Consider the following 72,089-nt stretch of genomic DNA (forward strand, 5'->3'; position numbering starts at 1 on the left):
GATTTGGTGCCATATAAATAAATTGAATTGAATTTAAAGCTGCACTAATAACTCTTATTATTATAACAATGAGACAATTCAATATGTGCTCATTTTATGAACCTTCAGAGAATTATCACCCAAATTTTCAGTCCTCCTTGGATCTATGGAGTTTTTAAGCATCTTTCATATCATCATTTTATCCCTCAACTTTACTGTTTTGATTCAATATCAGTGTTTCCTGTCACTTCCCACAATGTTTTTAAAGCAGATTTTTCCAGCAAAAAATGCATTAAAAATCAATTGTACACTACCTGCACAGCACCAGATGGAAGAGGGAACATTTAGCAGCTAAAGATCCCTCAAGAGTTGGTGGAGACCAAAACAGAGGTAATAATAAAATATGAATATTGGACATACATTCATAAGATGGTCAAACAAAAAGTGGTGTGTTTAGCTTTTCCACTGCCAAAAAAAGTAGTCAACAAAAGTGGATTGATGCTGCTTTATCATAATCCTAATAATATGGTGTATTTATATAATCCTAATCACTACAGATCTTACCTGCTTCTTTCTGCATTGGGATATGGTCTGGATTCTGAGGCAAAAACCCCCCCAAAAACTTTAAAGTCTGTGAAGTAATAAATGTCTTCTACTAATGGCTATTAGAGAGGCTGGAAATAAAGTGTTCAATTATTTCAAGGGACACAGGAGATGGGGTCTTTAGATTTATTAAAAACCTATGTACTCCATTTTTAATTTCAGCCCTTTAAACTTGAGACACTGACCTTTATTCACCTCTATCAGACACCAATATTGCAAACGCATCCATACAAAAAAATCCCTTCCGCCATAAACGTGTAGGGTAGCCCTATTCTCTCTTTTAGTCATGGAGACCTTTGATTGACACAAGTACTAAAGTCCAAATTTCACAACAGGGATAAATAAGATGACAATAGAGAAAAGATTATGTAGATAGAAGTAAATGATGCAAACGAGAAAGAAAGGACTCATTTGTCAATGAGGTTGATGGATGATTGATGCGTCCTGAAATGTATGCTGAAACTTATTTTTTCCAATACAGGCTACTAACTTAAAAGTGACTTCTAACAATTTAAAATCTCAGTATGAGTCAAAGTAATTGCTAAGTCATTTAGATTGATTACAGCCTGATCAGACCTTATAGATGTACAGTATTATTGGCATTTCTATCTATGAAGCAATGACACTTGCCCGTTCGAGTGTTAAGCAAAGCAGTGTTGCAAATGTTCCTGCTGCTCAGTGCTCAGTTAGGACAGGACTACAGAATGACATCTCCTCCTTTGAATAACTGCCAAATTTTATTCATTGTCTAACAAAGCAAATGCGGAACACTTGAACAGCACAGTGTAAAACCTGAAGCGAGTTCAAGAGTGTTTTAACATCACTGATGGGATCCAACCGCAACAGCACTGTCCAGTTGACCACACAAATATTTGGAGTACGCAGTGATACTTGGCAGTTTCCTTCTCCTTGAAACTGTATGCAAGCCACAGGTTGTGAAAGACTGGTAGGAAAAAATTCACTTTCCCATGGAAAGACAAGTGTTGAAATGCATCTGAATGTTGCACTGTGGTGTACAAATGATTTATTATCAATCTCTCCTCCTCTTGGTTTTTAAATCTCTATTGAGATTATTATTTGAGCGCTGGTTTATCTCACTAGCATTGTCTAGTTTGGTCAACTCTCCCCTGGATATCAGAATTCACTGAGCTCTTCTGGTGGGCCGAATATACCACAAGAACATAAAGGTTCAGTTCATTTAGCATCTTAATAAAAAACATGCCATATGGCTTCTATGTCTTGGCCTGTAAAATCATAACAACCTTACTAATCAAAGACATTGTGTCAAAGGAATACTGATTCCAGTTGCGGCCTAGTGTTGGCAAACCACCCCATTTCCTTCTTTATATTCCTCTGCCAAAGGCTGAATAAAACCTCAGCATTTTACAATGTATTACCAGACTGTACATCTATGAGCATCAACGTCAAACACCTGCTCATACAGGCCACTATTCAGCTAACAACCTTGCTGTTCGCAATTATGTCAGCATTTGTACTAAAAACAGGCCCCTATATGAAAGGGTAGGTTTACCCATATTACAAAAAACATATTTTCTTCTTTACCACTAGTGGTATCAAGCCTTGCAGATAGTTTTGGTTCTATTTGTCGAGGTTTTGAGATATAATTAGCTGAGATTTTTACATCCACCCCAGTTCAGTGAAGGTGAATGGAATTTTGTCCGTGATGCTCATGAATGTTTTTATTTTAAAAAATTAAATATTTGCAGAAAGCAATCTATCACATTCAGTCTGGTTCTGTCACACACTGGCAGGATACTGGTGGGACATTTTTGCCTGGTACACCAATAAGACTTATGGGAAAGACATTAAGCCTAAACCTCCTACATTGCATCTGCCTGCAGCCATACAAGAATCTCTGATGCTCCAATTGATCACAGCCAAGAGACTCATTTTAATGGACTGGAAAATGCTCCACACACCCATGTTTTCGAAGGTGGATGCCTGAAATAGTTTTGATCATACAAAAGTTTATGAATACTAAATCTACCCAATTATTTGCCCATCTGGTCACAGGGAGTATAAACTGAAAGTTTGACACAGTATACATGTTGTTTGCCATTTTGTCGTGTGTGAATGTGTGTTTATACATGTTGCGAATATTAATTTTATCACGCTTTTTTCAAAATAGAATATATATAAAACATTCAACAGTAGTGTATCTTTCCAGAAATTCATTGCAGCTACTTTCTACTGAAGAAATCCCTATAAAACTACTAACTACTAGCAGTGTGCTCTGTGGATTATTCAGAGTAACAGGGACACTCATACATTAAGTTTTGTTTTTGTTTTTTGTTTTTAATTTTGGTTATAGTCTTTAGTCTTTCAGGCCAGGGACACGCACAGAATCTAAACTTCTGCTTATAGACTTGCTAAATAAAAGACGCCACTTTGCAGACAAAACAGTGCTTCTCTGACATGGAGAGGATGGATACGCAGCAGAGGGAAACATTTTATCAGAGCCTTTGTACATCTCAAGTCATGTAAGTATACTTAAAGTCCTTGGTGGTCCAATACTGCTATCAGCATCTGGAATGTAGCACAGTGGGGATTGCACCCAAAAAAGTTCTGTTCTGTGTCTTTGCAATTAGGCGAAGATAAACTTGGGTTTTGCGCTGTTCTGATTTATCCTTTGTTTCTTAAATTATTTACAAAATGATCTTTCCCACAAGAAAGTACAAACATGTAGCCTGTGTTTATGGTCACTGACTCTCCTTAAGTTGTTGTCTGCTTTAAATGGCTGCGAGGGGAGTATGAAGATAATGAAGCAGTGTTTATGTTCTCGAGTGTGTAGTGGTAATAGGCCTGCAACTGTTTGCATGTTGTGTGTTATTGTGCGAATGGGTCTACGAACATGTATGGAGGACATCTGCAGGTTTATGTGATGTAGCCTGTCCGTCCAAGTGTCAATATGACGGAGTGTTTGAGGAATGGGAGGGGGACATACAGTGGCAGACAGGGCAGTGACCCCATCGTCTGAGATGAACCCTGCTGAGAGAGGTCTGAGGCCTGGGACGCAACTGCTCAATCACACTCAGTGCATTTACATGCACTTTGGCAACTGGATTATGGTGACATATCTGCATTAACTTGATTTTTTTAAGTTATTAAGATTTTTTTATTACTTATTATTACTTTATTAGGTTTAGAGAAAACTTAGAGAAACAAAAGAGAAAAAATTAAGAGAAAAAAATACCTAGATTTCACTTGAGAAACCAGACTTTTTTTTTTTTTTTTTTTTTGGTCACTTAATTGGGTTTCTAATATGTATTTTATGTGAGTGCATGTGTATGATGAAGATTTCAAGGATAATATTGCTGTGGCAGCAATGTGGCCGTCGTTATTTGTTGTGGTGCATCCTTGCATCCAAAATAATTAAATCCAAAATCCAACTAAAACTAAAATGGATATTTAATTAGTCTGAACAAGTCTGTTTCCACTGCTGACCTGTAAACTATTTTTAAAACTTAGACACACTTGCACAAAAAAGCAGAGCTATAGATCAGGTGTAGATTGATCACTGAACCCCAATTGGCTCCCAATGTGTGCACTTAAGAAAAGAAAAAAAGTTGTCAAACTGATACAATAGCTGATGAATGTATGCCACGTTTGGGTACAGAATGGTAAGGAAGGTACTTAGGAGAGAAATCGGATTACTGATTAGTTGCATATAAACACAGACTATATGTTATTTCAGTGTATTGAAACTCATTCTCTGACTTCTTTCTTCACCCTTAATTCTCTCAGTAACCTGTTTGCATGTAAATTTTGTGACTGACTCAAACCTGCAGTCAGTGGAGCCAACATGGAGACCACCTTCTGACACAACACTCACTCCGCTGCTAATGAGAACCTTAAGGCTGCGAGGAGCCAAAACACATCTGACTAACACCCAGTTGTGCATGACCAATTCTGAGACTTTGTAGCTATTAAAATGTTAGGTGATACATAAAGAATAATAATAGAGGCAAGGTGGAAATGCACCTGGACATAAATAATGAAACATGTTGATGTCACACTGAGTTTAGAGCAAGTGAGACTAACCAAAGCAGTAGCAAATCTGGTTTATTATAATTTTTAGGCTGTTGCATCAAAGCTACCACCAAATACCTTCCATGGCTAGTATGAACCAAAAGCACAAAGGGAACCACAGTTTGAATTACATTTAGGGAGGCAATATGAAAATGTATACTGTAATAACTGGGCAGTGTTTTCTAGCAGACGTACCTTGGACTAACTGAAAGGGATTAGAACAAAAACATCCTGACAGGAGAGGCTGGCACATTATAAAAATGACTCATGGTTGGTAATCAGATCCCAGACAAAGGGGAAGTTTTCACTTCGGCTTTTTGATATAAAAGAACAAGGGCCAGACGGGGAAATATTACTCTGAAATGAGACCTCAAAACAATTCCTTGGGACAATAAAACACAGTGGGTTCCCAAAAAGTGACCTTTGTACAGGAGGATGAAAGGGAAAAATCTCAAACTGATTCCACACCACACCTAAGTACCTTCACGGGAGCATCTGTTCCATTCGCCTCTTTCCTTTTCTGTTGTAAAACGATCTCAACGCAAAGAGACTGTGTAAACTGGGATTGCACAATTGACCACAAGCCCTGGGAAAACCATATAATGTCCATTTTTGAGAGAAGTTGTACAGCGCTGCACTATCACCCCTACATACTCATGCTGAGGACCACCAGCACTACTTTTCCAAATAATGGAAGTAAAATACTTTCCATTTGCTTAATATAAATAAGGGTGGAATTGACTAATCTGTCCGGCGTGTGTGCTAGCCTTTTTGTTTGAATGATAAAAGTTCAATATACAGTATTTGGCAGTAAAGCAACACTGCAGGCAAGTCTCCTCAAATGGTATGTTCAAATTAAGAGTGAGAATTGATGCCTTCCATATTCACCAAGCCGACAAGAATTTGGAGCATAAACTTGCTGGTGTGGCCCTTAATAAAGGCACAAATTGTTTAGAAAGGGAGTGACACTGCTTAGATTATAAACATTTACAAAATAATGTTGTAACAAGCAAATCTAAAAACGGGAAAACTGCATTAAAATGGCATGTTTTTGAAATCACATGATCTTCTTACCTTTCTGTATTTGAAAGAATAACATGGGTACAGCACACACTTTTAACGCTAAATATTTTTCAACTTGACTTCATCTGATCTGCCCAAAGGCAAGTGGATCAAGACAATGTAAACACAAAAAAGTAAAACTGATACCCAGCTAATGACACTGTGTGGCCCTCATTTATCATACGTTTTAGACAGTGCATTTAAAAAAAACAACATAGTCTTGCAGGTGCACATGTGCGTGCGCGCACACACACACACACACACACACTCCTCTGCCTGGCTTATTCAGATGCCATGAGACGCGAGGAGCACTCAATAGCTCGGGCCTACCTGATGGAGAGCCTGAGAGGCCAAGCAGGAACAGATGGGATGAGGACGGCGGGGTACTGGGAATGAGGGAGTAAAGGGAGGGAAAGAAGGGAGAGCATCGAGAGTCAGGGACCACCATCATTGCTGCCCACACCAGACTACACTTACCACCACCCGCCCGCTGCCCCCATCCCATCCCACCAAATTCATTTGCAGCTCAGTGATTCTCGACTGTAATGAATCTGCAATTTGCACACATATGTACGGTGCCTAACATGGTACTACTTTGGGATCTGTTTAACCCTGATGGAAACATTTACAAACAACTGACCACAAAGAGTCATCAATCTGCACATTAACCTCTTACTTGCCTTTGGGGGATTGTGCTATTCTCTATTATAGGGTTCAGAGAGGACCAAAGAAACTGAAACAGGGAGGACATGGAAATAGTCCCTTTCAAAGCAGACTACAGATGCAATTAGCCAAGTACTAACAGGACCTAACTATGGTCACTTCAATCCTTGTCGTCTCTCTGCTTCAAGATTAGAAAAAAAAAGCATGATCAAAGTGAAGTGAGAGATTTGAGACCCCTTGAAAGGTAGAATGACCACCTCTATGCTCGCTGAGTCCGAAACATCTGGGCAGGCATCTCTGTGAAGCAAATGACTGATCAGTTTCCTACATTTCCTGTAAGGAGCAGTGCAAGTCTGTGCTGCTGTATTTATCTCCCTGGAGCTATGTAATTGTAGTGGTGTGTATTTGTATGCATCAGGCATTGAGTATCATGTAAACAGTTACAGAAAACTTCGTCTTCTCAACTTGTGCAACCCGGTATGTGTCTCGTGCCACCACGCCAGGGAGCCCTGGGTGGCTTCGGTTACTCATGCCATGTGTATCCAAACAAGGCCTAAGGACACTCCAGGGTGGTACAGAGGAAGGAGGGGCGAGGAAGCTAAAGGTGAGGTAGTGTGGTCCGATGGTTGAAGCCAGTGATTTAGAGGCTGTTGATACCGGGCAGACAGCCCAGGCTCTGTCACTGACTCACTGTAGATGACGCTGCGTAAGTCACTACACTTAAAATGTCCTCATGTGTTTAGATCTGTTCAAGTGGAAATCAGGCGCGCTCACACAGCTGGAAATCGCTACTGGATCTGATTTTCTTGTTTCTCTCTTGCTTTTCCCTGCAGATTTCATAAACAGATGGCAGAGGCTCATTAAGCTGTTGTCAGGACTATTAATGACATTGTGAACACTTTCCGAGCTCTGTATGCCTTGGGGCGTATGATTGCCAAAGCTGAGCCATTAAAGAAGGTGTGAGAGTAACACAATGCTGCTGTGTGCTTCAAGGTGAGGGATGGATGCCATGAAAGAAAAGTACACTCATGGTTGAATGGCTGTTAGCAGTGGGCTGACGTTAATGATTTCATGTTAGTGGTGGAGTTGAGAAAAATGGTATAATGTAATGTGAGTTTAGCACTGCAGAAGTGGAGTGTTAGAAGAATTTGGACTTGATCTGGCTTTGATCCAGCAATGCTACATTGCATGCATACATAGTGTATGCATTGTATCTGTTACAATTGTATAGTAGAGTGGAATATACTGCAGTCATACTGTAGTACTATCAGATAACACCTTTTTGATCCTTTCCTATGCAGGTTTACAAAATGTTAGTGTCAAACTCTTAACAAGACTAAGAGTCTACAGCCACGCTAACGGGTCTGGGAGGCTATATGAGGCAGCATGCTAACAGTGTGCACAATGACAATGCTAACATGCTGCTATTAAGCAGGTATAATATTTACCATATTCAACATATTTGTTTAGAGGGATATCATGCTAACACTTGCTAATTAGCACAAATCCCTTAGTACACCTGAGTCTGATAGAAATGTAATTAGTTTTCAGGTATTTGCTCCAGACGCGCCAGATGTTTTGTTACACAGAGCCATCTAAGAAGTTGTCCTTGGAAACTGAAAAGGGCAGGCAACTTCAAAAGATACTTGGCAGGTGATTGGTTGAACCATCTGTCTACCACCGTCTTACCTTGCAAGGCAGCTGGATTCGCGGGATAACGAGATCACACGAGAATCCTCATAGGACACTGATTGGTCCGAACCAACGGTGCTTTGGACAAAAACGCATAAACTGAAGCCTGACAAGATGGATTGTCACATGATCTCATAATGTTTTGATCTCATGAATCCAGCTGCCTCCCAAGGTAACCAAAGTATTGGACATATTGAAATTCTGACCTAATGATAGAGCAAGATGAAAAGTCAGGGGACCACCAAAGTGATTACAGTTAACTCTGAGGGAGGCATGAATGTATGTACGAAGTTTCATTGCAATCCATCCAATAGTTGTTGAGGAATTTCACTCAATGCTACAAATGTGAACCTCATGGTGGCGCTAGTAGAAAAGTCAGGGAAGTCATTAGTACTAAATTTCTTTGCAATCCATCCAGTAATTGTTGAGATATTTCAATCTGGACCAAAGTGGTTCAACAGACCAACATTGCGATGCATAGAGTCATGCCGCTAGCATGGCTGAACAGCCCTTCACTTGAACAAAATCAAAGATCGAATTTCTAATTCAAACATATTTAATAATCACAGCAAAATCACAATAGTAGAAAACAGACTGATTCTAATGTTTACAGCTATTTGGAAAAAGACATTCTGTTCTTTTCATTGATTATTACTGAGTTATATAAAAGTTATACTTTTCTTGCAGCTCTACAGATGAACCCTGCTGGACCCACAGCTAAGTGTTGGCCACCTCTAACAACAGTCGGAGACAACTTTAGGTGGACTTATGAACTGTGAGGTGTGAGGTAGTGGTTTCGCCTGCTTGGAATGGAAAAACTGAAAAGCACAAATGGAGTTCTGTCATCAGTCCTGTTGTGTATGCTCATGATTACGATACTGAGTTATGAGGCAAACAATGCAAAAAAACAGAATGGACAGAAAGAACAGAGTAAACTTTCAACATCTCCTCAGTCTGGGAAACAGCGGAGGCGGCAATGAGAGCTCGCAGAGCTCCAGACTCATGTTGTTGATCCTTATGTGGTCACACGCAAACCTAACCATCATCCTCTGGGATATCCTCTCAGAGGGTCAGACACAGAGTGCATGAGAATTTCCCCACTGACCCTGCAGAAATAAAAGGGCAAAGCAGGTGATATCTATGCAGGGAATTATTATGCCTGTTATTACGTCTTAATATTTCATTTATATCAGCATTAGTTGCAAGCAGGATCCTTACAAGCCAAATTAAAGGAAAGGAAGCTTCAGCATTCACTTCTACACATAAAATATAATTCAGTAATAGTAATAAAACTATGAAATCAAGAGACTAAATTTGTTTTTAATAATGTAGAGAGCAAGTTTTGCAAGAGAAGACACTTTAAATGGCTGTTCACTTATTTCTTCATGTGTATGTATGTGTGTGTGTGTGTGTGTCTGCTCTGAGCCTGTGCCTCAGTAGGACTGTGTCAGCTTAGAACTGCGGTCTGTCGAACTGTGATTCTCTCTAATGGTCTATCTCTCTCAGCAGATGTACTCTTCTCTGCTCCACAGCTGCATCCCACATGTTTTCACGCTGTTCGACAATGCAGTTATATTCCTTCTCTCTGCTTGCAGCTCTTGTGTTGGTGGTGGCAGATTCCTTCTCTGCATATGGTCCTGTTCCTACCCTCCTTTACATCCAGAATACTGCAGTAGCACTTTGGCTATACTTGGTCCTGAAATGTCTCCAGTTGGGTAACGTAAAGAATGTAGAGGGTGGGGGGTCAGATCTGGCAGGGTCTGCCACGGCTTCATAGCACACACAGTCATTTCCATAATTGCCCACAATCAAACCAACCCCTCCTGGATTCCACCCGCTCCAGATTCCTGTAGATAAGCTGAGCTGGGGCTCTGGTGAGTGCTGGAGACCCCCAAGTAAGAACAGGTGCCGCTAATGTGACTGATTTCAGATTCTCTGAGTATCTAAAAAGGTGGTGGTGGTGGTGGGGGGGGGGGGTGGTGTTTGTCCAGTAATTACCATGGATGGACATTCCCTTTCGGATCGCTATCGAGTGATTTTTCTGAAGAAGGGAATGAAAGGAGGATTTGTCCCACATTTGGTTCGGTATTATCAGGAGACTTTAGCCAAATTAAGATGCCTTACAGTGTGTACTGTAGGGCAACAAGCTGCCGGGCATCGGGTAATTGTGATTGATTCACGTTGTAGCAGATTTTCCACATCTAATTCTTCATTCTGCGGCTACCAGAATAAACCTTTTAGACAATATTTAGAAACAAAGTCAAACAGCCATGACAAAGTTTTGTGATGTAACATAATATTACCCATTTTCATAATTTTGGTGTCTCGAGGAAATCTCTGTTGCCTCTCTTAAAAGCTCAGCTATTTAAGAATAGAGAAAAACATATAGGAATGTAAATGTAGTGAGTAGGAAATATTTAGATTCCTTACTTATATTACCTGTAATAGCCTTACATTTAAATATTACCTAAAAGTACAGAAGTATTATCAAAAAAATGTACTTAAAACATACTCAATATGCAACACAATACCTTTATTACATAATGGTATTATTGTTATTAATGCATGGTTGCGTAAGAAGCATTTTGATTTTGTGTATAGTTATTCTAACTATTTTATATACTGTAAATCTATAAAAGGCATCATATCGTATAAGATTAGCCTACAACATGATTTGTATGTGAAATGTTAATCTGCATTGTAACTATAGTTGTCAAAATATGTAGGGGAGTAAAAAGTGATGTAATGGAAGTGGAATAGATATGGAAGACAACCACAACTAAATCTTATATTTATTGAATTCAGGTGAAGGTTACTGTATCATGTTTCCCTTATCCATTGTCAGCTCCCATTAAAAAAATATGTTATATTTTGTTTACATCATAAATTTAAGAATGAAGTAGACTTGAGTAATAACTTTCTCAACTTTTTTTCAGTCGTTTGAGCCCCACAAGGAGACTCCCACTTGTCTGCGCTCTCGGGTGCTGCGCTCTTCCAGGTAAACGTCTACCTCGACGTGGACGCGACTGCTGGCCACATGCGCGCACCCGCGAAGTCATACGTCACCGTGCTCGCTCCTCTTCTCGCGCGCTGGTTAAAAAGAAGGAGGAAAGAGCACGAGAAAACATGTGAGCGCTCTGAGGACTTTAGTGAGAGAGAACTTTTATTTCTTATAGGCCTGTGTGTGAGTGTGTGTGTGCGTCTGTGTGTGTGTGTGTGTGAGTGTGTGTGTGTGTATTTTTTTTTTTTTTTTTTTTTTTTTTTTTTTTTTTTTTTTTGACTCCGTGCATGCACAAACCGCCTTGCTGCGCTCAAAAGGAATTACATCTGAAAGGAACGTCACGGCTCTTTTGCAGTTCATGGTGTTTTGGGGGTTTGACTTTTGGTGTTCATCAGGATAAATTGTGTTATTATTTTTGCTTTTATTTTATTTTTTTTCTATTTCCGAGTTTTATTGTATGATCAGAAGCAACAATAATTTATTTTTAAAACATATTTCTCAACAAAAGTGAATCAAATTTAAGACACCTGCTTTTGCAAACAGCATATTTGTAATTTTCTTGAAGTAATTGGCTTCTGGGTGGAAAAATATAGCCCCCAAATCAAAAATAGATATATTACATTGGAGATTTACCCCACTTTTTTGAAATAGAGGGAGCAAATCCTGTGTCTTTTTTTTTTTTTTTTTTTTAGATTGTATTTTCATATATTTTGGTTAATTTTTTTAAGATTTTTTTTTTTTTTTAACAATGAAGCATTTGCAATTTGTGCTCGTCCTGGCCATCGCGGTCAACGTGTGGGAATGTGGAGACGCAAAATTCGGCGAGAGGGGAGAAATTAGCCCCAGGAGGAGAAGATGTTACGACGGAAGCTTGCCCAAGCGGCTGAAGAAAAGGGAGAGAAAAGTGTTGCTTGACGGCAGCAGCAGCGGAGAAGTTTGCCACAGGTTGTATCCTCGTGTGTCCTGCTGTCCCACCAGGAGAGCCGCCTATCAGATCCTGCACCGCAGGGACGCCAGGGTAGGTTAATGTCCATCCACCACGTTGCCTTTTCTTTTTTTTATACTTTAAATTAAAGGACTGGGTTTTTTACTGCCAAAACGCCTCGGGGGACGCATTTACAACCCGCGTGTATTGTCATTCTGCCTCTTAATGCCGACAGCTGAATTTGGGGATGGTCAGGAGAAATTGCCCTGGGCTACATTTAATTCTGCTTCCGAGAAAATGTGCTATTTTAACACTTCTAGAGGGTTCTCGTAACGTGTCCATGTAGTGGTATGAGATTTACCATAGCCTAGCCTATATGTTTTTTTTAATTATCACCTATATCCCCCCTTTGTAAAAGAAACTGTCTGTTTATGTCTTTAATCTGTTAAAATGCCGCTAATCTTCTAATTACAGTTTATTTTGCCGGTAGCTATAAGGTCTGTCTTTCTTTTCCGTCAGGATCTACCTGTTTCTTTTCTTTTTTGTGCTTACCTGGTCTGAAATGAATTAAATTTTCAGTTTTCTCAGTTAAATTATGATTTTTCTTGGTGTCTTGCTTCACACAATCGGGTGCAACTGTAAATTCAGCGTGTCCAATGCGCTCCGGCGTTACCATGGTAATCACTCGCCGATTTACGTTACTTCTCGCAACAGCCAGCTACGCTGTCAGCGAAGAGGGTACTAGCTAAACCGTTGTACCGTTTTACCCGAAAAGGTAGGAGCTCGGTTGCACCTTATTTTGTTTTATCAACCATCGACCTTTTAACCACAGCTGGGAGCTGATAGTGAACTGTTTACACTCTTCTGTTTAACAGCCATTCACTCTCCGCAGTTTTGGGGAGTTAACGTACAGCAATTTGTCTGCCGAACGTATTTTAACGTTGAGGGGAAGAGTTCCACGAAATCGCGCTTTTACGTAACTTACCGTTAAGTGTTAAAATGTCAGTGTAGTTAGGGTTTTAAACCGCTATTGAGTTTCTGTGGGGAAGGGGGGCAAATAAAGGCAAAGAAGAAAGAAGGCAAAGAAAAAAGCGACTGTATGCACCAAACTTGTAGCGGATTCCGTTGGATCCTCACCGGGCCATTCTCATGTAAACCACTCCTCGAATCATTCAGTGGCTGGGTGGTATCTCACTTTGTGTTGCGACAAAAAAGCCATATTGCATCATTTAATTTGCTCAAGTCATGCAAATAAGAGGGGGGAAACTGAATAGGACGAACTCGACTTCTCCTCCTCCCCACTACACTGCCCACACACGGAGCCCTTTCTGATTATGGCAAAAGAATAACAACAACACCATTGTGTTTGTTGGTTTCACTAATGGGAGAAGCTGGAGAACATCACTCTCCCCCAGTCATCAGCCCTGTCCAAGTGTTAATGCCTTTGAGAGGGTGTGTGTCCTTCACTATATCCCCCTGCCAACCAACTTACACCTATTCCCTGAGGACAAGTGTTTTGTTAAAGCTTAGTGCTCTCCCCCTCTCTCTCTATCTCTGACCATATGAGGTTTGCAGATAGTCACAGATTTCTTGCAATTGAATGACAAGTATTCTTTTCAAAGTGTAGGCATTGTGTATTAATATGTTTGTTCCGGCAATTTCGCTGGCAAAAGCCATTATGCAGATGCTATCATAGAAAGAAGTAATCCTGTAACAGCTGTTCTCCCCCACATGAAGTTATACATTGAATTGACAGGCTTGGTGTGAAGCCAGCTTTGGAAAATGCAATGTAAACATCCGAAATAGCCTGGGAATACGTTTAATGACAATTTTATTTTCTTACGCTTTTATAGCTCCATGTTTCTGATTATGACTCAGTTCTTGACCTGCTTTAAGCGTCTCCTCAGCAAGAGTGCCACAGCTGAGCCTCATTGCCGTTTTCTCCCTGCTTTTGAGGAACGTACTCACTGAGATTCAGCAAAAGACAACAAACAAAGGTCCACTTGTTCTGGTTTGGATGATGGCAACATTGGAGCCCATCCCAGCAACATATGGACACAGGGCATGGCTGAGAGCACACAAATGCTACTCTCTGTGGACCTTGTGCCAGCCCATGGCACACAGAATCAATGGGCAATTTAGAGCAGGAGGGCAGGCATGCCCACAACACTACATGGCATGAGTGTAGAGGGCACAGGGACAGAGGAACACACCATACATGCAGGGTCATAGCCAGCCTGGAGCTCCCTTTTTGAGGAAAACGTCAACAATTAGATAAAATATAGAACATGAATGTGATTCAGATCAGAGTTTAATTATAGAATCTCCAATGGGCTGGATTTTGTTTTCCCTTTTCATTTCACCTTTTATAATGCCCTTTGTGATGAGAGATTTATTATATATGTTAGTATACTTTTCAGGTCGACCCTCAAGGTTTTGCCAGAGGTTCTGCCACCTGTTGGGTAAATAAAACTCTGTATAACTTTTAAACAGAAAATCTTTTCCTCAGTTGCAGTTTGTTCTGCAGTCAGGGGGAAGTGTAAGGCATCCTTATGTTGGCCTTGGGTCCTCTGGTCTAATTGACTTCGACAGACTGCTAATTTGTTGATACCAGAGTGGGAATGATGTGCCTGTCTATCTCTAAATTGGTGTTTACACATGGACCTCACACAGAGCAAAGCACTACCAGCCTGCCTGCCTGCCTGGCTGCCCAAGCAGCACCACTCTTGACCTAAAACAGATTACATTGTGTTTTATTACAGCTAATTTGTTATGTAAATAATCCTGCTAATTTCTTTTGGATTAACTCTTTGTGTACTTTTGTGTAATGACCCCAAGTCAGGCTTTGAGGCTCTTATTTGGGTTCATTCATTTCATGCCCTGAGATCTGTCAGACATTGGGATTGTAATTTGACTTTAACAGTTTGTGAACTTGGGTAAGCAGACAGTGACTGACAGGATTTCGTTGTTTATTTCTCCGAACACACACGGTGATCCGATTGTAATGTTAAATGAGTGCTTTAAAGGATATAGAATTAAATGTGATTGAAACTGTATTTAGAGTAGGATAGAAAATGTTGTAGGAGCTGTGTTTTTTTTTCTCCGATTGTGTACACAAGATTGTAAAAACTCTAAAGAAATATTTTAGTGAGGAAATGAGTAAATAGTGAGAATTTGGAGTGCCTTTGCAGTGTGAATGGTGGCGCGCTCATGCAGATTGTGGCAGAGATGCTGTAGAATTTCACACTGTGCAAGTGACTGTTTGGCTCCCTCCTCTTCTTCAGACGCAATGAAAAAAACAAAATCACTTTGTGAACTATTCAGAAGGAGACCAAATTCTAACATTAACATTACAAAACTTTAACACATATCAACTCTTCAAATTCTGACTTCATGATAATGTTGACGTTTAACACAAGATGTGGCATGTAAGGTAATGTCCTGGGCAGTCAGAACTAGGTTTATGACATCCAGTCCTGCTTCACACCCTGTTGCCAAAAGAGTATCTTTATCTGCATGTGTCATATGGGAGAAAGGTGTTGTTAACATACAGTTGTTATCTGAATGTGTTGCCGTATCTAGATCACTGACTTTCTGTGTGATACCTGGGGTGGGATTGGCTAATTTAAGGCTGTTAAATGGGAGAGTCTGGTGAGAGTTGGAAAGTGCAATCTGGCAAATGTGTTTTTTATTATAGGAACAATCCAAACATTTAATTAAAACCACCCTTTTTACAAATCACACATGCATATCTAACATTTAAAAAGTTAGGTAAAAACCTTTAAGAGCTTTTATTTGTCTTAAAACGTAATTTGGACTCATTTGGAAAACATCTACTCATTTTGTATAGTTCTAGCTGTTGAAAATCTCAAACATGGACCCTAGAATCTAAACTCTCCCTACTCTACAGTGTAATGTTTATGATGTTGATATCACCAAATGTCCAGCTAATCCTAAACTACATGTTGGCTTGCCTGTGCAATGTGAAGTAAAGGGCAAAAGTTAACAGCCCACCATTTTAATCAGGCATTGGCCCTTTTTGCGTGTGGTCTCCAGATTTTCTCCACCAATAACACCGAATGTGGACGTCTCCTGGAGGAGATCAAGTGTGCTCGCTGCTCCCCCAATGCCCAGGTGTTGTTCCACTCCTTGGACATGGATAAGATGCCACACAGGGAGCCAGACCTGCCACGGCTCTGCCAGGACTTCTGCCGCGAGTTCTACTACACCTGCAGGGGGCACATACCAGGTAATTACACAGATAATAATGAACATGAAGGTGATGTGAATTATAGCCCCTGTGTGGTTACTTGGTGATACGCAAGCAAACACACACGCACTAGACTAGAGGAAGTGAAAGTAAGCATATATTACACTTGCTCATTTCAGCCTCTCCTGCATTTGAAATGAATCTGACACGTCTGATTGTGATGAATTAAAATTCACCGCAGGCCTCATTTCTCATTGAGACACACGTAGAAGCTTTTTTTTCTGGCAGATTTTTGGACTTATGCAAGAACTGGTGCGTCAGTAGTCTGGTCTGAGAATATTTATTTATCCAACTCTTACCTCATCTGACCTCACCTCCATTTGTTGCTGAGCATGTCTTACCCGTTCGCTCGCTTGCTGCCTCACTCCTTGCTTTACTGTTGCACTTTAATGCATCAGTAAAATTCCTCACCACACACCGCCTATATAGACACAACACCATTTTGCTGATTAGACTCCATACTGGGTCTAACACACTGGTTCTAGCGATATTTGTGCTTTTTTGCGACGCAGTCTTCAAGTCTAGCTGTGTTTATGGCACCAGGTGCGGAAAGTTTTGTTCTCCTGTCTTTGTTTTGTTTGTTCGGATCATGTAAGTTTATTTTAATCAGCACAAATTTGCAAAACAACGGACTTTGTTGGAGGCCTTGAATGTAGTAACAATACACAGATTTGAGGCATACTGTATCCTGACATGTGAATGGAAAATATTAGATTTGCAATGGTGGGTAAGAAAACAAATTTCTCACAAGTATTAACAAAAGCAGGCCCAGTCTGACCAGTGTACCAAAGAACTGGAGCAAAATGAACTATTTTATGACCTGTTCCTGGATACTGCTCACCAGACTCAACTCCTGGGGTTGATTCTGTATTCGAGATGCATATGCACTCTAGCTGTGGTCTAGACATGACTACTCGGCACCTTGCCTTCCTCAGACATAAACTGTCACTCAAAAACCTGCCTCTAATTCTCTGCCACCAGTATGTTTTCATTGGGGTAGTAAGTTCACATGAATCTAAACATAGTTGAAGTGTTGCTTTACTGGACCCTGTCATCTATGAGTTCTAGTATGAGATGGCAGAATCGACTCTACAAGGGGGAAAAAAACTAATTGATGCAACAGTTTTCCTTGTGGATACGGTACTGTTAAATGATAGGAACCCTTCTGCCCCCTGAAAGCATTTGGTCCTCAGAAGAATTTCCTTTGAAGGGATGCAAGATCACAGGTACCTGTGCCTTCAGAGTGCATACCAAACATGATCAAACACTTTTTTGACTGTCTTTTCTCCTCCAGCCAAGTCTTCTTCCAATCTCTGTCGCCACAAACTGATTAGATCTGCTGAGATTCGCAAACAGAGAACAGTTTCAAACACACTTGTCTGCAACCCACCCACATGGTATGCTGCAGCTCAAGTCAAATATCAAACACATACATTCCATCTGAGTCCATCCTCGTCTGCATCTAATGGCCTGCTGGCATATCGTGTACAACACTTGAACTACAGTTGAAGTTGGCGAGAGCACAGACCACAGAGCATAGTAACAGGGAAGAAGAAGACTTGTCTGGAGTTACATTACTTGCTCATGAGCAGACACACATATGGGCTTAGGGAGTCAAACCAAAAAAGCTCAAGAGAGGAATCCAGAGAAGAATCCCCCCCCCCCCCTCCCGTTCGCTGTCGTGCTCCCTCTCTTCACCCCCCCCCCTTCACCCCCCCCCACCACCCTCAGCCCTCCACAGATCAGCATATGTGGTGACGAATGACACATTTATTTTTCTACAAAGGTTGTGTGTATGTAAAACTGCTGAAGTGCATCAAGATGTCAAGTACTTTGGGTGGGCCACCCAGGTTGCCTTGGAAGATAACCAGATGGAAGTATAACTTTAGCGCTGGGGAGCCGGGAATATGGACAGAGTTCTGTCTCTCGCTCTCTCTCTCTCTCTCTCTCTCTCTCTCTCTATCTCTCTCTCTTCCCCTCCCTCTCCCTTTATCCCCCTCTCCTCCCTCTCTCTTTCTCTCTCGTCTTTTGTACGATTCTCTCTTCTCTTTTACTTTGTTCATGCTCTTTTAAAATTTCTTTTAGTGGGCGCAGTACAATAAAGACGGAACATATTTTCAATACCTCGCAAAACACATCTCTTATTAAATACAAACAGGTTAATTCAATTGAATTTTGTCGCATGGAGAACTTCTTCCGTAAGAGTTGTATGCATTTTTTGTATGAACAGTAGCAATCGTGTCTGCAGGTTAATCTTATGATGCGATGCAGTAACAGCAAACATTTCTAAAAAGTCCTAATTCTAAAGGACTGACCACAGGTATTAAAATGAAACAGTAGCCTTTACGGTATCCATAAATTTCGTCCTGCTCCCGTGAAACTTCCCACCAGCCCTTGATTAGGCCGTGTACTTAGCCCCCATTTCTCCATAAAGACATTTACTGGCTGGACTCTCACTTCTGCCTCCAGGCCTCCCACCTTCCCTGTACTCCTCTTCTTTCATATCTTCTTCCCCTGTTCACTCATCCCCCCACCCTGCACCCGAGGTCCCCAACCAGCATGGTTAAGATAACTGCAGACACAAGTGGGTGGGTGGTATAGCCAGAGCTGTGTGTGTGTGTGTGTGTGTGTATGTGTGTGTTTCTATGTGTGTTTGATCTTCATGTTGTGTTTAGATGTTTGAGGGGATATCCTATCACCTCCAGTATTTGGTGCGGTCAGGTCTTGTGGTCGGTGTGTGGCAGGAGAGGGAGATGAAAGGAGGGACAGGGAGAGTCCTGTTTGTGTTTTTATCACTGGTGTATTTGCTATCCTCTGTCCTCTGAGGGTTTTACTAAAGGAAACAATATTGGCAAGATTGTTTTTAGGTCACAAAGGGCCCCTGAGATCCACTGCACACTTTGCTTTTTGCTGGGAATAATGTTGTGACTGTGCTGGCAGGAGGGCTGGCTGTGTGTGACTGCCGTGTTTATCCAGATCACTTTTTACTCTGGCATTGAAACACTTTAGGTAAAACCAGCAGGTCAAAAGGAAACAAGGAATGATGCGACGGCATTTTTAACTTGAGTTCACATGCTAAATCAGTCAGCATTTGGGAACATCATGTCTTCGCTTGGCAATGCAAGCAAATAATATCTCCCACCCTGAAAACATTTTGTTTATTTGTAATTACATGCCATATTTAACAGGTTGATTATTTCATTTCACATGCTGTGCCCATGTGCTGCTCAGTAATACAAAACAGTCCGACCTGTTTGAAGGATAGAACAAGTGCTTGGGTCTTATTTATTACAGATCAGTTAGAGCTCCTTATGAGCAAAGAATAATGAAATGTTTTAGCTACAGTGAGTTAAAACAGGGACAAATGGTGTATCTCTCATTTTGTGTGCACATGGAGAATAAAATGAATACCCTTTGTCAATTTAAAACATTGTTGTACAAATTGCCTGCTAAAGTGACACCCCACTGGCTGTTTTGAGGTTATGAGATGTCATGAGTTGAGATGTTAAATTTTGCTACCATTGCCACCATTATTTCATGTTTTGTGATCTTTTCAAGCAAATATGGTAGTTTGTGTTTGCTTTTTTGTCACATTCAGGATGTAATTTCATTACATGTAGAAAATATTTATCCCTCAGAGCTTGTATGTTAAACTGAGAGGCTTGCCTCTTTTCACATATAGGTCTAGATATCATTATTAGAAACATCAGTCAATATCAATTTTGTTTTTGGTGATAGTTTGACTGAGTTTGCGTTGGGGTGTGTTAAGGTTGTGTGAGCAAAACATCTGGACCAGCTGGATGATGGGGAATATGATTTTATTCCTTGAAATAACAGTAAAAGAAATTAAACAAAAACAGTTTACAATGGATGTCCATAAACCACTCCGGTTGGCTTTTTTTGTACATTCAGTGTTTAGTTGCAGATCATAGGTCAAGGCTTTATGGTTCTTTTGTTTCAATCAATACATGTTTGTTACAATTCAGCGTAAATTTCACCCCAAAATTCACTGCCTTGGAGAATTACTGGTTGTACAGTAGCACAACACAGAATAAATACTTTTGGACAGTTAAAATGGGATGTCCATTTAAAAGGCTCTCATTGCTTTGTTTCTCAGATCTTGCCTGTTGAACTTATAATTGTGCCAAGGTATGTGTAGTTTATTCTAGCTGAAGTGTCTTTCTCAAGAACACTACATCGGGAATGTTTGCTGGCACATGGGCTCGCTAAACAACAAGACACCGAGCAAACTCACAAATGACCCATGAGCAAGTTGATATATGATGTTTTTAGTGTCAAGAGGAGATTACAGCTCTGATTTATAACCGATGACACAATACTACCTCATCTACTGACTGTTAAGCTGCTGAACAGACTTCAATGAAAGCTAGGCTCTGTGTCTTTTCTATAGGTATTAATTAAGGCTAGCGCACAAGCATCATTTCACAAACCAAAATAATGTCAGTGTAAATTAAAATTGAGAATGCAATGTTTTTTTTTCTCTCTGGAGGAGGCACAGTTCACTGCAGAGCCCTGTCTAATCTGTGATCCATTTGGTTTGGCCCACTTTCTCTTCACTTGTTCATTTCAGACCAGTCTAGCCAGGATTTGGTTTGGCTCATCAAGCATAACTCCAACCCTCCCCAACACAGAAGTACATCACATCCTTTCTCTCTTCCTCTGTCTCTCACTTTCTTTTTCTTCCTCTCCTGCACACACACACACATGCACGCACAAACAGTACAGCCACATGCACTGCCGAAATGTGCACACACAGAACTAGAACAGAAGTACCATAAAAAACTTTGAGAGAATGTTAAGTGGATATTCTTGCTGGCTACATGTGTCCAGTGTATGAAGTCTTTTTTTAAGTATGCTTTATCTACAGTAAGTATAAGACCCTCTGTCTATATCTTTATCTGTTTTGTTCGTTAGAACTGTTCCAAGCCGATGTGGATGAGTTCTGCCAATACTACGGGAGGAGAGATGCCAGTCTATGCTTTCCAGATTTTCAACGAAAGCAACCACAAGGGCAAGATTCCAACTACTTGGGAGATGAGAAAATAGAAGATATCAGGTTTGTAGCCGACTCTTACCATGTTTTATTCCATTTCGGTTTTGAGTTACACTATGGAATATGTGCATATTATTATTTTGAATAAGCTTTGGCTGGTTGTTAAATGTGTTTCTGCCAACTGAGCTATTCAGGCTTCATTAGTACTCACAAGTTCAGATTTATGACATTCAATCGTGATTTTTATGTTTTTGTAGCAACAGGTGTAGCCTCAGTCACATGTGCCCTGTTCACTGGTCCATTTTGACATGGTCCATACTTTCAGACAGAAATGCCATGCCATCTCTCCTCTAATCCTAAAGTTTGTCCAGAGTGCTTTTGCTCAGCTTTGCTCAGATAATGAAAATGCTTATCCTGCGTCATTCTGGTTGCCTCCCTCACTGCAAAGGTCTTTACATCACAGAGGGCTTTGCCCTTTTGTCCATGGGGGGATGCCTTTCATCTGTTTTCCCTGAGGCAAGAAGACTAGGCAGCATGTGCACCTGAATAGCAGCAACCAACATTTAGTTAAATAACTTCCAAAAGTAGAGAGTCAGGGGCTGATTTGTCGCTTTTGCACCTTATTGTCTGAGAGGTTTACTTTGGTAAATCACAGTGAGCAGGACTTTCTTCCATTAGGAAAAGGAGAAAGTGCCAAAATTAAGTCACAGTTATTGGCTAACATTATGGACTTTGTTTTTAGGAATCAAGGCGCAGCCATGTGTTCTTTGCACAATGCACAGAGGGAACGGTCGTAAACTTTTTGGTATTTTCATGGCTGGTGGTGCATAGCTCACCCTGGGAGCACATACAAAACAGGATAATAGGAAAAGTAAAAGTAAGAATCCATCATCATACATCACCAGTGGGTGTGTTACTTGGATAGTAGTTGTGGCCAGTCACATCAGCTTGTATCATCCTGCTTAATATCAATGCCCCCTGCTCCATGATGCACTGATTATATACTAGGTGATGGAGTTGAGAGTCCAGTACAGCTTCTCCCGAAAAGAAAATGAGATTGTTGTTAGGAGATGGAAAGTTGCAAATGTGAATTTAGAGCAGTCAAATGATATGAGAAATGAAATGAGATGATGAGAGATGAGTTTGCTCTTGCTAATTACCAAAAAACCACAGTGACCGGAGGGTTGTTTCCCGGTAGTGGTTCCTTTGAGGTTGGTCATGCGATCAAATGGCCCCAATTGTCCGTGTTCGAATGTGGGAGAACTGGCAGGGGGTCTGGATTGAGTCTCTACAGGTTTGTCTGGGCACCTCCAGAGTGAGCTATGTACATGGGTTTGTGTGGACCTCCTGCACTACTTTTGTCAGACACTTCAGAAAAGTCAGAGATTATGCACACAATGGGTGTCCTGGCAATCTGGTATTTTTGGGTGAAGATGAGAAGATTGGTGGGAACCCTTTTTTTAAAATATATTTTTCATTTTTTCTGGCACTGAATAAAATATGTACGTGTCCAGTGGATCCTGAGGATGTTATAATTAGCAAAACCTCTGGCCGCACAGGAGTAAAGTGTAGAGTAGGAATATATGTGGAATTCTGAGTCATAACCAGCCAGATTGGTGTACAGAGAGGGCAGAGGTTTGTATGGTTAGTTTGCAACAGTATGGTGCTGTTGTACAAGATTTAATCAAGGGGATTTAATCTGGGGTAGAGATTTTGTCAATACAAGACTATCAGATTAGAGACTAAACAGTGAAAACACTGTTTACCTGGTGCCTTCCGATGGCTGTAGAGGGACATAATCAACAGAAAGCCTTCATACAGCACACAAGCTGTTGCGTTTGAAAGATGCATTGTGGTCTAAGCTAGATAGTAGATGGTGCAAAAAAATGTGTATCTTGATACTCAAATGGCAATGTGTTTGGATTGCCAGTGACATTCTTCCCTCTGTGCTTTTCCTCCCACCTTGGTGAACGACAAGTCACCAAATTAGTTCAAAAGCAAAGTTGAGAAAAAAACTCATTGAGCCCTAGTAAAATGCATCACCTGACTGTAAAAAGGTAATGCAATGAAAGACTGAAAAAAAGAATGAAAGAGGAGCACCTGCTAGTTTTGTCAGTTGAGACAAATCTCAAGTACTTGATAACCTAGACAGCAGTAATATTTAACTAAATTAATTCAGATTTTTTTCAGATGGCTATCAATTAAGAAAGTGTCTGCCAATCATTGTCAGTGTCATAAAAAAGTAATTTTAGGTTAATCTTATTGCTGATTATTTTATGCTTCCTTCTTCATACTACTTCAAATTCTCCCATGCCCTTCTACCTTATAACTGGATTATTCACCACCACAATCAGTGTCTGACCTTTTGTATCTCCCATGTTACCCAGGAAACACAAACACAACTGCTACTGTGCCCAGGAGGTGTTGAGTGGTCTGAGGCAGCCGGTGGCTGTGGTGCACTGTGGGGATGGATCCCAGCGGCTCTTTGTCCTGGAGAGGGAGGGAATTGTCAGGATACTCACTCATGAGCTCCAGCTGCTCAAGGAGCCCTTCCTGGACATCCACAAGATAGTACAAAGCGGCCTGAAGGTAGGAATGAGAATGCCTTCATGTTGTTAACACTGGCAGGGTTAACAGTGTTTGAGGGGATAATATGGATAGAATTGGAGCACAGATGTAAATAGGAAAGAGAAAAGGAAAGAAACTTGGCTGACTGTATGACTGATACTGTACATTTCTAGAATAAGGACTTAATGCAATAGAGCCTTAACACCAATCTCTACAACAGGATTGTTTTCACCTATGTTTTAAAGCTCTACCACATTAATACCTTATTCTAGAAAATGTACAATACCAGTGACCTATTTTGTTTGACTGAGAGGAACATCTCCAGCCAAGACAAATCCCTTAAAAGTGGTGCCTGCGCACTATTAGTATTGAATTGTATAATTACACCAAACAAGCAGTCATTCATCAAATGTGATCGCAGCTAATCATTACGCTATTATCTGCTAATTAACTGTACATACAGCACACATTGTGCTCACTGCTAATTTTCTGCTAATTCTCACAAGATGGGTTAATGGCTTTCTTAATCTCTCCCACATTGTTCCACACAGGATTCTAATATTCCACATGGTGACTTACCCAATACCGCACATGTTGACTGACTTTATACCTCACATGATGATTAGAATGACTCAGCCATGATTACATGTAGTAGCACCTCTTCAAGTGCCTCTCAGGTTTAAATTGTTACCTTGTCCACACTTTTTATTCACTTCACAAAGACAATGTTTTTTTTATCCAATGTCTACGATGTCTCTTTTGCTCCCTCAGTGTAAAGTAATGAGGGGTTAGTAACATATGTTGAGAGAGCGGCTAAAAATACTGATGTGTTTGTACTTCTGATAGGAATCAGTACTGTCTACTTGACCCCCTGCCATCATGAAAGTCTGCCTGCTAAACATGGGAGGATATTGGGGTGTCATTCAGAAATTGTTTATAATTGCTTAAAGGAATCTATCTGGGTATCTGACCTTGTTATTTTCCGGGTAATGTCTTGATGTTTATTTTTTATCCATAACCCTTACTGCATCTCAGATTTTGAATTTTATAATTGATCGGAAATTGTTCAGATGGCCCAAGGAGATGATGAAGCTGGGATGTTTGGGGGGCACACTCCCAGACAGGAAGTTTATCTATCACGCATGCCTCCTGCTCCTCCACTGACAAGACCCTTTGCTTACAAGGAGTCAAACGGAGCACAGCATTTGAATATGCAACTGCCCCCTGCGGGATGCTCTCCCCGCTCTGCTTTGCTCTCTTATCATCATTCAATCCCAACTGGTTGTGGATAAAGTGATCATTATGACAATTAGACGAGGCTCGATCCCCGGCAGGCCCCAGGAGTCCTATTCTGTGATGTTGGCTGCCAGAACGGGCTCCAAGCCACACGGGGTGGACAGGACCAGGGGAGGGCTAAGGTGTTTACTGGCAGCATCAACAGGATGGAGCTGCCTTTATACAGAGAGAGGAACCCAGGCCCTCAGGAGACAGGGTAGATAACGGGTTTATCATCAGCCCCATGCACATGCTTTGATTGTAATGTTCTGTGTTTCCTCCTGCTCTTCTATCCCCCTCCTTCCATGGATCCCCCCGGTGCCAATTAAGCTGAACTGCACAGAAACAATGCTGTGCTGTGGTGGTGTGGGCTCCTAGCTGCGCTGTGGGTGTTCGTCTCCTGAAATTCAATCTCTATACTCCAGTCCCCCCCACCCACCACGCACACACACACACACACACACACACACACACACTACCCATGTCATCATCACAGTGGTTTCTCCAACTGGTTCACATTCGCACACCTCTAACACGATTGGTAAATTGTGGACAAACCTCCTGATTGGACAGAGGCTTGCTGCAGGATGCAGTTCAGAATTTTTGCATGTAACAGATTTTGACTGTTCTTATGAGAGCTTGACTAATAGTTTTTTTTTTTGAGTCAAATACCAATATGGATATTCTTTGTACATTTTTTTCACCAATTTTCAGGCACATAAAAAGAAAAAGAAAACGTTCTTGTCTGTGCCTCAAAATAGCAAATTATGGTCGTTTTGATTATGCTCAGATTTTATGGAAATCTCATGAGTTTGAGTACAAAATAGTACGTCTTTCATTCTACATGCCAAACAAACAAGCTTGTGGTTTAGGTAGGGATCGACTCTCATATCCTTAGTTTCCATGTTTTATTGGAGAGCAGTGCCTCCAGCGTACAAGAGTTACTGTATGTAAAGCTTTATAGAGTTGTAAGTGGCAAAGTTTTGAACATAATTAAACATGACAACAACTAGAATTATGCATGAACTTGTCTGGATTTGTTCTCAACGCAACCAGTTTTAAGATGCTATAGTTTGAAGCCAACAGTGATGCTTTTTGATTTAAAACCTCCTTATAGTCTGTGGTGTCTGGTGCTATTTGCAGACTCTGATGCCGAGCTGTAGCCTCTGTTCAAATAATGACGACATCTCGCACTGCACAGCTTTAGAAGAGACACCCTGGAGTAGCGTGTGTGAAAGTGACAGTGAGTTTTATAAATGAAGACATCTGCGAGCAGTAATGCAAAGCTGACAGTCCACTGACATGTATTAGCCTTTGTAACAGGGCCCTGCAATAAAATATTTCACAGTTAAAACAAATAAGTCACAGCATGTTACTCTTTTTGTCCCTGCTCCGCTGACAGCTGCTCTGCATTCTCAGCGGCCATCAGAGGCTCAGGGCTGAAAATAAGTGGCCTTACTCATCTTTACTATTTACTCCGACTAGAGGCAACTCATGCTGATCTCACTATTATTCTCAAACAGTGGGATGTCTACTACTGAAAGCTGAAATCATCTTTCTATTAACTTTATGGCCAGATAATGGATTACGTTTGGATAGGAAAGAGTCTACTCTTGGGGTGGAAGGATTAATGTATTATGAGATTGTTGTGTGCTTTTCGCTGGATTTATATATCAACAGGTGGAGAGGCTGCACTGGAGATTTAACAGTACAATTTTCATTGCACAAGAGAAAAGTGAAACAAGAATACTACACAGGAGGCGTGTGTGAGGGGAGTGTAGATGCTTCAGGTAGTCTTTGAGTGAAGGGCGTAGACATTGTTTTGCTCCAATCAACTCATGTGGAATGTCTTTCGGTAGAGGAATGCCCACGAGCCAGAGAGGATCAAAAGGTTCAGGGCTAACAATGCATGAGCCAACACATGCGTCACTGGACTCAAAAGACAGCTGCCCCTGCAGAATTGGAAATCGTAGCGTTGTGTGTCACTGCCTCCACCACTCAGACAGGGTCAGCATTCCATGTAATGCACCGTGAGATGTGAGATAACAACCGCTCCTCATCCCTGCACCTCACTTTCCCAGCTTTCTGTGGAACGACGCCAAACCTTTGACAGTGCCAAAGCTGGAGCCCCAGAGAACAGAATTGGAGGGAAAAGAGGAATGCAGAGGCAGGTGTTTGTGAAAAATGAAGAGATAATACCTCATGAGAGATTCAATCAGAACCCCCTGCCCGGCTGTGGAAGAATGATGAATGATCATAATGATCATAAAAAAGACAAAGATGTTCAAGGGAAAATGGAGGGAATGTGTTTTAAGTTGACACAGCAGTCTGTACAGTTGGATAGATAGATAGAAACTTGGAGATGGCAGGCCCCTAAATCTAACTAAACCCACATCAAAAAGTAGCTTTGCCGCTGACAGTATGTGAAACCTGCAGTTTGTCCATTCTCTAAATTAGCTTGTTTGTACAGTACATTAGTTTTTGAGGCGTGCCAAGAATATCTTACCTACTGCAGCTTTGGCAGCAGTTTTACAATAATCAATGCTCAGGAGCCACAGGTTGGCACTTTGTCTTCTTTTAATCAACCATGGACTGGCTCTGCAGTGAAAGGCTTTCTGATGCAGTGTTTGTTTCTTATGGCTCTGGTGCCAGCTCTGCTGTTCGCCTGCTGCTGAAGGAGTTAGTCATTAGCAAGAGGGCTAATATTTCAGCTCATTTAAACACTGTGTATCTTGGTGGTCCCCTTTTGACTCCGGATCTAGGCCTTTTTGGAATTTGTTTTTTTTTTTCTTTTTTGGGCATTTTTGCCTTTTATTGGACAGTCACAGTGACGTGACAGACAGGAAACAAGGGAAGAGACATGGGTATGACATGCAACGAAGATCCCCAGCTAGAATCGAACTCACTGTATCCTTTAATCCAACATATGAATCCAACATTTTAAGGTGAGGGCGAGAATTTCTCTTCCCAAGATGAAACCTTGTGACTTTCTTTGGCAAAGTGCAGTCACCTCTGCTCCGACTCACATCCAGCTGCACAGTGTGCTGCATCCTCTCCCACATAACTCCTGTTTTATTTGACTTCAATAATCTGACATTTAGTAGTATTCATAAATCTTTGCAGAGAAGCTCTGCCTTTTTGGGTGGAGATTTATTTGTCAACTTTCACAACATTTCACTTCATATTCAGATTGATTGAACCCGTGTGGCTTATCATGTGGGTTTCTGTTGTTGCTCATTGGTACTTCAAGTACATTCCTTTGCAAGGAGTCATGTCTTTTGCATTCGCATGTGGCCTGTGTCACTGCTGTTTTGACTGGGCCGGACCTGGCCCAGTCCAAACAGAACTGGGAGATCCAGTACACCAATTTATGATGTGTGTTACTTGGCCTGTCACATGGACTACACCTATCCAGAGCCCAAACCAAGACCTATTTTATTCTGAATTCCTTTGTAACTATTTTGGGAGGGAATTAGGAGCGCACTGATTGATCAGCCACCAATCGAAACTGGACGATTTTCCGCCTGATCGATTCCGCCAGTACGTTAACATGCAGACAAGAAACCTGATTATTGAGAGTAACCAGGTTATGTTACCTTACACGGATTATACTCAAAATCTCCATATATATGCACTTCTCCATAGTCAGGTTTCTCCCCCACCACGACCTCCCTCAGACGGTCACCATGCTGCAGCTGGCGCACCCATCTGCCAAAGAGAACAGGTCAGTCGGCCTCTTCACATAATCTCGGATAAAAATGGGAATTTCCCCGAGAGCTTTGCCAAACCCTGGGAAATCCCCAATTTCATTGTAGATAATTTTAACATAAAATTAAGCGTTCTTCAAGGAGCATGTAGAACATAAAGTTTTTACTCTCTCCAGCATTTCACAGTATGTTTTTATTGTATTTATCAGGTCAGTTTCCTTATTCGCTCTGTTCTTTTGCACATACGCACTTAAAAAAAGCCGGTCAGAGATAGATTGTCTTCTGTGTGGGAATTCTACATAGTTGTAAACTGTAAACTTCTGCATTTTAATTTCATTTGAAAAAGTAGAAAAAATGTCATAAGATTATGGAACTTGGTGCACTTTATTTTATTTTCATTTGGAGAAGTTGTTAAAGCTGTTTAGTGTTTTATATGCAGATCATTAAGTTTATTAAAAAACAGGTACATTTTTTAAATTAATTAATTAATTTGTTTTTGTAAACTGTTAAAATATATCAAACTAAAGAAAATCAGTATCAGCTGGGATTGGTATTGGCAGGTCAGGTTTTTTAAAAATTGGCAATCAGAATTGGCCAAGAAAAATGCAATTGGTCCATCCCCAGAGGGAATACCTGACAGATGATGCAGCTGTGTTAATTGTGGACATGATGCTTGTTTGTTTGCCATGAGTAAGACATCATCTTCCCATGATGTTCTGTTTTCCTTTTTTAAACTTTCTTAGTGAAAAAAAAGGAATCAAGGAAGAACATAAAGCTGTTTTGGAGGGATACAATCACATGGGGACCACGTTATAAACAGTCTTCACACCTAAGCCTAGCATTCTGTTCATTCTTTTGTCAAGAAAAAATAGTGAGGGAGAGTACAACATAAAAAAAAAAGGGCCGACCTGGCTTGCTTTGCCTAGGGAATGAAATGCTATAGCTGATTATTACAGCTAACTATGATGGGAGGACCACCAGGGTAGTGACAACTGATGTAGCTGCCTCCGGGGTGAGACAAAGGTTTACATATTACACAAGCAATTTAGATGTTTTCTAAACATGTTGCCAAGACAGTGGGAGTTGGCAGCTCCTTCCTTGTTTAGGTTTTCATTTTTCCTTTTTTACGCTGTTTCCCCTCCCCCCTTCCAAGCCTCAAATTTTGCATGGATTTTGTGTAAACCAGGAAGGAACGAGGGGACAGGGAGCAAAAAGCACGGACTGAAGCACTCTGCACTTTTGTGCTCTCTATGAACTGTGAGTGAGCTAATAAATTCTTTCAGCCACTCAGCGTAGCATTCACGGATATCCCCCAAAGATTACACACACAAATCACTGCACAATGGAGGCCACCGGGAGGGCCTGGGCGTCACAGGGGCCCCCGACCCTGAGGACAAGCGCACATAACCAGGCTGCAGAGAAGACTGGGTAAAGGCGGGGGGTTGTAGAGGAGGTGCAGCTCTACCCAGAGTCAAATGCTTTATAATGGTTGGTAATGGTATATTCAAGGAGGTTGGTGAAGGTGTGAAGTGAAACAGGCGAGGGTAGAAAAAGAAAGAATGAGAGAATAGCAGGGGTGTGAAAGGGAATGTGATGGATAAATAAAAAAGGGGATTAGGGAGGTTGAAGAATTAAAGGAGGTAGGGGGTGATGGGTGTGTTGGGGTCTCATGTAGTGGTCTTGGTGATGATGAAGATGGCCGAGGGGGGTGATTCCAACCCCACACAGCCAAGCAGAAGCTGAGGAGGGACATAATTAACTCCTGGATCTTTTGTGTTTCTCATCTGACTGCAGGGTGGAGATGAAAGAGGCCTGCTAAGCCTGGCATTCCACCCCAATTACAAGAAGAATGGCAAGCTCTACGTCTCCTACACCACCAACCAAGAGCGCTGGGCCATAGGACCACACGACCACATTCTCCGTGTGGTTGAATACACCGTTTCAAGGTAATGGGAGAAGTGTGTGCCAAATCTACCTTAAATATAGGTTGCTTACTGCCTGAAAGGACACCAAAACCTCAGCTGCCTCACAGTCTACATAGCAACTTATTTATTTACCACTGTGGATTATCATAGCCTGGCCATGCATGTCTTCATACAAAGCCTACTTGTTTAAACAAGATTATTTTAAGGTATCTTTATTTAAAAAAAATACAAGGCAGTTTATAATGTCATCAGTTGTGATTAGAAGTGTTGTATGAAAATTGGTGAAAATCGCCACATTTTCAAATGAAGCTTTAATTTGTATATTTATTGCTGAATACTTAAAATGATGTATTTTGTAAAAATTGTAAGCTTTTTTTTAATGTAATAAGATAAAATGTATAAAAATAGGACAAAACAGAAACTTCCTGATCATGAAATGCTGAAGGGATTGATTCTATCATTGACTATTAAAAGCCAACAACACTGATTTGACATATTTTTGTCAGTAGACACAGATACAGATACAGTATACACAATAAAAAGCTTGAAGGGCACACAAAGGATTTAGAAAGTAGGTCACACGTCTCACCAAACTAACTTTCTGTGTGTAGTGTTTTGCTGAATATGCTATGGTCATTCATTATGATGAAACCCTGTGATGAAAGCAGTGTTTTGCCTTTTGCTGTGTAGATACTTCACACTACTTTCACAATGACCTGTGATTAAGAGAACAATCTTTTCTCACGAACGTGTTTAAATGACACATTTTAATTTGCATAATCACAGGTGTATGCTTGATTTAATGATCTAATCTCAATTATAGTCTTGGCATGCAGTCTTGGTGACTGCAGCATATAGTCTGTAATTTGAGGGTCCAATAGAGAAATGACAGTATTTGAGTAGAGTATTTTTTTGTCTTTGGCAAGCTCCTTTTTTAAAAAATTGCAGGACTTTAAACACCCTACCCAAAACAACACATCATGAAATATTTGTTGCTGATACTGTGAAGCCAAATCCTCACTTTGCACTAGAAAATTGTGCAACATTTGGAAGTCTGTGTTACATCTCCCACCCACTGTATTTGCTTTAGATTTAGACTCAACGTCTTCAGACAACAAACTTTTAAAATTATTGGATTTGATTTGGTATGTCATGTCAGCGTTTATTGCCGTTACCATGATATCATCCCACTAACAGAATTATTCTTTAAAGCAATTAAAGACAATCATTGTGTCCTCATTTATAAAATCATGTCTACACTGCATATTTCAAAACATTACACCACATTTTTTTAGTGGCGCTTAACCTAATCAACATACTTTTGAGCCAACTCTGGGCCACACAAAAGCCACTTACCAAGACCATACTACAATGTATATCTTTGAATATTTATATGAGACTGTATGGAAGCATATACTGTAGGTGTAGAAATGTTCTAGATATTTTTGATAAATATAAGTCTTTTTGTAGTGTAGCCACTATAATTTTTGCGCCCCAGTAACAGAAAGTCAGTGACAATGATGTGTTTCTTCAGGAAAAACCCAAACCAAGTGGACACCAGGACGGTCCGGGTGCTAATGGAAGTGGCAGAGCTGCACAGGAAACATCTAGGCGGTCAACTTCTGTTCAGCCCTGATGGCCTGTTGCACATCGTCCTGGGAGATGGCATGATCACTCTGGATGATATGGAGGAGATGGATGGACTCAGGTGAGATAAGAGGTCAAAGAATTGTGGTTTAGATGACCAAGCAGGGTTTCCGCCAGAAAAGTTGTTACTGGTGATACACGGTGTTCAGGCTGATAAACCAATTACAATTCTTGCTTTTTTTGTAGAAATAAAACCCATTTAGTTCATTTTTGCGTATCAGTGCCCACGTTCATCAAAAAAAACCTAACTAACTACTACATACGCTACACTGAGAGTGTCTGCTCCGTGACTGTCCACAGCAGCAGCACAGTCGCAGCACAAAGTAGCAGAGAGAGACTTCTGTCCTCCCGCCTGCTCTCTGCTGTAAACACACGTAGCTGCTAGTGAGCAGCTGCTCTCATGCCTCCCCGGGTCTCTGTGCTTGTTTTCGGCAGAAACTCTCCTGCTCTCTGCCTACTCAGTCTGCTCTCAGCGTGTCTCTCTCCGGATGGCAGGCAGGTTATGCCAGTTCTGGTTCTAAGCAGCAGTCGTCCTCTGGCTCGTCCCCACGTCTGTGTACGCTGCAGACCAGTGTCGCCGCAGCCCTACCGTCACACACACACAAGCTCTCTCTCTCGACCTCACACTCGCTATGCACTGAGCTATTCCATAAAGGAGCTACACTACTTTTATAACACATTTTAGTTTAGAAAACATCTTAAAATACATTAAAAAAAAAAAAATCCCCAATGCTTAAGCCCAACAGGAGGTCAACTCAGACACTGTCGGAAACCCTGCCAAGTGCTGTTGTGTGCCCCAAGATTGAATCCTTTCCTAGCTCCTACCATTGTGAAGGTGTATTTTGTTTGTGTGTTTGAATGCAGTGATTTCACAGGGTCCGTCCTAAGGGTCGATGTGGACACGGACTGCTGCACATCACCCTATTCCATACCACGGAACAATCCATACTTCAACAGCACCAACCAGCCACCTGAAATCTTTGCCCATGGATTACATGACCCAGGCAGGTGAGTCGAACACTTGATGGGACACTTCAACGGCATCACACTGAAGAGATAAACACAGTATTTACTATTTCTGAAATAAAAGGCTACTACACCTGATTGAAAATTACTTCTAGTTCCCCTATATTAATTCCTGGCATTATGTATTCTGTAGGTGTGCAGTGGATCGGCTTCAGACAGACAATGGGAGTCTCCTGATCCTCTGTACAGATGCCAGTGGCAAGAACTCATCAGCAGGAAGAATATTGGAGATTACAAAGGGAAAAGATTACGGTGAGTTATTCTGTTTTTCCTTAAGTTTTTTCCAAAAATGCTGATGACTTTTTTGTATTTGAGTTCATTATTTTGTGCTGTTAATACAGCTCATGATATAAATAAATGAGTGTATCCTTTGCCTGAGACTTTTTTTTTTGATGGAATTACGTCTCAAGAAAAAAATGAAAATACATCAACCTCTTGTCTAACCTTTCATATTTATTCTGCTGAAAATGACATCTGTTTTTACAAATGCCTTTCATTTTGTAAGAACATGGTGTTTTGGCAACAAGTTTAGAAACACACTGGGTTGAATGCAGAGACAGTGAAGGTTAAATGTAAAAATGATGTGATCTAGAACGATTCCCCCTTGTAGAGTGTGGATTTGCCAGGGGAATGTGAGATTGTGTCCACAAGTAAGATTTAAAGCTGTCAACAACAATAACTGTCTAGATGATGGTTTAGCATTGTTGAAAACACAGCTGAGAGGGGTTCTTGTTCGTCTCACATTGAGAATATAATCGATACCAGCAACGCCTTGACGATGCTTACCCTGCTTCTCTTCACAAAGAAAAAATTACAGCTATTTGTTTCAAATTACTTAATTTCAAGTTATCTTTGCCACATTGAGTGTTGCTTTAGTAACCCCAATTTATCCTTCAACCTTGATCTCTCACTCCAATTTAATCAATGCGCCTCTTCCTGTCAGAGATTCATGCTCCTCCTGGCCTGATGCCTGATTTAGCCAGTTACCCAAACTCTAAAGTGATAACAGTTGGGAAATGAGCACACCAAGTCTTGGATCATAAATTTTTAAAGGCCTCAAACCTCCATTCATGTTTCCCTTTGCCAAGGCAACTGTAATCCAGAAAACATGCCGTATTGCCTCAACATCACACTTACGAATAAAAGAAAAATACATTCTAGTTTTGATAGAGACATTTGAAGGTCCAAGTTGGCTGCCATGAAAGAAGTCTTCAATTATATTGCTGCCCCATTTAAGTCAAGATTCACTCTGTTCTCCTTTTTACTTATTGAAGTGAGTCTAGCTAATAGGAACCACACAACCATTACGTGGAATGGACTCATGACAAAATGAAGTAAACATTAATAGTTTTTTTTTTTATTCCAGTGCAAACAAAACAACACTTATTACTGTTGGAATAAAATATAATACACCCTTAAGTAAAGATGGTAGCAACCTTTGTAGGATGCAGATTGATGCATATACTGATTATTACATTATCTCATCTCAGTGAGATGGAATAGATTGCTTCTATGAAAACACATTTTCTGCTAGTGATGCATGCATGCAGAATATGGTAGCACCACTGTATGACTGGCAGGCAGCAGGACTGAAAGCAATATAAATCAGACCTTTGTCTCCTTGTCCCTCTGTAGAAAATGAGCCTTCTGTCTATGACCTGCAGTCCAGTGGAGGAGCACCACCTGTGGGGGGCTTTATCTACAGGGGCTGCCAGTCTAGAAGACTGTATGGCAGTTATGTATTTGGAGATAAAAACGGGTAAGTACAACCAATGTACTCCACACAGTGCTGATTAACGATGTAACAAAAAAATTAAGTTACTACATGTTGTGAAATCTAGACTCCCTACATAGTTGGATGTCAGAAAGCTGTACACATTGCAGTGGCTTCATTCTTTTGACGTTCAAGTACAGTCGATTTATGAGTTATTAGAACCATCCTCAGTCTTATCGAGATCAACATGACTCTTCCTTCTCTTCTCACACTGAAAAATCTGTCCCTAGCGTGGGCTTATGCCAAAGTAAACACAAAGTTCCATCCACGTGGGGGAAAACAAGTTTTATGTTACTGTCACCACTACGGCTCAGCCCAAACTGTGTAAATGGAGATTAGACATCCTGCCCTGTGCTGTTCACACTTTTCTTTGGTTTGTAATTCATCCTACTTTGCTGATGTCAAACACTGACGCTTGAGTAAACAAAGGAAGTAAATAGTTGGGGGGGGAGTACAATATCAGGAGTTGGCACTGCGTTTAAAACAATGTGTGGTCGGTTAATTCTGTGCCTCATTACAATTTGGGGGCATATTGTTGTGGCTAAGTGAAGGCTCCGGGATGATGTTTGTTTTGAAACTAAAAGCCGAGGTCTTAAATAACACCATGTGGGACATGGGGTGGAAAAGGAAGATGGGTCAGTGAACCATGTAACAGGAAGTAAAAGTTGTCCTTGTTTCCAGATCTCAACTTTGACTTAGCCAATTAAGCTGCAAATAAACGGCATTGTATGTCTCATTTGTACAATGAATTATAAATGTAAGAAATGTGCATATAATGTATTGTAGATAACATACAGTATTATATAATAGTCTACATTAGATATACAGACAAAGCAATGGCCGCAGTAATTGAACATTAAGTTTATCCTGTGTGTTTTGTTTGTCTCAGTAACCTGCGGATCCTCCAAAAGTCTTCATTATCAACATCAGCAGCTGGTGAACAGTGGCTGGAGAAAGCTCTATGTCTGGGCTCAGCTGGTTCCTGTGGCTCTATGCTTGTGGGACACATCTTGGGATTTGGAGAAGATGAACTGGGTTAGTAGGGTGATGATAGATAAATCTCGGATTTTCAATCTGGCCTTCTCTGTCTTTTCTCTCTTCCTTTGTTGTTCTAATTTCACTATATCCACATGAGTGACATCTGTGTGTTAATATATTATCTGAAGGCACATTGAGGTTTTTCAAAATGAACCTTTGAAAGCTTGTTGACTCCAAATGACAGATGTCAAAACTATGGAAAAATCATGGCTTACGGTCATTGTGTTGTATATTTAACAATGCTACATTATTTACATCAAACCTCCATGTGAGGAATTTCCCAGTTGGTTATTTAACAAGATGTTTGTAATGTTTTACACGAACAGTAGGTGATGCATAGAAACAAGATAGAAAATCTTGGAAATTGCCACTCTGAGCCAACAGGAAGTTCCACTCAAACTACAGGGAAACTAATAACTCTGCGACTCTACGTCAATGGCACATTCCCAACAGGATATTAAATAGTGTGTACTTCCTTTTGGATTAATTGTCATTTCCATAAGATAGCACTGATACTCCAAAGACCCACCCCTGCGTATTGGGCCACCTACAAGGCAGTGTTTTGCATGGGTAGTGAGATGTGTTACTGTTTACCTGTGGGACTGCAGCATTAAGATAAGGTGGGGTGAGCTGAGGTGAGCACACTAATAAGATACAGAACATTTTTACCAGTTGGACCCCCACCAGACACTCACAGAATTATTAACTGTCAGCTCTGATGTTTCTGATTTAAAATGAACATGTGATGTGGATCACTCACACAGCCATCAGAAATGTTTGATCACGCTTCTTGCCAGGTCTTGGAGTTATTATTTGAAGAGGTATTTAAAGATTGCTGCATTTGATCATGATTTGCAAGTGGTGCAAGAATCGTGGAGGGGTGGGCGTGTGTCCCAAAGTATGGGCCCCACAGACACATGTTTACAATTTGTCCCCTTATGGAATTTTCTTGCGGGCTTGTTCCTCATTAAATTATCCGCCTGGTTCCCAGTCATGAGTATCCAATTGTCCCATTAAACTCTTTCTTAAGGTTCTTTGGCAAGTGCAGCATTGCAGAAGCTTTAGCTACACTCACTCTCCTCTCATCTTCATGTCCTCTTATCTCTCCTCTCCTCTCCTGCTCTTCTTGTCTCCTTTTTTCCTCTCTTGTCTTCGCCCCTCTTGTCTCTACTCCTTTCCTCTCCTCAGTCCAACTGCACATGCATTGCATGGACTTGTGGTGTAATTGCACTCATTTGTGTCCTCAAGCACAAAGGTTAATCACTGGGACATATGCAACATATTAAAAAGTATAATGCAAATCATGCAGATGGATCACTTCCATGTGACTATTCCTCTTTTTCAGGTGAAGTTTACATACTAGCGAGCAGTAAAAGCATGGCGCAGTCACACAGTGGGAAGCTCTACAAGCTGGTGGACCCCAAAAGGTACAAGAAGTTCAATAAGTACAATTCTTTTTTTTTTCTTGGGGGGTGGTTTGTTTCACATTTTGAAAGGGGCTTTGAGTAAGCCATGTTCTGTCAGCCATCATATTTTTGTTGACGGCTTTGGTACATAGTTGGGTCTCAGTTCAGTAAGTAAATGATCCATCAATACTTGTACATGCCATCTAATGAGACTCAAGCAAACTAGAGCCCGCCATCCCTAATTCCATGTTGGTTTTGTTTTATGGTTCATGTAACCATGGATCTATGGTTACAGTCACAGCAGTGATGTCTTTTCTGTTTTCATTCTTTCAAATGTCCCTTCACTCACATTTAAAATATCACTCTGACCAGAACCTTTGTGCTCGTAAACAAGATGTCATATGACCACCTGCCTCCGCCAAAACAAATGCTGAGCAATAAGTGGAGAATAAGCATGACATTTCAAAATCTTAGTGTAAAGTTATGTTAACAGCAACACTGACTAGCTGGCCGTGTTCACTCTGGTAACGTTTGCCTGCTGGTTATTTTCGGAACATTTGACAGCAGGGTTTATTCTGCTGAGAGTAAGAAAAACACATTGGCACCTGTTATCAAGTACAGCAACTTCCACTTACTTTATTTAAGCACATGTAGAAACACAAGCACATGTACATATGTATGTGTGTGTGTGTATATATATATATATATATATATATATATATATGCACATTTATTTGTCATTATATGGAACAGAGTTCAACAACTCTGCAGCACACACATATCACTCTGAGTGGTGCAATCCAGTTTATTTCTTAATTAATTGATGCTGAAAAACTGGAATGTGTGGGGAACATGCGTGTGCGTGCAACTTCATAATTCAAATGTTTGTGTGTATGTCTGTGTCTTTGTGTCATAATCCTTACCATATGCATGACAGTATTAGAAATCATTAGGATAGTGATCAATCTATAATCTGTTTGTGCAAGACCACCACATGAAAAACATTCGTCATTTAAGAGGAGAAAATATGCACATAGGGCATGAATTCATCCCACACGATACGGGAGGGATGTATAAGCATTTGTATCTGATATATTACCCCTGCAAACATAAGCAGACTGTAATTCAAATCAATTAATTCAAAAGGTTCAAACTGAACCCCCTATGATCTGCCTTTTTTTCTTATTAGCACTGTTAAAGTTGATCCTGCAGCGTTAAGCCCCTCTGCTCAGGTCAATAAGTGAGTCGTTCCAAACTTTGAACCACCAAATGCACAAAAGAAGAGTCCCAAATGAATAATATTTCTTTAGGCTAGGTCAGATTTCATTAAGAAAGGCAGATAAAGTGGGAGAAGCAGACTCAGAGAGAGAGAGAGAGAGAGAGAGAGAGAGAGAGAGAGAGAGAGAGAGAGAGAGAGACTTGCATGTCTCAGAGTCAATAGAAATATATCCGCAGCTGATTATTCCTGGGTGACGACAGTGCCACCCAAGCAATAGCACAATTAATTACACCACAGATGTTTCAAGGGGGCCCTGGTGGCTCACTCCATATTTATGTTTTCTGGCATGGCCGCTGGACGCATTTCTCCCAAAGAACAATTCTTTCCACCATCAACTGGACTTGTTTAGTCTGTGCGGACCCTGTGGTGTTGGAGTCTTGACTCCTAATACACTCTGGCTTCGTTATTAGGATCTTGTTACAGGGAGGATGGAGAGGGGGTGACAGGGGGAGTAAATGGGGTAGCTAACGTGTCTGACCTCAGCACGTTATCAAGTCTGGTGGTCCTTCCCTTCTTTTCCCTTCCATACTGTGGGGACATCTGGACCCTAAAGCTCTCTCAGACAGAGATTTGTTTGAGAGTATGGTGGTTTATGTGGTCCAGTATAGCATCTAGCACTGTGTTTTGATCAACCGTGTGTTTAGGAACATAGAGGGGAAAGGAGGAACTGTTAGGGAGAGCGGGTAAAGGCTTACAGGGAAACATCAGCCATAAAATCCCTCAGCAGTGTTTGTGTAAACATGTCCTGGCCAGATGACTTCATTTCTAGGTATTTGTTTGTCAGTTGGAGTACCCCTCCAATAATAAATAGGCCACCATGCAATTTGAAACATGCTGAATGTGTGTGATGTGTGTGTGTGAGGATGTGAGGAAAACAAAAAGAGAGACAGAATGCAAGAAGGGACTTGTTTGTGGTTTAACAATGTGATAGAAATGTTTCCAGTCATATTTCAATCAATCAATCAAGTTTATTTGTCACATGTAATCATATAAGGCACAATCACAGGGAAATGTAATCCCGCCATTTCCTTCAATTTGTGCATTAAAAAGAGTTTAAATAGATATGGAATAGTAATAAATATATATTATGTGTATGATTGTGGGGGGGCAGTCTTAGGCAGTGACCTCATTTAGGATCTTAGTGCCCGTACGGTAGAAGCTCTTCCTGAGCCTCTCAGTGCTGGCCTGGTTTATCTGGTACCTTCTTCCTGTAGCAATGAGAAAAGCCCATTATCCAGGTGGTTGAGATCCTTAATGATTGTCCTAGCCTGATTCTCATAGTGCCTGTTATAAATATCCTTTAGGCTGGTTAGAGCACCAAATATTGTACGTTCAGCCTAACAAACCACTCTTTGCAGGGCCTCGCAGTCCTGTTCGGTGCTGTTTCTGTACCAGTTCTCTATATAGTGACCATGAGATGCAGCTGAAAGCTCTGAATTATTTGTAAGTGGACCTTTGAGTGATCAAATATGCACATATATTGTATCCAATCTAAATATTTTCATGTCTAATTGAGATCAAATATAATATTGAAGATTTTATATCTCAGTTGCTTATCTTCTCTTGTTCTACAATGATCTTACCTCCTATATAAGCCTTACAACATAATTTTAAAAAAACAACAATTTAGCAATACAGTAGCTCTTAAAGTACTTGAAACTTTATTGTGATTGTGGTTTGCTCTGGTCATATACTGTCGGCAGATATTCAAGCTTTAAATCCCACTGAGTCTGCATTTAAGAGCATAATTATTTAGACAGTGTGAGCATTGTATTTACATAAGAAACCCCTTACTTTTTTGGAAAAGAAACATACTAACAAAGATATTGTGATACAGCACAACACAGGGATTCATTTTAGCCCCTCTGTGTATATACAGTATCTCAAGGGAGCCATATTGTAAAGTTACATGTTTATCATGTCATAATTCAAAGGGCACATGTTGCCCTCCATCAGCCATGCTCTTACAGTTGGTCCTTGGCAACAGCTTAGTTGTAACATATAGAGCCAGACCTCCTGCTGATTTCTGGTGTAAAATGTGATTTGCCTTTCTGTTTGTTACAGCCCCTTTCCACACAGAAGAAGCGAAAGCTGTATTATGAAGGGCTTTTCACACGTTTGGGTTTTGTCAGCTGCAGGCTGGACTGATTGAATTACAGTGAGCAGAGACCTTAAAAAGACACAGTGAACTTCAAATAGGGTCCTGGGACCTCCTTTATGAACTGCATTAGCAATGGAAGTCACAAATCACTGGATGTGCAGGGGAAGCAGGCTGCGGGTGCTCATTTGCGGATATATTTATCTGTATGTGTGCCTCTCTGTGTTTTGTGTGTACAGATATAAACTGTGTGGGTGGTGGGTAAACGCAAACATGCACATCTGTGAGCCTGTGTGAGCGTGTGGTACGCTAGCTCCCAGCACGCTGCAGAAAAAAAAAAAGCCTTTTCTTTATTTTCCTATCCCTCCTAAATCTTCCTACATCTCTGCTGTGGTCCTCCCCTTGACAAAGCTGCTTGCCAGTCCCACTGAATAGCCCTGGCTCCTACAATACACAGTAAATTTCTTGCACAATTAAAACAAGGAATGAAGCTACAAAAGAAGCCCCCAAACAATGGAGTCGGATGACAAAACAGCAAAAGAGACCACACTGGGCCGTTTGATTAAGCCATTGTTAGGGTGCACAATGTACACCACTCCACAACCCTTTTCTCACATATACCTCATGTCAATCAAACAGGCCCTGCGAGCCAACAAGCTAAACACACACACACACACACACACACACACAAGCTAACAAACATAATAATCAAACAGATCAGGAACAAATTTGAGGCAATGCGTCCTCACTGCTCTTATGGCGCAGACTTGAATGGACGTCAGTGTAATTGTTCATCTGATGTGAGGACAGAAATGGAAGGCAGTTTTTAACCTGCATTTATATTCCTAGTTCTCACTTTTAGCTCACTTTCTACTCATTTTCATCTCAGTCAGGACAGTCTGTAGTTTATTCAAGTATCTGATTATCATTATCATCATCATCATCATCATCTCGCCCTCTGTCCATGTAACAACCTCATGTGTGAGCGCTGTTGCCCTTCTCCCACTCCCTCGCTCTCACACATACACCACCCCTCCCAAAGTTGATAAATTCCCACAGTGGCTGTTGACCCAGCTGCCTTTGTCAAGTGGCGCTACCAGCAGGTGCTGTTTTCACAGCCACCCTGGCAGTCGTACAGACTGTTTAGTAGCGCTGCTGACCCCTGCCTGCTATTAACAGTGTTAGCTACAGACCCCCCAATCCTCCAGGGACTCTTACTCTTTCTCTCTCTCCCTCTCTTTCTGTTTGCTTCCCTCCTTCGCTTCTTTTTTAACTACATGCAGCCTGCAACAACAAAAGCCAGCAAGGATGGAGTCTGGAGTTGGGTGCTGATGGGAGCATGGGAATCAACCCCCCCACCCACCCACCACCCTCCATCCTCCAAATTTAGAGCAACTTTAAAGCACACACACACACACACACACACACACAGTCACAGTATTGTCACATTGCACTGCCATCAGTCAATGTGTCTGTCAGAACTTATGCAACACATTTTCAAATTAGGAAGTTTCAATAAATACAATTAATGTTCAAAATCATAGTTGCAGTTATTTATCAACTGACAGGCTGAAATCCGTATATTTTTTGACACTCACACCTGTACAGTAGGTAAAATAAATATAATATTTACTGAAATAATAAAGCCAGATGACAATGACGGCAACAAGAACAGGTGAGACTCTACAAACCCAATAAACATTCCTCCATAGCAGAATACTAATTGAGTGTCCACAACCAAGAGTAAATGCACAGTCAACTTAGTTACCCAGATGGATTTAATATGGTATATACATTTTAAAAAACTTGTTTGATTTCAGTTTTAATATAAAAAAATATCCCCTGGTTGTGGATCTTAAACTAAAATCTAGTTTTGGTCTCCACTCCAGATTGACCATTTGCTCTCCAGCCATGATTGATGACGCCTGTTCTCATGGACTAAGCATTACGTGTATTCATACTCACACACACTGACCTCACTACTCATGACTCTCAGTCCTAATACCAGCATCAGTCCGCAGGAGTCCAGTTACCATGCCTGTGTGTAAAAGTGTATGCACATGCTCTCAATGTCCTTCAATGTCCAGCAAATAGTGTTGCCTCATTAGCTTTCTACTTCACTACACAACAGAAATGTTTACGAATCCGTATATCTCTCTTTCTCCGTCTCTCTTTTTCACACACACATACACACACACACACACACAGAGACACCAGTGTGTGTGGGCCAGTGGGCAATAGGCGCTAACAGACGCTTCACATTTGAACTTGATTACGCACTCCCTGTATTATTTCCAGATTTGTAGAGCGTGATATGAAATAATTCTGTTTCAGCCCATTTGCTGATGTGCGTGTCTGGATGTTTGTCTTAATATGGAATAATCACAATATGTCTGTGTGGTGTTCAGACATTACACATATGGTGTGGAGATGTTTGTGTGTGTCTGCATTTTCCAAATCATGTTTATATCTGAAGGAGCCTTGTTTTAACCCAACGTGTTTTTTGTTCTTCAAGAATTTAAGGAAAATACCACACTTGACACGGGAACTGTCCTGGCTGTACAGTATAAATCCACTTTAACAATTGAGAATTGATTCTATGAATTGACAATATACAGAAAATCTGCCAATACGTTAATGACAAATTATTCGAGAATCTAAATATTGGAAAGTCTAAAATTATAGGGATAAACACACATTTCTAACTATTTACATAGATTAAAAAAATGTATATACATTACTGCGTACAACAGAAGATTTCTTGGTCTTCTTGTTGTACCATTCAAGAATAGCTTTACATGACATTAACCACGTGATGTTAGACGTAGTTTAGATAGAACATATTTCCTACAGTACTGCCATGAATCATAATATTGTATTACTGTGTGCCTCAGCCAACAAGAGTTGGATGAAGGTTTTGTTTTTGCCCAGGTCCAGCTTTTTGTTTGCCTGTTAGAGGAATATTTTTTAAAAAGTTTTGAATGGATTTGCACGAAACTTTTTGGAAACTGCGGCAATTTGGCAAATAAAAACTGATGTGTTTGTTGGTGGGTGTGACTTCTCACTGAAAGGCTCAAACTTTTTAACAGACATACGAAGAAAGAAACCATCCATTAATAGCCCAATCAAACAACCTGGATACACTGGAGAACTCATTTCTGTTTTGGACATAACCAGCCTGCCAATTTCTCCATTTGGCACAGCAGCTGACCGCAGAACAAATACAGTGCTGATTAGCCATGTAGTGCAAGTGGCCAAAATTCTGAAAAGTAGGAAGAATTTGAACAGGCACATCTCAAACCACATGACACGCAGACTTCCAAACATTAAGTTCTCTATAACTACACACCTTTACACCACACTCTGCTGGCCTTTGATTAAAAAGAGAGGAAAAAAAACAACCCTGTTTACATCGGTAATTATTTCCAGTAAAGTCATTATTATTGGACGTAAACTCAACATTTAACCTAATTTAAAATAATGAGGCCATGACTTAACCCTGCGACCTTAGAGCCAAAGACTTTCATTTTTTTGTATTTGCTCCTCATTAGCTACTGGAGTTTAAAACAAGTCATCTAAGGGATGTATTTTAATATTTTCAGAATTATTACCATGATGTGTTTTGTGTTATGTTTGATATATGAGAGCTAATATTCAAAATCATGTCAATACATTTTAAAACAGAGATCTTCAAATGATAGTCCCTAAATAGATTCATTTGTAAGATTGTTATAGTGTCATGATTACTCAGTATCATTACTGTAATGGGGTGTGATTGTGTTGAAAGCCAGTAAGCAATAATATTAAATTAATTCCTCGCCCTGCTTTCTGTAATTCGTTAGCATGTCATGTGATGCTTGTGTCCCCCCCACATACTGACTTTCCCTCCTTCTAACAACTGTTGCAGGCCCCACGCCCCTAAGGAGTGCCAGCGTCAGGTGGAGCCTCCAGAGCTGCTGATGACCGCTTGTTCCAGACACTGTAAGAACGGACACTGCACTCCTACTGGCAAGTGCTGCTGTAGCCCCGGCTGGGAGGGACCCTTCTGCAGAGTTGGTGAGTACTTGTTGGCAGATTTGCATCTGCTGCTTTCAGAATAATATCATCTGGACAAACATTAGTGTGTTGTTCCTTTCTAGATGTTAAATGAGGTTTAGTAATACACAATATGCACAGTAGGCATGCCGAAATTTTCCTTATAAATCATCAAAAACTCATTTGATCTTTTGTGGCTTTAATTCAGAATGAAACAGCTTCCACTCATCTTTCTCTTACTTTGTTTTTGACCACCTCTGTTTTCCTCTCTTGTCTCTTTGTAGCCAAATGTGAACCAGGCTGCCGCAACGGAGGAGTGTGTATGGAGCCCAACAAGTGCCTGTGTAAGAGCGGCTACTCCGGCGCCCAGTGTGAGAAGAGTGAGCGGGGTATGCCCAACGACCAGGAGAAAGACGGCATACTGGACCACATCATTGACATGACCTCGTACCTCCTAGACCTGACCAGCTATATCGTATAGGGGTGCGCAGAGGGGGGCTGCTCCCTGCCGTCATCCTCAAGTTGACACAAATCTACCTACCACCACCAGCAGACTCTAACGAGGTGTCCTTAATCTCCCTCACGCCCACACAGGCATGTACACACACACACACACACACACACACACACACACATACATACATATAAACACACAACTACACACAGGATCTGCTTTTCATCCACATCACCATACCGAACTCTTCCTCTTTCGCCTATAAGCTACTTGCTCCTGAGCACCAGGCCTGGCATCCAAGCCGTGTTCACATTTCAGAGAGACCTGCAGGCGGCAGCGAGGTGACTGACAAGCACGGCCAAGTTATGGAAGTTCCACTAAGACATTTCCTTTCTCGTTCAGAAAACGCCCGCATGCGGCTGACTCCACATTTAGACCTCCCCCACCACCCCCCCACTCCTGGTGAGCCACCAGAGGACACTCCACAGGAACAGACCCATTTTAACCCAAGACTTTCAGGGGCTATCTGTTGCCTTACTTTAAGACCCTCCCACCCCCCAATAAATGGAGTTTGAGGCATTTCAGCTGAGACAGTTGATTGTTCAGGGGTGATCTAAAGGATTCAAAATTGTAAGGAGTGGTTGACGAGCTCAAGATCCAATTTGTGCCCATGGTCTTTTCCATTTTAAAACCTACATACACAGACTTTGAAGGAACCTCAGGCTCAGTTATAAAACGCTGAGAGGTCACTCTGAGAAATCGTGGGTCACATAGAGCCCGCAGTGCTTTCTGCTATACTATCCGTAAGACGCAAATACAAGAGATAAACCATGTTGATGTTGTATTTAGTTTGTGGGCACATTGTCATAAAAAGCTGTAACAGTATACAAGTATGTATACTTTGTTTTGCAACACTCACTTGCTATCAATGTACAGAAACAACAGCAGACTGTTATTGACACAGAAATAGGAATAACTGAGTGAGAAAGTTTTACTGTCAAAGCCAGTTTCATACAATCTGAATGGAGTTGTTGACTCCAATGCACTGTATTCCTTTGTTTTTCTTTCATTCACTTTATTATTCAAAATGAATTTAAACATTTATTGAAACACAGTGAGAGTAGTTTCATATTCACACACACACACACACACATACACACACACACATACACCACACTAGCACAGGTATGGTTTAACAAACTCCTGTCATTGCGTCACACACTGAAACTGAAGCCGAACTCAAAACTACAAAGGGAAGAGAAAGTGCGGTGATGTATATTTCCAATAGAGCTTACCTAAGTACTACTTAGCATTGCAAAAAAAACTATAGCATTACTATTGTTATCATAGAGGAGGGTTTATTTTTTTAAGCGTAATAATATATGGGAGAGAATGGTGTTTATAGAAAGCAGTTTTACACTAAGCTTGTCAGTTCATGTCATTTCATGTTCTTGTACTTATACATATGCAGCTTTTGCCTCTGTTAAGAAAAACACGTGAGGAAGTTTTGTTTTTTTTTTTAAATCTACTTTTTTTTCCCAGTGTCAAAGTAATGCATGTCTGTGCCTGCATAAAGTAATTCAAAGCAGTTGGCTGAGTCCATCTAATTCTTTTCTCTGACGTGATTTCATTACCATTGTCAGAATTGTGTCTCTGTTTTGAGATGATCAAAGATCCTGTCAGGCCACCAAGTTACTGTGGAAGCAGTTCACAGTCAAAAGGCAGATCTTATCTGTTGAGAGCAGATTTAAGGTTAACCCGAGGACCTGTCTAATGGAGATAAGTTTGAAAAAAAAAAAAATTCAATATTTGAAGGTTAAACTCTAATGAGCATCTGACTCTTGAAATGTAGTCAGAAAAAAAGGTTAAACAGAGACAGGGATCGTCTGGAGCCACATTAATGTGTTGTGTCTTTTCAGATGCCAGACTGAAGTTCATACAGACGCAACACATAAACACACATGCCCATACTCACTTCAACTAATTACTCATCTTATTAAGAACTCTACATTTGTTCAAATTCCAAAAAAATGAGTCTTGACAGAACCATCAATTGTTGTGTTTAACAGTTTTGAAGGCAAACAGTTGCGGTTTTGCTTTCTCTCGACACTTGGTTTGAAAAAAAAAAACAGGTTTTCATGTGTCATGGTTAATTGAAGTTCAGTGTCCGTCAAGATGTATTTGTTGTTCATCTCCGGCCTCGCTCATGTTTGCTGAAATAAATCAACTCTACCTGGTCTAAATGAGTCAAAATGGAATTCATGCTGTAAAATGGAAAATTATAATTTTTTTTTAGCACTTAATGTGAAAGTTGCATTGTAGCTGCTGAGACGGCGTGGTGTGAATAGAATAACCATTTTCATTATTTAAGTAGTTACACAAATAAAATAATTATTTAAGTTCTCTATGTTGTTTTTACCATTGTACTGTATGTGACATTTTTTTTATTCCTGTATTGTAAATAAAACTAGGGATAACTTTGTTTCTCTTCAGAAATATCAATATGTCTATTAAAATTTATAGCATGTCTGAAATACTTGTGTCTCTTTTGTTGTGGTGTTTACAGTCTGTTGAGCAAGAACATTTTATTATAGGAGCAGATGCTGTGTGCAAAATAATGACCTCAAAATATAATTTTGGGGAGGAAAGTTGCAAAAATTAAAGAATATTTAGTTTTTATTTACATACTCTGCATGTAAATCATGTTGAAAATAAAGTAATAAAAAGTATATCCCAGCAATGGGAAGCGCTGCCACGTATTAGCAGCTATTTCTGTTAGCATGGATGAACTGGAGTTACCTCCGCAGCCAGGCCGGGCCAAGCCAAAGAGCTGTTCTGATGGAGGAGGAGGCTGCAGCAGGAGAGCTTAAATGTGCCCATATAGAGACCTGCCAGACGGCTGGACTTGAAAGCAAATGAATGAAGGATGTGCAACGCCTGGCTTGATGTTAAGAGAGGAAAGCTATGATGTTTTCTGGCAAAAGAGCTGAAAGTTTGCTACTTTTCTGAAAAGAAACCAGAGGAACATTTTGTGGAAGACTAACCAACAGGGCTCTTTGCCAACGCTAGAAGCCTAGAAAAAAAAAATAGTGTTTCGCACACAAAAAAACTATTAAAAGACAACTAGCAATTAGTGTCGACTTAGAACATAAAACATCTTATCAAAGAAAAAAACTCAAATATGTGCAAAGTATAAATATATGTTTAGTTTGGCTGCTGCAGCCCTGTTCCCCACTGCCTTAGTCCAATAAATTAAACACTTTCTGTTATCGTACCTGTTTTGTGGCAAGTGGAAGCAGCTTGACGTCCTCCCAACAATATCATATACATGTTATGAATTTATTAATAATTTTGTCATCCTGTTTTTTTCTGTACTGTAATTTTGATATCTGGTCTATTCTGTACACACAACATCTACTGTATGTCTGCCCGTCCTGGAATAAGGATCCCTCTGTTGCTCATGATTTTTCTTCCATTTTTTCCCCATTAAAGGACTAGTTCAAAATTTTTCAAGTCAGTCTTAAAATAATATTCAGGAGCCCAAATGAACACTTGAATATCGCTGTAATCATTCCTCCTGTTCATACTGGCCCTTAAGAGATCCCCTCCCAATGCACCGACAGTGATGGGGGAGAAAACAGACAGCCCTCCCTCCATGCAAAAATGTATTTAAGTTTCTCTGAAGCTTTGAGAGTTTGAAGGTTTAAAAGAGGAGTGAAGGAGGTCATCTACGTCAAAGTAGAAAAACTATCTCTCAACAGCGGAGGAGGTTTACGACACGACACCGCGTATCGCCCACCGACAATACTGTCCTTTCATCCCTTCCCAGGAGACTTAACAACCATATACACTTGGCCTCACATGACTCCGTTGACTCTTAACGACTGTCGTTACACCAGCCAGGAGCACTAACGATCAAGTGGTATCAATGACCTTGATAACGACCACAGAGATGAAAGACCTAGGACTCCCCGCTAGTCAGTTAGAACTGAAGAAGCCCCTTGGATGAGGGGTGAAACATCCTCACGTATCTTCAACCAAGTCCAGGAGCCCTAAATTCAACCCTCTTTGGACAACCATGACCTGGATGACTGAGAATTCTCACAAATATCTGAAGCTAATAGGAAGCTCCAGCCGTCCAAATTAGTCTTATCAAGTGGATATCTTTCAACGTTAACAAGACCAACGTTTTTAATGAGAAACACTGTCCAGGGAAACACAAAGAGGGAATTTTAATCTAAAAAGACTGAAACTCTGGAAGATATACACTTTATTTGATTAACTCGGACGGCTGAAGCCTCATATAAGCTTCAAAAAACTTTTAAATACATTTGACTTGACTTTAAGTCGGCAGATAATTTCAGAAAAATTTGGTCTTGGCAGGTATGTGTATGTAGGTCTCCACTCAGGATCCACATACTTACAAGTTTTTAGCTAATGAAGACTGTGGGATATGAGGGTCAAAAGATGAACTGTGAAACTCATTGTTTTAAAATGTTTACAACAACACGGCATACAGGGAGTTACATTTGTTGTGTGTTGTTTTATAGCTACTTGCATCAATTAGCTAATCACAATGTTGGCCGAGTCAGTTTTTGGAAGCACAGCATGGTATTGTAGACTATTTTACAGACTGCATAGATGGATGGTAATTAAATCTATAGACACCCTCTAGTCGTGGCCCCATACTGGGAATTTTCTCATTTCTGGTAAGTCAGCTGCAACATTTCCACTGATGGTTTTTCCTCCAGCCAGGTAAAAAGAGTAAAGAGAAGGATGTTGAGAAAATGTTTGAGTTAAACTTGCGCCAACGTGGCCATGAGCCCAGGGTTTTCCCTTTACTGTTGCTTGAATGGAAAAGCTGCCTGCAGAGTTGACAGTGAGGAGAGAGCCGAGTGATGGCTGTTATGTCGTCATGCAGCGTCATGGCATCGCTCAAAGTTCAAGCCGAACATTCCTCATTTGAAGTGGAAATTCTCTCCTCTGTGCCTTTTTTTTTCGGAAGTACACAAACACATTCATGCGTGGAGGCACACACGCAAGAGCCACTGCTGATGGCAATATTAATTTCCTTCTCAAAATACCAATGAGGCTTTGTGTTGTATAATGATAGTGAGCGGAGACCACCCACCTCACTCTGGTCTCCCTCACACACACACACACGCACACACACACACACACACACACAAGTGCACACGCTGCCATATTTAGAGTAATGCAATACTAAGTTGTCTATGCTCTGTTCAGATCCAATCAAAATTGCATGAAGTGGAACTGTCCAATAGTGCTGCGAGGTCCAGCGTATATTTGAGTTTATACACTATCTGTGGCATGAATCATTACTTTTCATTTGGAATAGTTTTCTTTTTCCTTCCCAAAGGGCCCTTGTCTGGCTATCTTTCCCAAACAGTGTAACCCAGTACTTTGAATAAACATGAGGAGCCTGTATACCAAATATTTGTAGGACTGAGATGGCTGGAAGTGCATGCTATAATATTGTATACATGACTGAAAGAGTCAGCACAAGCAATACTTATAGGGTAACAGGAGGAGGCCGACGGAGCAGGAAAAAACAATAGTCCTGTGATTAAAAAGAGGCACGTCATTCTTTTTCTCCTCATCCGGACGAAAGTGAACAATTCATTATTCTGTGTTTACTTGTGTTTCTATTCTGTAGTAACTTATTACTGCAGGTCCTCCAATAGCTGCTCTGTCTTGGGACTATCACCGTCTAGTGCCATAGAAATAAAACAATGAAAAGATGAATTAATGCACATAATGAGTCATCTGGGATCGGTGCAAAAAATATGAACAGGTGAAACTGTTGTTCCAGAGGTGGCCAATCAATACCATGAAAACATCATACAGATTATCTTTATTCAGGATTTATTTACATTATTCAAGTTTAATGGATGCTTGAAAAATTATTTCTTAAATTTTAATCCATTATGCTTTGGTTTGACAAAGACATGTTGATATTTAATTTTATAATTGTGCTTTTGGATTTTTCTAACTTAAAGTATTACAACTTGGATCTTAGTTTTGTAGATTTGGCCATTATTTCTATCTGTTGTGATAACATCGTACTCATAGTGACGCATCACATCAACAAAGTCCCACAGCGGAAACTCACAAACTCTCCAAATTAAGCTTGATCATCTTAACTTGATCGAGCATCATCTTGGAGTTAAACACGAAAGAGAGTGGCTGAAATGTCCATATTTATCTCTCATTGCACAGAAAAACGGAGGCACAATTAGGGCTTTACGATAGGTCAAAGTTGAAAGAGGAAGTAACTGTGATGAATGTTTACAACCAACAGTTTCAGTAAAATGTTCTCATTCACTTTCTCTTCCAAATAAATTTGGTAAACCCGGAGGTTTGTTTACAACCTATATAATAGTCTGACTGCTCGTGTTTCTTGCCCTGTTGGACTCCTTTTTGCAATGACGCAGTGTTCCCACATCTCAGCAATTATACAGTTATTAATGCAGACTGGAGGGATGGGAAAAACTATAAAAATGAGACCCAAGTTGTAAAAAAAAAACAAAAAAAAAAAACAAGAAAAGGAAACAGAATTATCATTTAATAACTGAATTGTTCTATGCTGCTGTGTCCTTAATAAAGTCTCAATTGAATTGAACTGAATGATACGTTTTGAACACCTTCGCTAATTTTCATTCAAGCTCGATGTGACGAACTTGAGATGTTTTCAGACTAACTTCACCAGAATCCTCAAAATGTCTTTTAATATGAGACCTTTTGCAAGATTCTGACTTAACATTTGGTGAATCTTTTAGAATTTTCTATTTGTACTTCATACTTTGCTGAGTTCATGCTTGCTTCACGCAGATGTAGCTCTATCTGTGTTAAGAGAGAACGGTAAAGTCACCAGAATTCTTTGACAGTAAGAAATAAGTCAGTGTTTAGGTGCCTTTAGACTGCAGACTACAGTAAGCACATGAAGGTAAAACATAACATACTGTACCAGTGCAGGTACAATATGGTGACTTACGCAGCGGAAAAAACATATATAATTCTATCCAGCCATACATGGAAACTTGAAATACCCGGAGTTGGCAAGAAAATGTGTTTTAATTGCCTAATTGCTTAATAGCCTTAACAAGGTTTTATAAATGTAATATGACGTAAATAAATTTGATTTGGGGTAGACCCTCGAATAAAGCAAGAACAGCTAAATTATTTTAAATGTGAGCCACCATGTTCCCATAGATTTTCTTTTACTACCACTAAAAAAAGACGTCTTTTTCCACTGTTTTCCTGTTGTCTGGCAGTCCTCCTTTATCAAACCCATATTACAATCCATTATTCTAACTGCTGACTCTACTGACTAACTACTTGATTTTCCCGATACCACCCATGTCCTCCAGCGACAGCTTTTTGGGAACGTCTCCTGATGCTCACTGTGATTGTGACATCCCCCTCAAGTCTCGTTTGAGTCTCCCTGCACCATGAATAACTGTTTCCACTGTGATCTAACTGTCCATTACCACCTCACCACAATACCACAAAACTGTGGAAATCACTGTTAAATGTATGTTGTACTTTGATGTCACGTGTTAACAGATGAGGTCATGATGTCTTGTCAGTAAAGGATCCTAACTGGGGAGCAACTTTGATTAATTTTGTGCATTAACATCTGTGTTTGTCCATATTGGCACCGGTCTCTTGAGATTTTGGACATAAATTGTGGCCCCCTCCAGGTTTCAACATATTGATTTATGTGAGAATATTGGATCTGGACTGTGTAAACATTTGTGGTGGTTGTTTCAGTGAGTCTGTTAACTGCATTTTTATATGTGTACATCTGTGTGCAAGTCAATCCCCCCGGTTGTATATCTGGTTTTGTCACACCCCTAATTGCGTAGTGTATTCTGTGACCTCATGTGTTTACTCTGGGCTGCCTCAGTGAGTACTACTGCTGAAACGCACGACCGAGGCAGCTGAAATCTCATATTCCCTGGCCGATCACTTACTAATGAAGACACACTTTCCAGCCAGCTTGCTGCTGCTGCCTTTTCCTCCTACCTCACTGAACTCTCAGCTTATCACATAACAAAACAAACCGCACTCGCTGACCACCTTGGAGGAGGTTTGGCTGGGTTTATGCAAGGATGTTGAATTTTGTCAGCTTTTGTTATTAGCTTAGACATTTTTTGTCATCACACTTGGCCTTTTTCACACCTACATGATCTCATATTTCACAATTCATCTCAAAACCTTCGTTTTTAACACTAATCGCCCATCCTAAAGCCTTTCTTTACACCAGCTTTAGTATTCGTCCTCATGCTCCTCTCTTTTCATCTCTCTGTCCACTCTTCATTCCATCACTCCCTCTCCCCTTTCCTCTCTCTCTCTGCTCCTGGATTCAGAGCTTGTTTACTCTCCCGGACCACAGCACTGACTCGCATCCATGAAATGATGCAATTAAGGTTCCCACTGGGGCTCAATCTGTCATGTGAACACATGCAAAACCCCCACAGAGTGCTGAGAGCAGGACTCTGAGTGTCGGTCGACAGGTAAGACTGACGGCGGTGAGCGGTGGTGGTTAAAAAATGAGAGGGGGGGGGGGGGGGTTGGTTGGTCTGATGTCTTGTAGTGCAGAAGCAGCAAAATGTAACACAGAAAATTTGGAAATGTGTGCATCCACACAGCACAGATAAGAAGATCAAGACAGAAAATGTCAGGTGTGTGTGAGTGTCTGGGTTTCTGAGTGCACTCACGTCATACCAAAACTCCTATTTTTTACTTGTATTTGTATATTTGGTTATTTTTTATTGTGTATATTTCAACCAGGCAAGGCTAAATGAAGTAGTTATTAGGAAATGAATGTATTTGATATAGTGCACACAATAGGAAAAGAGATACAGTATGTGAGGAGTCAGATCAAACCCCATTGTGACACGTGCCACAAGTCATAAAGGAATATCTCCCCGATGAAATCTAGACATTGGTGGTGGTGAAAGAGTGGACGTGATGTGTGAGCTCACTGTAAGGATTCACTGAACAGTTAGTTGTGATGGAGGTGAATGGGGTGGAGGTGGAGGTGCATCGCGCTGACACTGAAATTACAGCTGACAGCAGCAGAAAAAGGAACAGACTTTAAAGTTTGACAGCAAAGAGATGACTGGCTCACAGAGGTCACGATCTGATTGAAGTGAAAAGTGTGAACGCCCTCAGTCAGCTGAAGGAGTTGGAAACGGGAAAGGAAAAAAAAATCAAGTCAAGTCAATAGAGTAAGCATAAAAGAGAGTAAAACTTTCTCTGAGCTTCTTATGTATGAAATTGCTGTCATCCCATTGACAATTTCATTCAAATTTTGCCATCATACTGGTTCTTATCCTTTGATTTCACTGGAAGCTGTTTGTGGGATACTTAAATAATAATCAGCAGATTAATCGATACTAAAAAAAACAACTGTTAGTTGCAGGCCTAATCTCACATGAGTAGTGCCATTAAAACGAGAAATGAAAACTAAAACATAATGGCCTGATTTATTTTAGAGGCAACAATTATTAAAGAACCCCGGGCACTTCTAAAAATTCTAGTTAACAGCTACACCCATAAAGCTGAACGACAACACTTACTACTCACCCTTAATTGCCCTTACTACCGGCACTGTGTGTTTATGGAAAAAGTAACCATATAATTCCATTAGCAGCACAATTACTTTCAGAGTCTCAAAAAGTGCCTTAACAACAACAAATACAAGCAAAAAAAATCAATAAATAAAAAATAAGGAAATAAAAAAAAAGTTTAAGGAGTCAAAAGTACATAAAAATCCCCAATCATAATGTGATTGTTTAAAGTAAACAATCACAAACAGTGCAAATTGTTAGGTGAGGTAGATGAGGCAATGGAACAATGTAAAAAAGAACGCTCAGCAAAAACCTATGTTTCGCATAAACCCACTGTAAGCCTGTAGGAAACATACTGAGCATATGGATGGACAAAGCAAAAGTGGATCATGCTTTTCGAAGTTTATATGGAAATTGGCATCCATTGTAACAGAAAAATCCATCATGTATAGGAACAAAGCTTACAAGGTCTTTGATGCCAATAGATTTTCACAAGAGGCCTTTAAATTATTGTAATTTCTCTTTGTCAAAAAAGAACTTAATTAATAACAGACCTACAGAGGCAGATCCATATGTTTACCGTTATAGCTCATATGTGCCTTCAAACGTGTTGCTTGGTTCACTCTTTCAACAGGTAATTTTCAGTAGGAACTGTTTCAGTGGTTCACAATCATCAAGACACATTAGTATTTTCTGGATAGAGGTGAACATGTGAATGAGTTTCATAGGAAAGTCCAAATGCAATGCGTACATTAAGCCAAACAATAGTACTAATGCATCAGCCAACCTGGGGAGAACACTCACAACAATTTCATCCTCGACTATGACAGAGACGCTCTCAGGGCTGAATTGTACCAAACCAGTAGTGTTGTCAGTGACCACAGTGAGGAGAGCAACAAGGCTGTCAGCCATATCTGGCTTGCCTTCCCACTGCAAAATGCAAACAATACAATTAGGATAGTTACAGAAGCAAGGCTGCAAGTCATACACTGTCTGCTTATCTGTGCTCACCACACACTTAACGGATAAACTTGTGTTTTTTCATGTCTGTCTTGAAACACTCGCATGTCAATATGTATATTGAGTTACTGGTGGCCGTAATCATTCTTCCTGTCCATACTGGCTGTGTAACCCACAAAAATCCACAGCATCAGGCTGCCGGAGGTGATCCGCTGCCAGTGTGTTTGTGTCCACCGGGTACGTAAAACGCTTTGCTATCTTTATGTGCAGAGTCTCCCTGGATTGGAGGACCAACTCCACAGTCCTTGTTCTGTGTAAAACATACATTCTTAAATTGAGTAGAAGCGCTAAATAGTTACTTTAGTGGAGCTCTCTGCTTAGCAACACAAGACTAAAGAGCAGGAATGCAACCATCTGTTATTTTTCACACAATTTTACCATTCTGTTTCCATCCCTTCCGTATATTTTCCTGACTTTTAATGGCTCAGCAGCTCCAGTCCAGCGCAATATGACTGAAGCAGCCAGATACTAGCTATTAAGGCTACAGAAACAATCTTGTGAAAAAAAGTTTAAAAGCTTCATCAAAAATCTTCCACTGATTTTTTATAACACACTCAATCACTGATCTTTTTGTTGAGCTGACAACATCAGGATATTTTGCATTTCCTCACATATGCATTCCTCTTTCATTCAATATTGCATGTACAATAGCAGAAAACTGTTTTGTTTGTGCTCCAGTCCTTTATAGACATGAGTAACACACATCAAAACAGCCTTACTAAAGGTCAGTTCAGATCAATGATTCGCAACGAGAAGAAAAGGCTTTCCAATGTTGCAGAGAAAATTGCAGTGGGGTGAACTGGTTAGTTGCAGAGAGTCTAAAGCCGTTGCCTGAGGTCACAAAAGACCTACCTTGTCAAATTGCCAAGTGCAGTTTAAGAACGTAAGGACGTAACCATCTCTCTTCAGCTAATCAGGAAACAGCACACTTTTGCCAGTTGCATCCAGTCTCGCTCTGATTCATTGATCATTAATTTTTGACATTTTATAAACTATAACATTTTGTCTCCATTACACTTTGTATTTCTTTCCATACTTGTCATTTGTTTGTTTAGCCAGTTTAATATCTAGCATTGCTGTCACATACTATGCTTGGTTTTGTTTGTGTTTAGCATTGTTTTGTTACATTTACATCTGCATTTATGGTTTAACGGAGACAGACAAGTTCATTTATTGTTTATTGATATAAGATTTGAGTTTCTTGAGTTATAGATTAGCTTGGGTTGTAACTTATACCCACCATGCTTTCAGGAGACAAAAGGGGGAGGCACTGAAGCACTTCCTGCTTTTAAGCTCTCACTGACATCACCAGTGATGTCATAGGTTAGACCAAGTATGGGGGGATTTTTTATTTAGTTAAATGTTTGGTTTTGTATTTATGTTATTTGTACTTCTTTTGGTTTATGGTAATCACTATGCTGTGGTTGATGTGTGTGTGTAAACACTATTAACTGACACAAGTGACATTATCATATACCAGTTGTTGGTATAAGGGAAAGGACATCCCTGCTAGAAATATGATTATGTCTAGACAGATTGGAGGTCATGTTTAAAGGAAAAGTTGTTGGTTTGAGAAATAGCTGAACAGAAAGAGGATGTCAGTGTAGCTGTGTTAAGGTAAGTTTGAATTTTATTTTTTTTATTTTTTCATTTAATTTTTTGGAGAAACTTGTTTTTGGTTACAGTGGTCAGAATAAATCACCTTTTTTTAGTCATTCAACAAGTCTCTAAGTCTGTCTCTCATCACCTTTCTTGACACTCTGGCAAAGCTTCACAGGTAAAACTTTATTTCACAATAAAGCAGCAAATAAGTGTAGAAAGTCAGAAAGTGTTGCAGAAGTTTCATTTAGAAACTTTGTTTGAAAGCCAAAACATGTGTCTTCTTAGGAGATGTATGTTATTACTTTTCTTTTTTCTATAATATTCCAGTGACTTTATCTTTTTTTTTTTAAATTAATATTTATAATGTGGGAAGAATGATCCAATGATGTTTGAAAGTTGGAAACTCAACAACTACAAGTTCTAAAGTATTCATACTTTATGGACAGGTGTTCCATGTGGAAATGCTTAAACCTGCAGTGCGGAACTTTTACATACAAATGAACATCCGTTATATTCAAGCCCTTGCCAAATAAGTTCACACAATGCTGATTAAGCCTATCACCGCCAGATAAATCTCTCTGTATTTCCCAGTATACCGGTGTTTTTAATCTGGTGTGGGGTTTGACATTCCCGCGCTGGCTGGATGAATGCATACTGCACATGCTCTATGAACAGAGCACGGGCACAAGAGACTTCCGGCTAACTTCTGGTTATCTCTCTGCTAACTTGAATGGGGATAAAATAAGTTAATGGTGCAGCTCTTCAAGAGTTTCCAAATGTTATTGGACCAAATGGATCAAATTCTGACAGAGACAGAGCGGGCAGCGGTGCCTATGATGTAAGCATGTGTCAACAGTGTTATTGTAATTACTCTCACCGCCAGAAGGGGTAGACAAAAGTAGCTTTAACATATCAAAACATGGTACCAATAGTGCTAGCATGTGGGCAGTTATTACGTGTTGTACGTTTTGACTAATAACTCATGAACTGTGAGACTTAGCAAAACAATATTTGCACCATGTGTTCCTTGGATGATACTGATTTGACTGATATAGGCCACGCCCATTTGCACCCATGAAATGTTTCCACCATTTTGGATTTTTGGTAAATACATTTATTGCTTCTTTTGGCACACATTTCATCTAATCTTCACCAAACGTAGTACATACCATATTTAGATGATCCCAAATAAAACTAATGAGTTTGTTATTGGGTATCACTTACTGTTTGTCTGTAATTGGTTACCAAAACTTCAAAGGCGTGGCCTGATGCACTTAACAGGCCATAACTCTTCAATACAAAATTTGATTGCAACCAAATTTTGGAATGTTGTATATACAGCCACATTGCACAAGTGTGTGACATTTCATACAATTCTGCACACAGGGGCGCTACAGTAACAATATAACGTGATATTCTACAATTATGTAGAATGAAACTTAATGAAACTTGGTACACAAGGCATATTGAAGCATGGTACCGATAGCCCCACCTTGTGGCCATTAATAAAACACCACCATACTATTTATTAACTGCCATATCTCTTAAATGTAATACTCCATGGCAACCAAATTCAGCAAAGTTGTACAGATGATCTACATAGATAATCGATGATGAGCATGGTAGATAGGCCCATCACTAAGGTCTATCTCCTCCAAGAAGCTGAATGAGGAAGTGGGGCAGTGGTTAACACTGTCCTTCTCCGGGGGCCATGTGCTAGTAACCTCTGGCCCCCAAGGTAAATGGTACATCAAGTAGGAAATGAGAAGATGGCTTGCATTTGTTGTTTTCCCTCCAATCATTCACACATATTTATTCATTACAATTTGTATTCTATTTAAACTCTTTTTAATGCACAGATTGAAGGAACTGACGGATTGATTGTTTGATAAAAGAATATTTTTACTACTTCATCTTAACTCTATATTGTGTTGTTTTTTTTAATCATTAACTACCTGTCTTTTCAGCCACATTTGCCAGTTTCTTTATTTGATTTAAAAAAAAAACAACCTTGATTTTGCATCACATCTCTGTCCCCTCAGTGAACGAGTCGGTGTGCCTTGTTTAAGTATGAAGTATTTGGTAATATCTATTTCCTAGTTGTGCATATTTCCTGGGGTGCATTTCCCCAGGTGGCGTAGTTGGTCTTCTATTTCATTCACAAGTCAAATATAGTTCTTTCCCCCTCTTGCCGCCACAAATTGATAGTTTGTGGTCTAGAAGATCGCAGGATAAGGTAATGTCTGAATCTTTTTTTTTTTTTTTAAATCTTAACAAAAGGATTTATGAACATGTTATGTCATGATTGTCAGTAAAACAAAACATGATAAATAATTACTGGCTGTGTGGAATTTTGCAGATTCTGATCAACAAAATCATGAGAAGTTGTTTTTTTCTCTTTTTTTTACATCAATACTGCAGTCTTCCTGTGTGGTGGGTATCACCTCAGACAATATATTGTAGTATCTGTATTTATAATGGTTACGAAATACTGAAACTACTGAAAAGTCAAAAAATAAGCAGGCTGAAATTTAACTCCAAAATTAAAGTATCTCAAACTAAATAAATCAGAGACAATGGTGACTGAGTTTAGACTTTCAGCTTAAATATCTGTTGAAGATTCATTCGCTCATTACTCAAGGTAGCCTCCTCACTGCCCAACTTCTTCCTCAGTCTCAGTCAATAAGGAAAGCTGTTTAGTTTTCTACTCTAGTTCCATCTCATCAATCATTGCGTTGGTGTCTTTTCCTGTGACCGTGTTCTACACGGATGTAGCACCATCTGTGTGTTTTGGGGAGTAGCAGCTGTTTTGCAGGTAGTTAGCCATCGCAGTTTTCTGTGCTGTCTCTTTCTGTGCTCGTTGAAATACACCATGTCGTATTATCACACTATGCCTGGGGTCAGTTGTAGCAGAGCAGTCACATATCCGCATTATGTGTTGGGGGGGAGAGAAAAGAAAAAAAGGAGAAAAGTTGCTAAAAGGCATAGCTAAAGTCTCCCCTTCAGTCTCTATAGTCATCAGCCGATTACACTCCCCACTCTTCACAGAATGCTTCTTATTCTCTGCCATGGCTTTTTACTACCTACATAGATGCGCTTCTTGACTGCGCATTTTTGTTGGCCATTATGGGTTTCTTCTAATTCATTCAGTCCTGAAATCAATGTTTCATTTTCTGACTTAACCTTTCATCCTAAATTCTACTATGTATTTAAACAAAATGTGCTTGTTTCATTATTATTGCTCACATTGAGGCCCCTTTCTGTTCTTTTAGTTTAGTTTAGTTTTTATTTTTATTTCATGCCAAACATTTACCCCATCCCACTTGGGATTACAAGACACCACTATTTTACAAAACATACATCTTCTGATATTGCATATACAAAGCATGTGGGAAAAGGACAAGAAAGGAAACACAAACAAAATAAAAACAAAACAAAACAAAATTCCCAAATGAACTGTACACATGAATCTACAGATTATCTCGATAAAGAGCTTTTTTCCTTTTCTTCTCCCAGGCTTTCTCCAGATAACTAATTAATTTATATTTATATGTTTCATATGTAAAGACTGAGCCAACTCAGTTATTGTGCATACAAAATGAGTATCTATTTTTATCTTACTAAACAAAGCATCACACAGTTCACAATAAAAAGGACAGTAGAAGACAAAATGGAGGTCATTTTCTGTATCAACTAGACAGCACATAGGACAAAACCACTCCTCTTCTTCTAGACTAACCCTGCTGTCCAGTTTCAACAGTCAGAGGAAAAATACCAGATCTCAGCTGGGCACATAGAGATCTTTGCTTTATAGACAAATTATATGCAACATGATTTCCATTAAGCATTCCAAGCATACCATTTTCAGTTTTTATCATTGTAAAAATATGCAGTTTTTGTTTATTCCATATATCATCAGCTCACTGCCCTTTGTCCTTGGCAAACACAGATTCTCTAAACAAACCAATGTTGAGCTTTTCGTCATTAAAAAAAGCCTCACCAAACACAGAGTTGCAGAACATCGTGCATGCATCTCTTGACCAAGAACCAATAATTAGTTTATCCCAGATAAATATTTGTCTTGTCTACCTACTTTCTTCCATATCAAGTAACCGATTCCATAACTGAACTATACATACAGTATCTTCCATCAAGCCTCACGATTCCCACTGTAGCCAACTTTGGTGCATACTTGTGCACACCCAGAAAATATCTCATAGCACTGTTTTGAACTGATTCACACATAGAGATATTTCTAAGGCCTCTGAACCTGGCAGTATGACAGGACAAACACAAGCTTGAAACAGTTTAGAAGATGTTTGGAAACTCGTATCCTTCAAATTTTTACTTTTACCAATGGTTCCTGCTTTCAGCAAGAACCTTAACACCTTTTATGAAATTCATATGCTCATCAATATAGAAACCAAAATATTTATGTGTCTGCATAATTCAGATGCGATGGCTAACTACCTGCAAACCAACTTTAAACTGGTAAGTACTGCAGGTAAATGAGAGTTTTCTAAAGTGAATTATTAGGGCCTGAATAAGAAAGTGCTAGGGGCCCAACGGTCCCTGGCACAGAAAGTGTGAGGAACCTATTCTTTTTATAGATATTATTATTATTCTTGAACACCATTGCATTTTTGAGGGGCTTGGGATGTGCGAGGTGTGAGGGCCCATTCATCACTGCTTGCAGCTTTGATAACAGTTTCCTTTTTGTTACAGTTTTTCACGATTGCCAAGAACCAGTTCTTGAAATTACATTTCATTTCCCAGAACTCTAAACACAAATGCGTAACCGCACACTCATCTTCACAAACTTCAAACTTCCATGTCAAAACCAAACACTCCACTCAAGACCATTTAATCTTACATCTAAACCAAACTTTGCCTTCACACATTACACAAAAACCATCATGCAAAATAGCCATTACACACTGGTGAGATCAATTCAAAACACTATCGTAAAAACCTGTTACTAAAATGAATGAAGGCATTTATGGTTTTCACCTAGAACAACCTCTTTACATGATGAACACAATATAAAGACACAACACTTATATAGAGTTTCAAAATTTGTAATTCCTCAATGTACTGTGGTAAATTAATCTGAAACTGAGTGAAAAAGTAAATGTACTGTAAAAATATGCAACTGATAAAGAATGTGGAATACAGTAAAATAATTTCCATGCATTTACAAATATTGACCAATGAAAAAAAAAACAGTTTGTACATAAAGAAAGTCTCAGGTCCATTGTTCCAAAACAAGTGAACTGACCCGTGGCCCTGTTATCTATCTATCTTGAGGTTCTGATTGGTGTGTGAACAGTTTTGATTTTTAGTGTTTCCACCTGGAGAGTTGTGTGTTAATTGGGTTCCAGCTGTGATGACTTGAGTTAATGATATTGAATGCCAGCGCTTTCAAAATGAGCACATGAGTGAAAACAGGGGAATAGTGTTTATAGTTTTGGGAAATGGGTCTGTCTTTTGCTAGATGGCGTCATGGTTTGGGATGTTTACTTAATAGGTCCAGTATAGTGTGAAAGCAATTGAGAAAAACTGTAATAAATAGTCTCCATTTTTTTTTACCACTTGTTCGTGTAAAAGAGCATCTGCTGCATTTTGTCTTTGGATGGCGATAGTAAAACTATGTCATCTGCATACAGAAGAATACTTATCATTTCCCTTCCACACCTTAGCCCACAATTTAAAGTTTTAATTCTGCCAAATCATTTATATAACTTGCAATCCAATCTTACACATGCTATGGTCTCGCTGTAGAGAGTTTTTAGAGCCCTGTAGAATTTTCCATTCACCCCATGCTCAACAAGTCTATAAGCTAAAAGATCCATATTGATCATATCAAAAGCCTTCTTGCAGTAAATAAAACATGCATATGTTGACTTGTTTTCACTAATTCTATTTGTTATAATTATAGACATGATCAAGACATGACCTTGACTTACGAAACCCTGCTCTTCCACGAGAAGCCGTTCTTTCTCTAAAAACAACATGAGCCTCTCATTAAGTATAGTGGAATACAGCTTGTAAACTGTGCTCATTAGGCTGATCCCTCTTTAATTTAATGGCACCCTCGGGTCCTCACTTTGGGATTTTAGTATTGGATTTATAATAGATTTAAGCCACATAGGTGGTATTTGCCAGATTCAAAACATGTTTTAAATAATTCGCACAAAAATATCAAATAATTTGGGTGATTTTAGTATCTCATTTGGTATCATTTCAACTCCAGTTGCTTTTCCCAATTTTGCTTTGTTGATAGCCATTTGAACTTCATTACGAGTAAAACCCTTATTAAGGTCCCTTTACACAATATTCCTCTTCTAATATTTGGTTCTCTATTATATTTTTCCTCAAACAAAGTCTCCCTGGAGAAGAGATCTTTAAAGTCTCTCTCCCACCTATTAATTACCTCAGACAACCCCAGCATCTCCATGGGTATTTTCCAAACCTGCCTTGGACCCAATTTATTAATTTCAGACCAAAATCTCTTGGGATTTGATGTTCGAATTTTCTTCAAGTTTAATACCTGTCCTCAACCAGCTTTATGCATAGACTGCCATAATGCTTTTGACTCCTTATTCCAATATGTTTTCTTATTAAATAACTTCCTTTCAGGATAATGGCTGTCTCTAGCTTTATTGCCAACGTCTATTTCTTCTTTAATCAATTTGCAAAAGCTACTATACCAGTTATCTAGATTTTTAACAGAATTGTAAATCATTCTTCATTTTCAAGAATGTTGATTGTTGTAAACCAAAAGATAAGAAGTTAGCTAGTAAAGTCCTGCTGACTATCTTTATTGTGGGAGAAATGAACATCTCCTCTCCTTATATTTCCATGTTAACATTTTTAAAGCTCAAAAAATTCTGACCCATCACCTCCTCTCTTTTTAACGCCTGATAGTTATCCCATGACTAAATCCTGGTTTATTCATAACCTAAGGCAAGTGCTTCTTAGATGAGGTCCAAGCCTCTCTCTCTCTCGTCTTCTCTCCCTCTCTCCGTACTTTCTCCTCCTTGTTCTCTCTTTTCTCTCAGGCGTCTCTTTATTGGACCATCACCCATCCTGGAACCGCTCTGCTTCCCTGGCTGTCGGTGCCATTTCCAGAGGTTTTGGATCTGGTTCCTCATCCTGTAGGTGTTTCAGCCTCACCTCATGTTTCTCTCTCTCTCTGTCCTGTGTGAATGATGTCTTGTGTGTCTCTCCCTTCCATGTGAATGATGTGTTTTCGATTCTGTACACACAACATATATTGCATGTCTGTCCGTCCTGGGAGATGGGTCCCTCCTCTGTTGCTCTCCCTGAGGTTTCTTCCATTTTTTTCCTGTTAAAAGGGGTTTTTTAGGGAGTTTTTCCTTATTCGAATTGAGGGTCTAAGGACAGAGGATGTTGTATTGCTGTTGAGGCAAATTTGTGATATCAGGCTATACAAATAAAATTGATTTGAATTGACTTCTGCAGTACTCAGGCCACTCCCTCGGGATAGGAACTGCTACTTCTGCAGCTTTGCAGAGAATTTCATCCTCTTCTCTCTGACAAATGGGCCACTGGTCATCTTCAGCATACTCCACATACATTCTACCTGACTCTGATTTCATCCTCTCCTCTAAGAAAATCCCTCAAGCCCTAAGACTCATGGGATCTTGCATGTAGCTGCTGGTGGTTTCTCATTCATGATTTCATGACATTAATCAATTTCTCATCCATGTTTGGCCTCCGACAGCCTTTATTGCTATCTCTACCCTTTTTTACATATCTTAATTCCTAACAACTGTTCATGTAGGTGAATCACTTCTATTGCTAATTACATTTAGTGTGTATGTGTCATTGTTTCATGATATTCTCATCTCCTCTCAGAGATGAATCATCCTTGGCATGGTGAGAATGCTTTCATTTATTTTGGGGGATCCTGTCCAATCTTCATAAGGACCTACACTTACGAAGATGCGTCATATCAACAAAATCTAATCGCCAAAATTTCTGCGTTACTTATAACAAACATTGTTATTCATTTTAAATTGTGTTTTTTCCTTATTGAAATGAAGCTTTGGTGTAAGTTCAATAAGGGAGATCTCTATCATCACACTCTTTTTGTTGTTTTTTCCTTCTGTTCTATTTCTCCATCACTTCCACTTTCCCACACTGTCAAAATCCCTTCATTCACAATTCTGACATTGCCACACCTGACCAATTATCTTTCTTGCCGTATTCCTCTTGCCAATCAGACTCTTAGTGCTGCTCTTTAAATATCATTGCAATTCTGCACTCTGTCTTTCAGACTTACTATTGTGCAACCCACCTCCTCCCCATCACCACCATGACATCCATGTTGTCCATCTTGGAGCAGCGGTTTCCTCCATCAGTAGAGCCTGAGAGCAGCACCAGCATGCTCCACTGGGCCCTGTGAAAGGATGCCAGGTTAGTGTGAAATGCAGCCTGAGGGACTGTGTGTGTTTTTTCCTTTGTTTTTTGTCCTTTTCCTTTTTTGCGCCTGTGTTCCATCAAAGTCGCACGGTTTTCATGCCCTCAAATCAATGCTGAATGAACCTGAGAACAAAAACAAGCATTACTTTTGTATGAATCTTTTTTTTAAAACATGGACTTACTTTAAAAACTCTAGAAAAATGTTTGAATGTTCAGGTCAAAGGTCAAATTGTCTCTTTAAACCACTGTGGTGACATCAACGCTGCTTGCTGTGAATTTTCAAAACTGTTCTAAACCACAGTGATGAAATTGTGCAAAAAACCTTTTGTCTGGTTAATTTACATGATGGAGGCTATTGTGTGTCTTTTTAAACATGTGATGTATGTCAGAGGAGTCAGATGGTTTTCTCTCTGATCAACATTAAAACAATTCAAACCATGATAGTTATGTACGTTACTCACTTACTGCCCATTGTTACACTTATGACTTTTATATAACCTCACCCGTAGGTGGCGCTACAATATTAAAAGAAATTGCTGCTGGAGCAGCAGCTAGTAGCAGCAGCTGCAGCTGGCAGTCTCACCAGCTAGCAGCAATCACATGCATTTTCTTCAAGAAATGCACATTATAGTTGCACCTGTATTCTTCTTTCCAGATTGAACTCCTTTACAGAGAGAAACGAGTCTAACAGTCACGCCAGCAGATACGTGAAGCTGTTAGTATTTGGCTATAAACCAAATTATTGGACAAATTAAAATTTTTGACCTGATGATGGCACTGCATGAAAAGTCAGGGCATTACAAAGTTATTAAAATTTCTCCTGAGGGGGACATGAAAGTCTGTAGCAAATTTCATGGCAATCCATCCAATGGTTGTGGAAAAATCTCACTCTGAACCAAAACTGTCAACATACTGGTGACGCCAGAGGAAAAGTCAGAGGATCACCAAAGTCAGTAGGATTCATCGTCTGGAAAACTCAATTGTCTGCACACAATTTCATGGCACTCCATCCAATAATTGCTGAAATATTTCAGCCTGGACCGACCAAACATTGCCATTCATAGATTCATAGGGACCCACAACTTTCTACAAAAGCAATAAAAGTGTGAGTGAAATCTGTGTTTGTATTTATGCTTGGGTGGTGGCGTACAAGATAAAGCATGAAAGTCCAGCAATTGTATATAATTTTGAATGTATCACATATTTCTCCGTGTTTGTGTGTGTGTGTGTGTGTGTGTGTGTGTGTGTGTGTGTGTGTGTGTGTGTGCGTGTGTGTGTGTGTGTGTCTGATATGAACGTGCATGTGGCTGTCAAAAACAACACATCAGTCTTTGTCTGCCTCCCCTCTCTATGATCCTCAGCCGGGCTAGGTAAACAACTGATGTCGGCTGGAATGGACCACCTAGGTATAAGTTTCCATGTGGGAGTATCTCCTCAAAGCAAAGCAAGAAAATTTTCCGAAACACATTAAAAAGAGTTATGCAAATGGTTTACGGCAGCGCTCGTGTGGCTGTATTGTTGTATTAATCTGTATACACTGTGGCTCATCTTGGCAGGGCCCTTTGTTTGCCTTCACTCTTAATCTGCAGGGCTCATCTCAAGCTTACATCACTCAGAGTCAACAGAGAGACATCCGCCGCAGCCTTACTGCTAACACTAGAGCTAACACTGGGGTCAAATACTGTGTGTGTTTGTGTGTCCGTGCTGGAGTGTGTGTCGACCAGAGAGACCAAGAAAAGCCAAAAAAGGTCAGCAAGTTGACAACAAGTGTTCAATGATGTCACAGGCACCTGATCATAATGTGCTTATATTCTGTATCTCGCCTTTGCAAAAGATATGACCCTCAAATTTTCACTTTGTAAGCTTTCATGCATTTTCTGATGACCATGTTCCGATACATATTTGCTCTTCAAACACTGACTGGCAGGGGCCCAACCAGAAAGTGAGAAATGAAGAGTGAAAGAAAAAGAAAGTAAGGCACAGTTGGTTTTCTCTGCTTGCAAAGATGTGGTTTATCCTGACTGGAACGGGGCCATAGCTTGCATCAGCCTTCTGTCCATGTGTCCGTGTGTCTGTGTGTCCCGGCCAGTGAACTCTGCCAGATGCCTGCCGCCTTGTTATCAGTACAGGCACGGCCCGTTCTGCTGCGCCGTGTGGGCCAAACAGTTTATCACACACCACTAACAAGAGGTTGGGGTCTTGCACAAGGGATAGCGCACACACACATAGATACACCAACCAGAGAGAGAAAATCCTACATGAACACACATGCATGGAGACAAATGCACACCTTTGCATGAACTGTAGATCTTCCAGTAACTGTTTTCCCACCGCAGCGTGCATCTTAAATATTGTCCAAAATTGACTCTTTTGACTCTCATTTGTTAATTCCCCTAAATTCCTATAACAAGAATCACAACTTACTTAAAGTGGCTAAAATCAGTATTTTCATATTAACAATATATCACATTCCTACTTGGATTTTAAATGGGTCACTCGTAGTAATGAGCCTACAAAAAATTATCACCTGAATCCTGCCGTTTACCTCAGCTGTAAGAACCTTTATAGCACCTTTCAGCTCATTGTTTTGGTTTTATGGCCCCCAAGTTTACTGTTTTCGGTCGCCCTCAGTGCTCTCAGTGTTGTTTTCGGATAGTAGGCAGCCGTTGTCAAGGAAAAAGCTCAGATAAACCCAATTAACCAATGTATGCTACCTGCCCAACACCAAACCAGACAAAGTTAGCAACTAGCTAGTGAACATAGTGTAGCGTTTAGCAGCTAAAGAGCCAGACATTACCCGCAGCATTTAGTGAGGAGCAAAAGAGAGCTAAAAGGAAAGTGAATATTGGACTTACAGACTAAATAGATGCAAGTGTTGCTCGTCATTGACTATATGTGGAAATAGGCAATTATTAGCTCTTAAGTTCACCAGATAAACTTGAAAGGTGATAATAAGACAGTGACCCCAAGTCAGTGATCCCCCAAAAAACCCTGTTAATGCAAGTTTAAGTCAATTTAAAGGAATAGTTTGACATTTTGGGAAATATTAATATCAGTATCACTCTCATGTCTTTGTCCTAAAGCCAGGAGGTGATGAGCTTTATTTAGCATAAAGACTGGAAAAAGGAGGAAATAGCTAGCCTGGTTCAAAATATGCCTCTAGAGCTTTCCAAACAACACGTTTGATCTATTTTTTAGACAGTACATGAATATAAATGTAAATACAACAATTTGAGATTTTAGGGTTAGCAATGTGCTGTAATTATTTCGTGACGGACAACAATTTATCCATCTGCGCAACACTTGTGCGGTGTCTCTGCTGGTTGCCTCAATCTCACTGTGATTACAAGATTGTGCATGTTGTCTGCCAAGAGATAGTTAAAGCAACTTCGCCTGAAACCACATTGACATTTTTATTTTTCTGTGTATGGATTAAACAAATGAGATGCATTGCGTTAATTACTGAGCTTTAAAAGGGTTGGTAGGCGTATTTTTGAGCTCCGTCTTTATGCTAAGCTAAGCTAATCAACTCCTGATTCGCTTAACACTTACTTCACAGGCTCACATCAAAAACTTGCTGAGAAACAAACTCCGCAAGAAAGCATATAATTGTATTTCCCATAATGTTAAACTATTCCTTTAAGGTTTTATGTTTAATTAAGGAAAGCTTTTTAATGACTCAACAATTAAAATAAGAAGAAAATCTTCTCTTAACTTGTCTAATGAATCAACATTTATTGTAGAACAAAAAGGCAAAGCAAGGCTTGGTAAACAAAAAAATCTGATTGTTTATGGCTGTGCTAAAACAACAAATTGCAACAGTGTGTGGCCTCTCAGTCAAACCCTCACACAATCACACAAATGCACCCCGATAAGTCCAACTCCAGCGTCAGAGCGCACTCTACAAAATGAATCATAAATAAATCAAGTCAGTGTTATTCCAGAAATGGAGGATTACAGAGTAAACATGCCCGTCTCCTCAGTGAAATATTGGTCTGAATAAGAAACATTGCCCATTTGCTCCTCAGAAAATATTGCCCATTCATTCTCATCACTGCCACATAAGGCAAAAACACATATGGTGTATAATTTTCTGTGGTGATGCCCTGGTGTCTTTTGCATGGTGTTCTGTGGTGCTGCCTTGCCATTGCCAAAGCCCTAATCCTCATTTTGGTACAGAGACTGCCTGTGGTGGTGGTGTACTGTGTGCATCCTAATCTCTCCAAAGCTCTGTGTCTAATGGATGCACTGCCTCTCTGTACACTGTGTACTTCCAGTTTAGCTATAGCCTAACAGGCATGGCAAAGTGGTGACAGGAAGAGGTTGTTACACAAACAGACTGGGAAGGAAGGAAGGAAGGAAGGAAGGAAGGAAGGAAGGAAGGAAATGCTCAGTCTGCAACTTTTTGACCATGTAAACTATAAGTACATTCACAACAAAATGCAGTTTGACTAAAAAATCAGCCTGATCATAAAAAACAACAAGCTTTTTTTTTTTATTATTCATGTGTTGACAAACATTACTGATGTAAACAAACATGTCATAGGTTTAGAGAATATTAATTACTGAGATTTTGTTGATTGTCTGTCGTCAAGACATCTTACACGAATCATGTAAGACCTGTCAATCAATTTGGCAGCGATAGCAGGCTCCAGTTTTGTGTTTTGAATTGTGATGTTGCTGCAACTGACAATTACTTTATTGTCAGTTAATCTCTCTGTTTCTCTTTCTATTTTACAAATCAATCAATTCATATTTAGCCTTAATATTTTTTAAAAGGCAGTGAAAAATGCCTATTGCAGTTTCTAACATTCCTAAGTGACATCTTCAAATTGTCTGACCAACAGTCCAAAACTCAATTGTATTAAATTTACAATCATATAAAACAGAGAAATCACATATTTCAGAGACTGGAACCAACAAATGTTTGGCATTTTTGGTTGATACTTGATGTTGTGTTCCTTTTGCGGGCCTGTAAAGGAAGACGTAGGTGCATTCATGGCACAAACAACCTCCTTAAATATTTTGGATACTGCTTCAACTGCAATTTCTAGGTCTGTGTATCCTGTGCTGCTCCTCAGGCTCACTCTTCAGCTCCATCACACAGATGCCACTGCAACCTGAATGCTTTTAGGCACGGCTCCAGGGATGGAAGTGTAGGTCTGTTGGTCAGTCCACCACTGAAATATCTCCACAACTATTGGATGGATTGCCATTAAATTTTGTACAGACATTTACAGCCCCCAGAGGATGAATCCTATTATCTTTGGTGACCCTGTGACGTTTCCTTTATAGCCACCATGAGGTTGACATTTTTTAGTTTTGAGCAAAATGTCCCAACATCCATTGTATGGATTGCCATGACATTTGGTACAAACATTCATGCCCCTATCAGGATGAACTGTAATAACTTTGGTGATCCCCTGACCTTTCATTTAGCATCATCAGTAGAGCAAAACTATAATTATTGATTTGTAACCGAATACCTGCTAAACTAATGACATTCCCATTAGTCACAGTTGTACTTTGTGTTTAGTGGTAACTAGCAAATCTTAGCATGCTAATGCGCTAAACAATGGTGAACATGGTAAACAGTATACTTGCTTAACATCAGTAAGTAAACATTATCGTTGTGAGCATGTTATCATGCTGACGTTAGCATTTAGCTCAAAGCACCACTGTGCCAAACTACACATGACTGTAGACTTGTTGTCTTATCCTGTTTAAAATCATTTCAGCTGTTCCACAGTGATTTTATGTGTTTACAGAATTTTCTCGGTTCCAGTGAGACAAATCACGTCATAAAACTAAGTCACTTGATCCTGTTTGAAATGTTTGAATTGTTTTTTCAAACAGATAGCATTATGACGGAAACATTGAAATTATTTCACCACACTGTCATAAACTTGACTTGCAAATAGAAAAACAA

General features: G+C 40.0%; 2 protein-coding genes and 2 long non-coding RNA genes across 6 annotated transcripts in view; 3 read left to right on the plus strand and 1 right to left on the minus strand.

The window, feature by feature from the left end:
- The first annotated feature begins 7,203 nt into the window (after window positions 1–7,203).
- Window positions 7,204–9,353, plus strand: LOC122979153. Its single transcript, XR_006402806.1, has 2 exons — window positions 7,204–7,350; window positions 8,737–9,353. It is a non-coding gene; the product is annotated as an uncharacterized LOC122979153 (long non-coding RNA).
- A 2,425-nt stretch (window positions 9,354–11,778) lies between these two features.
- Window positions 11,779–48,027, plus strand: LOC122979612 (hedgehog interacting protein). 3 transcript variants are annotated; one of them, XM_044347199.1, is made up of 13 exons: window positions 11,779–12,068; window positions 16,032–16,224; window positions 21,181–21,322; window positions 23,647–23,848; window positions 30,604–30,755; window positions 32,269–32,442; window positions 33,246–33,389; window positions 33,541–33,659; window positions 35,043–35,166; window positions 36,071–36,216; window positions 37,565–37,652; window positions 44,919–45,058; window positions 45,322–48,027. In XM_044347199.1, exons 1-13 carry the CDS (start codon window positions 11,799–11,801, stop codon window positions 45,516–45,518), a joined length of 2,091 nt encoding a protein of 696 aa, XP_044203134.1. In that variant the 5' UTR covers window positions 11,779–11,798; the 3' UTR covers window positions 45,519–48,027. The 3 variants fall into 3 exon arrangements, with proteins under 3 accessions (XP_044203134.1, XP_044203135.1, XP_044203136.1); XM_044347200.1 differs by lacking the exon at window positions 11,779–12,068 and adding an exon at window positions 12,643–12,750; XM_044347201.1 differs by lacking the exon at window positions 11,779–12,068 and adding an exon at window positions 14,368–14,437.
- LOC122979613 lies at window positions 39,029–57,038 on the minus strand. Its single transcript, XR_006402884.1, has 3 exons — window positions 56,963–57,038; window positions 55,895–56,020; window positions 39,029–40,112 (listed from the first exon to the last, which is right to left on the minus strand). It is a non-coding gene; the product is annotated as an uncharacterized LOC122979613 (long non-coding RNA).
- A 7,490-nt stretch (window positions 57,039–64,528) lies between these two features.
- LOC122978413 (nephronectin) overlaps window positions 64,529–72,089 on the plus strand; it is a 21,604-nt gene continuing 14,043 nt past the window's right edge. Inside the window, exons 1-2 of the mRNA XM_044345618.1 lie at window positions 64,529–64,869; window positions 66,015–66,154. The gene's annotated coding sequence lies outside the window, so the exon portion shown is untranslated. The remainder of the gene's footprint in view (window positions 64,870–66,014; window positions 66,155–72,089) is intronic.

Source organism: Thunnus albacares, chromosome 3, assembly GCF_914725855.1.
Source record: "Thunnus albacares chromosome 3, fThuAlb1.1, whole genome shotgun sequence".
In the NCBI taxonomy this organism is placed as follows: domain Eukaryota; kingdom Metazoa; phylum Chordata; class Actinopteri; order Scombriformes; family Scombridae; genus Thunnus; species Thunnus albacares.

Bases quoted from the DNA above. Each gene is read 5' to 3' on its own strand.
- LOC122979612 (XM_044347199.1), top strand. From the start codon at position 11,799: ATGAAGCATTTGCAATTTGTGCTCGTCCTGGCCATCGCGGTCAACGTG. The intron at 16,225-21,180 runs GTAATTACACAG...TTTGTTCGTTAG, and splicing joins CTGCAGGGGGCACATACCAG to AACTGTTCCAAGCCGATGTG. The intron at 33,390-33,540 runs GTGAGTCGAACA...TGTATTCTGTAG, and splicing joins GGATTACATGACCCAGGCAG to GTGTGCAGTGGATCGGCTTC.